The 72,089-nt window shown below is 39.2% G+C and overlaps 2 protein-coding genes, 1 non-coding gene and 1 pseudogene across 5 annotated transcripts in view; 2 read left to right on the top strand and 2 right to left on the bottom strand.

Annotated features, from left to right (window-relative positions):
• Nucleotides 1–6,070, top strand: part of SNRPD1 (small nuclear ribonucleoprotein D1 polypeptide) — a 12,163-nt gene extending 6,093 nt beyond the window's left edge. Inside the window, exons 2-4 of one of the 2 annotated variants that reach the window (XM_021686244.1) lie at nt 784–860; nt 2,421–2,612; nt 5,893–6,070. In XM_021686244.1, coding sequence (XP_021541919.1) covers nt 784–860; nt 2,421–2,612; nt 5,893–5,969 — 346 coding nt within the window. In that variant the 3' untranslated portion in view covers nt 5,970–6,070. The remainder of the gene's footprint in view (nt 1–783; nt 861–2,420; nt 2,613–5,892) is intronic. The other variant, XM_044921328.1, reaches the window with a different exon arrangement.
• A 24,062-nt stretch (nt 6,071–30,132) lies between these two features.
• Nucleotides 30,133–70,778, bottom strand: ABHD3 (abhydrolase domain containing 3, phospholipase). 2 transcript variants are annotated; one of them, XM_021686246.1, is made up of 9 exons: nt 70,562–70,778; nt 69,851–70,014; nt 68,598–68,780; nt 53,073–53,118; nt 42,684–42,796; nt 37,182–37,355; nt 35,039–35,087; nt 34,794–34,959; nt 30,133–30,993 (listed from the first exon to the last, which is right to left on the bottom strand). In XM_021686246.1, exons 1-9 carry the CDS (start codon nt 70,721–70,723, stop codon nt 30,815–30,817), a joined length of 1,236 nt encoding a protein of 411 aa, XP_021541921.1. In that variant the 5' UTR covers nt 70,724–70,778; the 3' UTR covers nt 30,133–30,814. The 2 variants fall into 2 exon arrangements, with proteins under 2 accessions (XP_021541921.1, XP_044776791.1); XM_044920856.1 differs by lacking the exons at nt 42,684–42,796; nt 53,073–53,118.
• LOC123326675 lies at nt 47,560–47,711 on the top strand. Its single transcript, XR_006541246.1, has one exon. It is a non-coding gene; the product is annotated as a small nucleolar RNA SNORA62/SNORA6 family (small nucleolar RNA).
• LOC110577017 lies at nt 57,387–57,762 on the bottom strand (annotated as a pseudogene).
• Nucleotides 70,779–72,089: the final 1,311 nt, after the last annotated feature.

The raw sequence follows: 72,089 nt of genomic DNA, 5'->3' as shown, positions 1-72,089 counted from the left end.
TAAAGTTATGACCCAATTTGCATAAAAACATTTTATGTATATGCTTACGAGTGCACATAAAATGGTCTAGAAGAATCTCCCCATATACATGGAGGGGGGTTAGAAAGGGAGACTTTTATTCCACATACGTATAGGAAGCATATAATTTTTTACTACCAATTATAATTTTTTCTTTCCACTTTAGTGAGATATAATGGACATACAGCTCTGTATAAGCTTAAGGTGTACAGCATAATGATTTGGCTTATGTATATTGCAAAATGATTACCACAGTAGGTTTAGTTAACATACATCATCCAGTATGGATACCAAAAAAGAGAAGGGGGAAAAAATGTTTTTTTCTTGTGATGAGAACTTTCAGGATCTACCGTACAGTAGCATTAATAACTGTAGTTATCATGTTGTATGTGACATTCCTAATACTTAATTTGCCTTATAACTGGAAGTTTGTACCTTTTGACCACTTTCATATAATTTCTTGATTTCAGTTGTGTGGACTATAATGATTTTAGGATCTGTATGCATGGATTGGAGGTTAAGCTGTATAATGGTTTAGAGAATCAGAAATGTCCAAATGACAGCTTTTGATATTATACTCCTTCATAAATATTGAGGGTATAATTCAAGGAAAGCTGAAATTGTTGTGCAGATTATTAATAGGAATTGATACAGGTAGCATCTATAGCAGATTTTGAACATCTAGAAATTTCACCCTTTGACTTAAAAAAGATTGTAAAATGTTAAAGGTGGACACTTACTACTATATTTCCACTGTTTTTACAGATTTTTGATGAAATTGAGTCACGAAACTGTAACCATCGAATTAAAGAATGGAACACAGGTCCATGGAACAATCACAGGTATGTAGATTAGGCAGCTTTGTAACACTTTTTTTTTCCACCTCTTCTACTTTTAAGGCCAGAATTCTTTTTTGGTTACTTAATGAACATTATTGTAGACATCCCATTCTTTTTGTTTGGATTATTTCATTGACCTTCTTAAGTTTTACCTTAAGTACTTGTGCTAAGACCAAACCGAATTCCCCAGGTTATCCTGCATGTGATCCCTGTTTTCCTTTTTTTAAAGCCTTTGTGCTTTTTGCCTGTGTGTGTTCCTCTGCCTAGAATATTGCATCTTTCAAAGTACATTTTACTCTTTCTTAGAATTTTGTGTTCTCTATTAGGTTGTAAAGTCCTTGAAGATAGAGGATGGGATTTTCATGTTCGATTACTTTGGGTAAAAATATATATGGGGAATGGGTTATTTGAGAGTATTTTCCTTCATTCTTTTTTTCTTTCATGTCTAACTCTTTGCTTTAATGATACCGTATGTGTAGTTTAAGGCTACTGCAATTCTTCACTTGTAGTAGGTGTTCCCCACAAAATTACAAAAGAATTGCTGAGCCAAATGAATGAAAATGCTGTTTTAGTATGTAGTCCCAGTCTCTGAAATATTTAAATTGTAAGTTTATAAATAATTTTTTAATGTATAGATCCAGCCTCTGAGTAAACCAAGACAAATATAGTGTTAAACTGATTGTATTTGAGTGTACTCGTGTTTGCAACAGCAATTGCTTTGAAAAGAAATCAGTGCAGTATAACGTTTCAATACCGTATGGTCAGTGACCATGTGACACTGAGGAAGTGTAATTGCTATTTGAGATGGATGTTGGGAAAGTTGAGAGAATTCATGTTTACTGGCCTAACTTCCTAGGAAGAGAAATTAACTAGATCTTTAGTTATCCCATTTGTTCAGATATATTGGTAAAGGCTCCAATAATTGGGTATTTCTAAGATAATGCCATATATTCATTCTAGAAAATTGTGCTTTTATTTTGCAAAATCTCACCCTAAAAACAATGGGAAAAATAGTTTGAGGCAGACCATTCAAAACCTGTGCAGTTTGGTAATTAAGGTATTAACAAAAACTGTAGCATTCCTTTAAAAATACAGTTAAAAAGACATGTTAAATTCCTAGTAACAAGGAAAATACTACAGTGCATATAGGACTTTATATTTAAAACAAGGCTTATAGCTTCACGGAATGGGGTATAAGGAAGTTATGAAGATAGTGAGAGAGAACCATGTAGTAAACATTGCTAACCCTGAAATGAGAATACCTGGGCACAGTGGGAATGAGTCGGGTGTTATTCAGGGTTCCTCCATGGCTTGCTGCATTCACAGCTGTAAGCATACTTAACCGTGCAAGATATTAATGTGCTGGGATAGTCTCTGAAGGAAGGATTTCTGGTTTATACTGACATTATTCACCCATTAACCAGTTGTACTAAATTATGTCATAGAAACTTGCACTGTAGCAGGACAGCATTCTTTTGTATTGTGGTATTTACTGTGGCTTGATAGATTAACTGGTTGCCTTCTTTATCATGCTAATAACTGCCCTCTTTTTTTTCCCTCTAGGTGTAGATGTCAGCATGAATACCCATCTGAAAGCTGTGAAAATGACTTTGAAGAATAGAGAACCGGTACAGCTGGAAACACTGAGTATTCGAGGAAATAACATTCGATATTTTATCCTCCCAGACAGCTTACCTCTGGATACACTACTTGTGGATGTTGAACCAAAGGTGAAATCTAAGAAAAGGGAAGCTGGTAAGTTTGAAGGATTATAATCATTTTTGTGAATGTATATTTATACTTTGATCTACTCAAAATATAAACATTGTGGGGCGCCTGGGTGGCTTAGTTGGTTGAGCTTCCAACTCTTGGTTTCAGCTCAGGTCCTGATCTCCACATCATCCCCTGTGCTTGGCCTAGATTCTACTTGAGATTCTTTCTACCTACCTCTCTCTCCCCCCGCCCTCATGCGCCTGCACACGCATGCTTTGTCTCTCTCTAATGAATAAATAAATAAAATCTTTTTTTAAAAAAAGAGATACAAACATTTGTGAACATTTTTTTGTTTTCTTGATTCCCTGTACTTGCCGTTGAGAGCATATAGTATTTATTAATAATTCTTGGTGTTGCTGTTAAAGACATGCCATTCTTTCTGTGCCTTTGCATGGCTAGTTCCCCACCCTCTATACACTTTGAAAGATTTGGAGATTTGACTCTATTCCTGTTATTCTGAAATTTCTTAATGAGTTGGCATTGGGTCTTTGCTTGCTCTCCCTATGTTTTCCTCCATTTTGTTGTTTTGCTTATTTGGTGGACCCCTTCAATAAGGATATTCCTGCCATTTAAAGCAAGAAATATATTTGTATGGCTTTGATAAATTTCTTCTCTTTGATACTTGTTCTATTCTTTCTTCCTGGAAGTCTTAATAATTGGGTCTTCTGAGTAATTGTCTAAGTCTTTTCTCTCTTTTTTTTTTTTTTTCTGTTTTCTGAGAAACGTCTTTGACTTTATCTTCCAGTCTAGCATAGAGTTAATCTTCAGGCCTCCTGTTCTGTGATGATTTTTCATAGAATCTTGTTCTGTATCTGAAAAATACTGGATAGGATATTAGTGTTTTTTCTTTATTTACATTATATTTTATTCTTGGCATTGTTTGTTTTCTTGGATTTCTCTTTTTATTTGCTCTGTTTGTTTGTTTTTTTAAGATTTACTCATTTGAGACACAGAGATACAGAGAGAGAGAGAGCATGAGCAGGGGGAGAGGCAGAGGGAGAGGGAGAAGCAGGCTTCCCGCTGAGCCAGGAGCCCGATGCGGGGCTCAATCCCAGGACCCTGGGATTATGACCTGAGCCAAAGGCAGATGCCCAACCATCTTAGCCACCCAGGTGCCCCATCTGTTTAAGTTTTTATTTGAATTCCAGTTAGTTAACATACAATGTTATATTAGTTTCAGGTGTACAACATAGTGATTCAACAGATCCATATGTGACCTGGTGGTCATCATGACAAGTGCACTCCTTAATCCCCATCATGTATTTCACCCATCCCTCCTCCCCCTCCTCTCTGGTAACCATCAGTTTGTTCTCTTACGTAGTTAAGAGTTTCTTTCTTGATCAAGTGGTCTCTCTCTCCCTCTCTTCTCCATATTTGCTCTCTTTATTTGATCTTTATGTTGTAGGCTTAATTTGAGTTTCTTGTATTTGGCCATCTATTACTTAACAAGAACCCTAGGAAGAGACGCTCTGGGAGGGGAGGCTGGACTCCTGAGCTGGTGAGTCTCACTTTAGGGTAGTTCCGAAGTGAGTTGGCCTCTTCACTGAGGAGACCCAAAATTTCAGGATCTAGAGTCATTTTTTGAGCTTTTCATCCCCCCCCCCCCCCCCCCCCGCAAAAAAAGATTCCTGTCACCTACTGTAGGAGATAATGCCTGGCAGTCAGCATTATAGGAGCAGAGCAGGAGAAAGGGGCTGGGTGTTTTGTAGATGGTCACTTGATAACAATGATTTTTGAGACTTTTTTGCCTTCCGCCCACGCTAAGAAATATACTTTGCTTCATGGCCCATTCATGCATATAACTGAAACAGAAATCTCAGGAAGAATTACTTAGTCTTAATACATGCAAATGCCCATATGTTTCTTATGCTCTTTTAGTTAAAAAAAATTTTAGGGGTGCCTGGGTGGCTCAGTTGGTTAAGTGTCTGCCTTTGGCTCAGGTCGTGATCGTGGAGTCTGGGATCGAGCCCCGCATCGGGCTCCCCACTCAGCAGGGAGTCTGTTTCTCCTTCTGCCTTTCACCCTGCTCCGTGTTCTCTCTCTCTCTCTCTCTCTCTCTCAAATAAATTAATAAAATCTTTTTTAAAAAAGAAAAAAAATTTAGGTTGCAACCTATAACTTGAAAAATGCTAAATTCCCCTTTCCCTTCCCCTCAGTTCTGTGCCTCTTGCTGCTATCCACTTTGCAATTATTTTCAAATCTGAAGCCTTTCTGCTTCAATGTCTTTAGGTTTATTTTACCTTTTCTCTCCTACCTACCTGTCAGGGAAATAATCATTAACTTTGCAAGGTGGGGAAGAGAGGACTGACCAGTCTTTTGCACCACATGTTTGTCAACCATTTTGTTTGTTTTCCACCCCCTGCTTCATCTCACCCTTGGCTTCTAAGGTCATAGGTCTTCTAAGAGTTACTCGTTCTTTATTAAACATTTACAGTTGTTAGTCTACTTTCTGGCCACTGTGTTCCCTCTCTCCTCTTTCTTTTTCTTTATGGGTATTTACCATTTTTACTCCTTTTCTGTCATGAGTAGTATTTCAGAAGGAATTGGAGATAAATGTGGTTAAGCTGCCTTGTTCTAACAAAAGTCCTAGACTTACTCTGTTTCTTTGAATGACAAGTTTGGCAACAGTGGGTACAAGTTTAGAATGTGACCGACTTGAACTTCATGTCAGGATTTTTTTAATATTCATAGGTCTCTGAAGACTGAAAATAAGTTCATTTGAGAAGTGAGTTTTCTGTCAGTGTAATATTCAAGTAGACTTAGGAGACCAGCTGACACAGGGATATTGCTATAATGATTAAAATACTTTGTTATGATTGGATCAAATGACTTAAGATTTTAAAGAGTCTTAAGGTTGCTTGAGGTAATGTATTTTAAACTTTCTTAGCTTTGAATTAACTTGCTTGGATCCTGTTGAGTAACAAAAAAAATCTAGCACATGATGTTCATGTTCTGTTCCGTTGATATGATATCTCTTTCATCTTGTGTAAGGTTCAGATCATTTGGATTTTATTTTGTGTTGAATTTGAGACATGATAGATACTTTAAAACTTGATGAGTCAAATGGAATAAATATTAAATTATCTTTGTAAGCCAGCAGTTTTTGGTTCTGCATGATAATGTGTTGAGAGGGATGCCTGTGAGGTCACATTTGAGAAAAACTGGGTTAAAGTTTTCTTTCCTGTAGATGCTGTTTGTGGTGGCCCAGGTGACAATCAGTGCAGAAGAGAATTAACCTTGCTTTGTTTTTCTCTTTTTTTAGTTGCAGGAAGAGGCCGAGGCCGAGGAAGAGGAAGAGGACGTGGTCGGGGTAGAGGAAGAGGGGGTCCTAGGCGATAATGTCTCTCAAGATTACTATTTCAAAGTGATACATGATTGGGATATTTTTTGTACAGGTTTTGTTTGTTTATGTCAGTTTTTAATAAACATAAATGTAGGACGGAGTTGTCTGTTGACTGTCAAATTTTAATAGTTCATATATATTCATGATATTTGCATAGTAAGAGCTAAGTATTACTACTAGGCAAACACAGAATAATTTCATTCTTAGATCAGGCTTTTAATGTTTGAACTAAAATTTTTTTATGAATGTATGTAGAATATATACCTAATTACTTCACATGCACTGAATATGCATTTTCCTGTTTTACTTGGATTCTGTTTTGTGGAACCTACCTATGAGTAAAATAAGTTCTTTTTGGTACTTCAGGAACTAACGTCCTGTGGATTGGGGTCTAAAATTGATTCCCTTTTCCTGAGTTTTACTTTATGGAGACTTGGGTATTTAGTAAAGGTGATAGTCCTCTTCAAATTCAGGAGTCTTAGACTTTGTTGTACTCATTAATGGATTTTTTTTTAAGGTTCTCAATAGAATATAATTTTACATTCTCTTGAGTTGAAACTGCAGATAACATTCACTAGATTATCAGTTGTGAGCAGTGTCAAAGTCTGTTAATGTGAAATGTACCTGTCAGTGGCTCCTTTATCAAGTACTTTTACAAGAATTCCTTTAAGAACAAAAAGAAAAAAACCTTCTTTGACCGCAAAATTGGATTCTTTCCCAGTTGTTAATAAGGATTTTTTTTTTTTTTAATTGAAATTGGTTGAGTTTAGAGAAGAATACCTCTCAGTATATGCAGTTCCTTGCAGAGCTTACACCATGAGGATTGGGGGGAACTAAATCTGTATTTACATTTAATCCTGTACCTGGGGTTTTTTGTTTTTTAAATGTGAAGGAAATTTTCTGCAAAGATTATCTTAAAAGGTTTAGGCTCCATAAGAGGGTTACATAAATTGAGAGATAGCAGGTGCATTTGTGTGTTCTCATTATTTTTCATCCTCAGATTTGTGGTGCTCCTATTATTTGAACCCACATAGAAGGAAAGGGAACCCAATGATGCCACATGGTGGAGAGCAAACTTTTAAGGAGGCAGGCAGAACAGACTTTGCACACATGAATAAACATGAGTTGACGCCTGCCCTCGTGGAGCTTATAGGCTAAAAGGGAAGCAGAGTTAAATAATCATTAATAGGTAATTGCAAATTGTGAATGCTGTAGTGATAAAGGGTACTTCACGATATCTTGTCTGCTTTAAAAAGTTTGTATTGGGTGGGGCGCCTGGATGGCTCAGTTGGTTAAGCGACTGCCTTCGGCTCAGGTCATGATCCTGGAGTCCCTGGATCGAGTCCTGCATCGGGCTCCCTGCTCAGTGGGGAGTCTGCTTCTCCCTCTGACCCTCCCAATTCTACCCCCTCTCATGCTCTCTCTCAGTCTCTCTCTCTCAAATAAATAAAATCTTAAAAAAAAATAAATAAGGTATACTTTTGAAAAGAAATTTTCCAATATTTGCTATTTTCTATGTAGGAACATGGTAGTGTTCCCATTTTTCTGAAGTTTTTCAGTAAAGGTTTAGTTTTGCTTATGTATTTCTTGTATTTTGGATAAGGTTAGTATATAATATTAGTGACTGATTTTACAAAAATAACAGCAATGTCAAGTGCAGTTGATTCTTGTTACAGTAGTTCTGTTGTAGAAGTCACTGAGAACCCTGAATTAGTGAATACTGAACCATTGCTCCAAAGGAAAATAAAGGGGTAGGTTTCTATGGGCCTCTGGTCACGACAGTTTCATCAATGGATCAATACATAACCTTGTTTTTTATGTGTATCTATTTAAAGACACTAATATATATTGGGTTTTTTTTACATTGAATTCACGACCAACAGCACTGTAATTCATGTCTGAGCAAAACTTTTTTTTTACTTAAGCCTTTATTTATTTGACAAAGATGGGGAGAGAGTACCAACGGGGAGCGCCAGCAGAGGCAGAGGGAGAAGCAGGCTCTCCGCTGAATAGAGAGCCCGATGCAGGGCTCAAACCCAATACTCTGGGATCATGACCTGAGCCGAAGGCAGACGCCCAACAGACTGAACCACTCAGGCCCCTGACCAAAACTCTTCTTAACACATTTCCTCTGAAAGGCACATTACATTTTTTTTTCCCCAGTAAGTTCTATGCCCAATGTGGGGCATGAACTCAGGACCCCGAGATCTAGAGTTGCATGCTCTACCAACCAAGCCAGGCAGGTGCCCCACATCACAGCCTTGTGCATAGGAACATGAGACAGCACTATACTTAAAGGCCATTTTAAACAACAAAAGCACAAAATACAAAAAGTGGACTAGATCATGAAAAGGACGTTTGTTTACAGTAAGAGTTGAAACAAGGCAGAGTGTCGCTTTGTTTAAAGTCACCTGGGAATATGAGTGTATAAGGTGACATGTTTTGCTGCTCTATGCATGTCCACGCATGACTACGAAAGGACCATAAGTATTAATTTTGGAGTTACAAGTAAACTTCAGCAAGTAAGTGGCTTCCCAAATACAGAATCCATGAATAATGAGGATTGACCATATTTAACATTATGTTAAGATTATAACAAAGTATTTTATGTATTGTTAAAGTATATTCTAATATTTCTGATACTGAAATGCTTCTTAAATGGTATAAATTTAGGTTTGATATCAAATCTGCAAGTTTCTTTGTTAGTGTGTAGAGTAACAAGTGCAACTAAAAGTTGGTATTTTAGAGTCAATGAACTAAAGAAATTACAAGTGTGATTTATAAGACTTAAGTAGAACCCATGAGTTACTACAACCACTTTGTCTTTAAAGATTTTCCGTGTTTTCAAGAACTTTTTCCTCTTTAAGCACTTGTGGAACAGTGGCAAAAATCAGTTGTGGCTTTTTAAAAAATTCCCGAGTCTCAAAACCAAGACCGGTACCACTATTAGGGTGGGAAAACCGGTGTAAAGATGTGAATTCCCCTCATTAATAGGTTTAATGCAATTATCCTCGTGAATTTTTTTTTTAAGACTTTATTTATTTGACAGAGACACAGAGAGGGAACACAAGCAGGGGGGAGAGGGAGAGGGAGAAGCAGGCTCCCCGCTGAGCAGGGAGCCCGATGCGGGGCTCGATCCCAAGACCTGAGCCAAAGGCAGACGCTTAACGACTGAGCCACCCAGGTGCCCCTGGTGAGTTTTTTTTTTAAGATTTTATTTTTAAGTAATCTCTACACCCAATATAGGGCTCGAGCTCACAACCCTGAGATCAGGAGTCGCATGTTCTACAGACTGAGCCAGCCAGATTGACCCTATCCTGGTGATTTTTTTTTTTTGAGCACATAGGTGCACAAGCAAGAAGAGGGACAGAGGGAGAGACAGAATCTTAAGCAGGCTCCACACCCAGTGCAGAGCCTGATGGGGGGCTTGGATCCCACGATCTTGAGATCACCATCGGAGCTGAAATCAAGTGTTGGACACTTAACAAACCCACTGAGTCACACAGGTGCCCCCGTGGTGATTTTTTAAATAACTTCTCTGTTGATAGTATGTTAAATGCTAATTCTGTGCCAGGTTTTTCTGATTATTTTGTAGATGTAATGCAATTGCCACGAAGGGATTTTTTAGTGGACAGCACTACTCTTGTCATTTGCCAAATACAGGAGTGCTAAGCCCTTTACATGTTATTTCTCTTAACCCTCAGGACAACTGTGTGTAGCAGATGGTGTTTGCTGTTTTGAGAAGGTTAGGTCCCACAGTTTTGAAGTGAAATTTTAAAGTCCCATGGTTTTTAAGCAGCTGGAATTTAGATGCAAGTCTGTCCAAGAATCCTTTGTTCTTGACTGGTATATTGATTCTGATATTCATTCTGAAGAATGAAGAGGCTGTAGGAGATACATCATTTTTCTACAGAAAAGAAAAGTGGGAGAACTTAGCCTTATGAGATACCAAACATTGTAAAATATTAAATAAGAGGAAATTATCTTGATACTCATGCAATTTTCAGCAAGTAATTTTGTAATAGTGCTCATGGCTAGGAAGGTAGAAGAGTGTGTGGAGTAGGCTAATGGGAAGGAAAGTGAAAACTTTTAAGTAGTTCAACCTATCTCAAAAGCCTTAAGATTTTTTTCTGACTTTGATCCAGGATTCCATTTGAGAGTTCCAAGAAAAAAAAAGTTGACAGATGTTTAGTCATAAAGATTTTCATCATGTTAATTTCTTAATTGAAAAGGAAGCCCTGTATGTCCATAATTAGAGGAATGGTTAAGTAAATTACTTGAAGAATAGACTAGGAGTTACCAAACAATCTGTAAAGGGCCAGATAGTAAATATTTTAGGCCTTGAGGGCCATATGGTCTCTGTCTCAACTATACAACTCTTTTTTTTTTTTTTTAAGATTTTTTTAAATTTATTTGACAGAGAGACAGTGAGAGAGGGAACACAAGCAGGGGGAGTGGGAGAGGGAGAAGCAGACTCCCTGCCGAGCGGAGAGCCCGACGTGGGGCTCGATCCCAGGACCCTGGGATCATGACCTGAGCCGAAGGCAGATGCTCAACGACTGAGCCACCCAGGCACCCCTCAACTATACAACTCTGCTCAAAGCAGCTGTAGGCAATAGGTGAATGAATGGGCATGGTTCTAGCAAAACTTCATTTACAAAAAATGGTCAGAGGTCTGGATTTGGCTTGCAGGCTGTAGTTTGCCAACCACTGAGATACACTATACTGCCATCGTAAAAGTGTTTCTGCAGTCCACTGACTGGGAAAAGGTACTTGTAAAGCATATGACCAATAAAGGATTAATAGCTATAAAATATCCCCTTGAATTAGTAAGGGAGACTGTCCAATAGAAAAGTAACTTGAAAAATACAGCCAATTCACATAGAGGAAAGTCCAATAAAACATGGGGAGAAAAATGCCTAATATCTCTAGCATCAGGGAATGCAAAATTTAAAATTTGCTGCCCATTTACCCAAGGGGATATATTTAAGAATGTGGTAGTGTTCTTTGTAATAGTCAATTGCTAACTAAATGTCCAACAGGAAAAGTTGTTAAATTGCTATATAGTAAAATACATCATTAAAAATGAGCTAGAGCTGCATATATCAACATGGATGAGTCTCATGATATTAAGCAAATAATTCAAGTAGCAAAATACATATAGCTTGATGTCACTATATAAACAAGAGGCATATAAACCTTTAAGGATGCTGACAAGTGGTTAAGTTTTAGAAATGTGCACAAGAATGATTGATAAATTCAGGAGAGGAGTCATCTCAAATGGAAGGAAGGGAGTGTGGTAGAAGGGGACACAAGAGTTTTACCCACATTTGCTGGCTAATGCTCTGGGTTTTTTGTTTTTGTTGTTGGTTTTGGGGGATTTTTTGTTTTGTTTGGGGGCTTTTTTGTTGTTTTGGGGGGGTTTCTTGGTAATGCTTTGTTAAGTTGCGTGATGGGTGTTCTTAAGTTGAACTATATGAAATTGCTGATAACTTAATTGTCTTGACACATAAAAACATCACTTTCATATGGTTCAGCTTACTATTTCTATGCATTTTTTAAAATGATTTTATTTATTTGAGAGAGAGAGAGAGCATGAGCAGGGGCAGAGACAGAGGGAGAAGGAGACTCCCCACTGAACAGGGAGCCCAATGTGGGGCTCAATCCCAGGATCCTGGGATCATGACCTGAGGCCAAAGGCAGAAAATTAACCGACTGAGCCACCAGGTGCCCCTATTTCTATACATTTTTAAAAATGAAATACGATTTTCAAAGCTGTGCTTGAAAATTGGCTAAAGGAGAATAAATATTAATATAAGTACTATCACTTCAGCTACATTATCTCTGAAAATGACATTGGTGAGTGTAGTCACAAGAGGTGAGTATTTGCCATATGTGTTTGGTTCGTAAAACTTAAAGCTTGCTAGGAAAGTTTCAGAGACTCATACCCTGTGGGCCTGTGGTGTGCTGGTAAATGTTAAACAACTTGTAGCATTTGCTGATTCCTCTACCATGGATTTCAAACTACTAACATGCTGTCAACTAGTTCACAACATTTCTGAAATTTTGACATTAGGCTCTTTTACATTAGTATTACACACCCTGACCATCTCGCCATCTCCCCCAGAAGATAAGTTCTTTTTTTTCTTGCTTGAAGATTAACAGCTCGTTGTTCGGTAAAGTTGGCCTCTTGGTGTGGTCCTGACAGAATGAAGCTGCAGAATTGGAGGTAGTTTTGGTGTGGTTAGTTTATGCAGGTCCGGGGAGTTCGATGGGTGGGTATGGAAACAAAACACTCTGTTCTGAGGGGTTCAGTAGGTCTTCATTTGTAAGCTTTCTGGCCAGCTCTCATTTCCTCACTTCCTGAACCAAATTTCCTCAAGATCATTTGTTCAGAGGCAACCTGCGGTCCCATCCTCTTAATGCCTCTACCTCCCAAGTTTTACCCACTCTGCTACCTCCAGCTGCCTGCTTTACAACAAAGAAGCAAAAGCGGATACCCTTCGCTTCAGTTAAGTTGAAAGTGTAACAAGGTCTATATTGACATATGTATCTCTTGAAGTACAGAATGACAACAAAATTTTGGCATTATTTGGAAATTGTGTTTGAATAGAATTATTTTTTGTTAAATGTTAGGAGGCACATTCCTGAGGAATGTGGGGAAATGCCATTTGAGAATTGGCACTGGGGATCCATGGGTGAATGACAGTAAACACCCATAGAATGTAGACCTTTAAGTACTACTTCTCTCTGGGGATAACTTGATGCAATTGATAACTGAATTATATGACATGCTATAGAGAATTATATTTATGTCAGTGGTGGAAAATACTTTGTAGTTCAAGTTAATATACCTAAATAGCTGATTCTGAGTAATTTTATTATAATTTTTTTCCTTTAGATTTTAAGACATTTTTTCTGAAATTTAATTTTTAATTCTTTGAATATGCCTGAATTGTTACTGACATTTGGGTTTTCTTTTAATAAACAGCTTTATTGAGATGTAATTCACATATCATATAATTTACTTATTTAAAGCATGCAATTCAAAGGCTTTTAGTATATTTACAGGATTGTGCATCAATCACCACATTTCATTACCCCCCAAAAGAAGTCCCATGCCCTTAGCTATCAACCTCCATATCTCCCCTTATCTGCCTCTAACCCCTGGCAACTACCAATCTACTTTTTGTCAGTCTAAATTTGCCTATCCTGGACATTTTATATAAATGGAAACAATATGTGGTCCTTTAGGACTGACTTCTTTGATTTAGCATTATGTTTTCAAGGTTCATCCAAGTTGTAGCATACTTCATTTATTTTTTTCCCCACCCCAGTACTTCATTTACTGCTGAATAAAATAAAATACCCCATGGTATGAATATGCCACATTTTCTTTATTAGTTCATCAGCTGACAAACATTTTGGTTATTTCTGCTTTGGGCTATTATGAGTAATACTGCTATGAACATTCATGTACAAGTTTCTATGGACATGTTTTCAACTTTCCTGTGGATACACCTAAGAATAGAACTATTGGATCGTATGGTAACTATGTTTAACATTTTGAGAAACTGCTGGACTGTTTTCCAAAATGGCTGTAACATTTGACTTCCCATCAACAATGTATAAAATGTATAAAGTTTCCAATTTCCACAGTATCACCAACACTTAATATCTTTGGATAATATTTTTATCCTGTGTTGCCATAACAATAGGAAACACAATATTCATATTGTGCCAAATTAAAGAGACTAAACACTGTACCTGCTGGCTTTGAATGGCAATTTTTCTCTCCAAGCACATTGCTACATTTTAGAACATGACAATCATATTAAAATCACTGTAAGACGGCATTTCCACCTGCATAAAATGAGGCTCAGGAAAATTAAACATCAATTAGCTTTTTACCTACATCTACCCCAGGAATACTCCAGTAAGGAACAACCATACTCGGTAGACCTGTCCCTGGGAGAGGACGTGAGAAGACATCCAATAGCTTGATGACTGAAGTAGGATTTCAACAAGCTATATGCTTGCAGAAACAAAACCTCCTTGTCAGCTCTTGTTCCAAATCACTGCCATAATCTCATAATTGTCTACTGGCTATTTACTATGTTTACTATGAACAGTCTTCATAGTGACAGAGCTGGCCATTTGAGAGAGAGAGCCGTCCCTGAGCCTTCCACTCTGGGGCACTTCTCAGGTTAATTTGATTCATCTGAAAAAAAATGAGCCTTTCTCTCCACAACAAGGAAATATTTTCATTCTAGAAGCCAAAATAAACTATAGGAAGGCTACTGACAAGGGTTTCCAAGCCTAGAGCTTCAGTTTTCTGTTTGTCTCCATCCATGGGCAGTTAATGGTCAATCAGCAGCTACTTTTTTTTTTTTTTTCCAAGTAAGAGCCCTCCAAGTCAGGGAGGACATTTTGAAATTTCAGTGAAGATATGGGTGTTTCCAATTAAACAAGAGTCACTTCCACATCTGCTTGTCAGAGTGATCTATAGCTCTGCATAATCTGAATCTGGGCTCTACTCTGTGGTTTTAAGATGTGAGCCACGGCCTAGAAGTTTTTTGTTTTGTTTTGTTTTGTTTTTAGTATTTCCCCATAACTGTGCACAATTAAAGCATTTGATAATTGTTTTTGTTTCTTCTTGCTGGAAATAATGTACATCATCTGAGGGATTTTGGCTAAAATGAATCTTAATGTGCTCATAGATAAAGGCAATCAATAAACTTTTTTTTTGAAAACCTTATTAAGGTTCTCCAAAGAAACAGAACCAATAAGACATACTTACATATAAAAAGAGATTTAGGGCGCCTGGGTGGCTCAGTTGGTTAAGCGACTGCCTTCGGCTCAGGTCCTGATCCTGGAGTCCCGGGATCGAGTCCCGCATCGGGCTCCCTGCTCGGCAGGGAGCCTGCTTCTGCCTCTGACCCTCCCCCCTCTCATGTGCTCTCTCTCTCTCTCATTCTCTCTGTCTCAAATAAATAAAATCTTTAAAAAAAATAAAAAAAATAAAAAGAGATTTATTATAATGAATTGGCTCACACAATTATGGAACCTGAGAAGTCCTATGATCAGCCCCCTGCAAGCTAGAGACCTAAGAAAGCCGGCGGTGTAGTTATAATCTGAGTCCAAAGAGCTGAGAACCACCGGTGTGAGCCCAAGTCCAAAGGCCTGAGGACTGGCAGAGTGATGGTGTGAGTTCCAGTCTGAGGGCAGAAGACCTATGTCCAGCCCAATCAATCAGAAAGCAAATTCTAGCTTCCTTTACCCTCTATTTAGGCCCTCAATGGTTTGGATGATGTCTACCCAAGTTGGGCAGAGCAATCTCCTCTACTCAGTTGCTAATCTCATCCAAAAACACCTTTATAGATACACCTAGAAATAATATTCAACCAAATATCTAGGCACCCTGTGACCCAGTCAAGCTGACACGTAAAATTAACCATCACAGAGACCAATTCTTTACATCTTCTATCTTGATCATCTCTTCTCACTTGCATATCTACTTCTTACCACTAGTCACCTTCACCTCTGATCTAGTTTCTCCCACCCACTACACTGCAATCTTCCCTTTCAGAGTGTATCTTCTATGTATATTTACACTTTTTGTGTGTGTAACATTGGCAATCTCTGTGTGTTTAGATGTTTTGTTGGCAACCAACTTAGAAAAAGCAGACATTCTGCTAAGAACATACTGTACTTCAATGAAAAGCATGTTTATTTAGGCCAAGGTCTTTCTGGATCATTTATTTTGGATTTATTGTGGATTATATTTCAGTAAGAAATAATGAGCTTGAATTTCCTAATCATACTTTTATAATAGGTTCCTAATCTTTACTAAATATTCTCATAAAATGACAACCTTCAGGGAACATCCATGAAAACTGTAACCTAAAAATTATCTTTCATATCGGGGCAACGTGTCTTTCTCTTTCCACATTCCTGCGTGATCCCATGAAATAGCCCATAAAATATTGAGGGTCAAAGAGGTGTGGTCATTTTGTGTACCTCACTTTCCAAGGAATCCTGTGTTGTACTGACATTCCCCATGGGTATCTGCTAAAAGGCAGGCATGGAGGTTCTCCACACTGTGTGGCTTTCTGTTTTGTGTTTGATCCACAAATTGGGTAAATGTGCTCTGTGCATTCAGTTATTCCCAAAAACCTGTCCTAAAGTGTGCGTTGAGGGAAGAAAGGCATTCCAGGTTATCTTCCGATCCAAATTATGTTCTTCGATCTAGTTTACCACTAATAAAACAGATAATCTAACTCCACCTGTTTTAGTCAATTTGAGTCAAAACCCAGAGATGGTTAATTGGCACTCTTGAAACCCCAAAACATCGAATTATAGATAGAGATATGATTCTAATAAATAAATTTGGCCACAAATTCCTGATACATATTTGTGACATGCATGCATACATACATCTATCTGTCTATATGGGTTCCTGCTTTATTTAAAGATGGATTGAAGTTAACTATGAGCCAGAACATTGAGAATACAGAACTTTGGAGACAGGTTAAGTGGGTTCTGTAGCATACACTGTTAGTCACCCACCCAATATCCATTCTCTGCTCTTACCAACAGAACCCAATTTTGTTGGAAATAGAAATATGTTTAGCGTAAAAGCTTTATTTACCTGCCCATCTTGTTCTTGGCCTTCTTCCCTGAGTCACAGATGAGAGGACTGAAATGTAGCAGCTATCTTTTATCAGTGAGGAAAAGTCGAAGAAACCTAGGCCCTGACATTCTTGATGTGTTGAGCCAATGTTAGCAACTTACAACCCAGAGATCAAGAGTCACATGTTCTGACTGAGCCAGCCAGGTACCCTAATGGGTTCTATTAAGAAAGAGCACTTAACCTCTGTGTATTATTCCTGCCCATCTTGTTTGTTTCACTACCTTTGTAGGGACAAGATGAATCATTAAGACAATGATTCTTTCTATGTACTATTTTTTTAAAGATTTTTATTTATTTATTTATTTGAGAGAGAGAGAGCGAGCGAGCGAGAGAGAGAGCATGCATAAGCAGGGGGAAGGGGCAGAGGAAGAGGGAGAAGCAGACTCCCCACTGAGCAGGGGGCCCAGGACACAGGGATTGAGCCCTGAGACAAAGGCAGATGCTCCACCGACTGAGCCACCCAGGCGCCCCTTCATTCTATGTACTATTAAAGGTTTAACTCGAGTTTGGCAAGACTTCATATATGTGTCAAAGAGCACATGAGCTTATAGCAGAACAAGGCGGTTGTCACAATGCATCCCCCATGCTTTAAGGAGTGAGGCACCTTGTAAAAACCAGGGATGTGCTTGATATCTGCTTGTTTAATAGTTTTCAGTGTATTGCTGCACTGATTGTTCTCAAGAGGATTTCAAAGTGGTTTGGTAGATGATAACTAATTATATTTGCCCTAGAATAGGTATCCACTAGTGAAATTATGTGGCACTTTCATGATGGCTATACCTTTCAAACATAAGCAAAATAAAATGGTACACTGAACCCCCTTCAACGGTTATCAACTTCTGGACAAATTTGTTTCATCAGTGCTGTCACCCATCTCCCCACCCTTGCCCCCACCATAACCCAAAATTATTTTGAAGCAAATCGAAGGTATTTCATCTACAAATGTTTCAGTATATATTTCTGAAAGATGAGGGCTATTTTAAAAATAAACCACAGTATCATTCTCATGTAAAACAAACCCTCAAATATCCGGGCAGTGTTCAATTTCTCCAAGTTGCCTCATAAATGATATGTTTGCAGTGGGTAATGTTTTCTTACTTCATTTTGTTCTCCCTCTGCCTGCTGTTTAAAATTTGCCCTGGTTATGTTTTATGACTGGTATCAACCACATCCACCTTTCAATTTAGGTTGCTAATTTTTTCTTAATTTTATTTTTAGTAGTAGAATAAGAGGAAGGACAAACGGGAACTAATGAGAAACTACAACAAATGAATTTCTGCCTCCAGAGAGATTCACTAAATCTTGTGCTCAGGGTTCTACAAAGGTATGCATCCTCCCCTGTTACTCCGAGGAACTGGAATTTCATTTACATTGCCCTCCTTCTTTGTACCAAAGAAGCTGCAGAAACTCACCCAGAGGTCACTGAGACATGAGGTCGAGGTTGAAACATTCCCTCTCCAAAACTCAAGTTGGATGAATAATTAACTTATATGAGTTGGAAGAATACAATTGTTAGAGAGGGAAAAATTATTTAAATGGATTTGCTTTCTTCCTCTTTTCTGTAACTTAGTTTACACATTCCTTCTGGAACCCCTTTGCTTCCATCTGTACCGCTCAGAAAATATTACCTTTCCTTTAAGGTATCATTTAGTATTACCTTCTCTGTGAAGCCCCTTTTAATCCTTGCTCCCATCATAATAATATTTTCTCTCTTTTATATTTCCAGAGCACTTTGTATATCTGCTATAATATTTATCAAAACCTACCTTGAGGGGCGCCTGGGTGGCTCAGTCAACTGGGCACCGGACTCTTGGTTTCCGCTCAGGTCATGATGTTAGGCTAACGGGATCCAGCCCCTTATGGGGCTCCGCTCTCAGTGGGGATTCTGCTCCTCTCCCTCTCCCCCTCTCCCCATGCGCATGTGCTCTCTTTCTCTCTCATAAATAAATAAATCTTTAACAAAACAAAACAAAACAAAACCTACTTGGATTTCACCACTTGTAAAGTGATGTGTATATATGTCCTGACTTCGCCATTATCATGGTTCTTGGTGTCCGTCACAGCCGGATACTATATTCTCCACATACGCGGGACTCAATAAATGCGTATTAAATAAAAGCGATTGCTAATTGTATCTGCTTGGAGAGTCCAAAAAGCTTTGGAAGCCTGGAAGCTCTTAGAGAAATGGGAATTTCGGAAAGGGAAGGGAAAGGAAGACCCATGGATTAGCTACAGTGAAGTACAGAAGGTTTGTGAGGAGAGAAAAATAAACTCTCTTACTTGCTCTGCATTTGGTTCTTTCTTCTCTCTCTCTCTCTTTACAGTGTAAAGGGTGCCCCCCACTTCTTTCTTTGGCCAAATCCTGCATCTTTGCTCTAGATCACATTCTCTTCTACAGGGTCTTCAGGATCTTAAATCCATCAGTTACCCCCACCGGCTTCTTCAACATCTTCCCCACTAATAAACCACATATTAGTAACTAAGGGTGTTTCTAATTTAGGGCTGCATTTTATTCCATTGAGAGAAGGAATCTTAATCTAACCTTTCCCAATGATGTTTATAGTTTCCAATCTTTTGCTATTACAAACAAGGTCTTCTTAAATAACTTTATCCTTTATTATTTTGTTTTTTCACACGTGCCAGTGTTCCTGAAGGATAAATTCTTAGATGTGAATTTCTGAATCAAAATGTTGGAAGATCTCCACCAATTTACATATTTCCAGCAATGTATGAGAATGTCTAGTTTCTGGGCGCCTGGGTGGCTCAGTCGGCGTCTGCCTTCAGCTCAGGTCATGATCCCAGGGTCCTGGGATCGAGTCCCACATCGGGCTCCCTGCTCGGCAGGAAGCCTGCTTCTCCCTCTCCCACTCCCCCTGCTTGTGTTCCTGCTCTCGCTATCTCTCTCTGTCAAATAAATAAAATCTTTAAAAAAAAAATTAATAAAAAAAAGAATGTCTAGTTTCTTACACTATTGCTAATACGTGGTGTTATCATACTTTTCAAAATATTGGCCAATCTGATAGATTAAAAATATGTCATAGTTTTAGTTACCATTTATGAGAGAGGTCAAACTGTTATTGTAAAAGCTATTTGTATTGTTGTATATGTATGTGTGAACTGTATATCCATGTCTTTTGATCACTTTCCTCACTGTGCTTTTGGTTTCTTAAATTCTAGTATATATTAGGGTCTCTTTCTAGTTCTCTATTCTGTTTTAGTGATCTGAAAAAATTTTGCACCAATAACTATTTAAACAGCAATAGAATTCACTTTTAAATTCTGATAATACAACATCTTCCCTCTTTGAAAAGTATTTTTGACTATTCTGTTTCTTTTTGTAGGTAACTTTTAGAATTCCTTTATTGATTTCTAAAGAAATTCTACTTGGATTTTAACTGGGATTTCATTAAAACTATAAATTAATTTGGAAACAATTTATAACATTCATTTTTTTTGCTATGCTGAAACATGTTTCTTGTTTATTCAAGTCTTTTTTTTTTTCTATTTTCTTAGGAAGTTTTACAATTTTTTTCCCACAAAATCATTCCGTTTAATACTTATTTTCTCAGTATAGCTGAAGACCTACACAGGTTGACCTTTGAACAAGGGGGGGCAGGGCTTAGGGGCATCAAGCCCCCAAGAAGGAAAAAATCCAAATAAAACTTTTGACTCCCCGGGCACCTGGGTGGCTCAGTTGTTAAGCGTCTGCCTTCGGCTCAGGTCATGATCCTGGGGTCCTGGGATCGAGTCCCGCATCGGTCTCCCTGATTCTCCCTCTCCCACTCCCTCTGCTTGTGTTCCCTCTCTTGCTGTGTCTCTCTCTGTCAAATAAATAAAATCTTTAAAAAAAAAAACAAAAACTTTTGACTCCCCAAAATTTAACTACTAGGGGTGCCCGGGTGGCTCAGTCAGTTAAGGGCGTGACTCTTGATATCAGGTCCTGGTCTCAGGTTGTGAGTTCAAACCCCATGTTGGGCTCCATGTTGGGCTCCATGCTGGACATGAAGCCTACTTAAAACAAAACAAAACAAAACAAAACAAAACCTTAACTACTAATAGCATACTGTTGAGTGGAAGCCTTACCAATAACATGAAGCTGATTGACACATATTTTGTATGTTATATATATTATTTACTGTATTCTTACAATAAAGTAAGCTAGAGAAAAGAAAATGTTTTTAAGAAAATCATAAAGAAGAGAAAATATATTTACATACTGTTCTGTAGAAACTTGACGTGTAAGTGGATCCATGCAGTTCAAGCCTGTATTGTTCAGTATCAACTATAAATAATTTTTTTTTTTTTTTTTTTTATTAAAAGATTTTATTTATTTATTTGACAGAGACACAGCGAGAGAGGGAACACAAGCAGGGGGAGCGGGAGAGGGAGAAGCAGGCTTCCCGCGGAGCAGGGAGCCCGATGCGGGGCTCGATCCCAGGACCCTGGGATCATGACCCGAGCCGAAGGCAGACGCTTAACGACTGAGCCACCCAGGCGCCCCTATAAATAATTTTTTATTAAGGATTTTATTTATTTATTTGACAGAGAGAGACAGCGAGAGAGGGAACACAAGCAGGGGGAGTGGGAGAGGGAGAAGCCGGCTTCCTGCAGAGTAGGGAGCCTGCTGTGGGGCTTGCTTCCAGGACCCTGGGATCATGACCTGAGCTGAAGGCAGACGCTTAACAACTGAGCCACCCAGGAGCCCCAATAATTTTTTAAAACAAAAGAGAATTTTACTTTCTTCTTAATTTAATTCCTGGCTGAAACCAAAGATGAAATAGAAGACAAGGATTATGCAGAAAGGAAGATCAGGCCCTTGGCAATAATTTTTTTCTCAGCCCACCATTCTTTTTTTTTCTTTTCAAAGATTTTATTTATTTACTTGAGAGAGAGAGAGCATACGAGCAGGAGGAGGAGCAGAAGGAGAGGTAGAAGCAGACTCCCCGCTGACCTGAGCCAATGGCAGATGCTTAACTGACTGAGCCACCCAGGCACCCCTCAACCCACCATTCTTTTTTTTTTCTTAAGATTTTATTTATTTGACACACACAGAGAGAGAGCAAGCACAAGCAGGGGGAGCAGCAGAGGGAGAGGGAGAAGCAGGCTCCCCACGGAGCAGGGAGCCCGATGTGGGGCTTGATCCCAGGGCCCCGGGATCATAACCTGAGCCGAAGGCAGACACTTAACCAACTGAGCCACCCAGGTGCCCCTCAACCCACCATTCCTAAGTGTCAGGAATGTATATATAATATTCTGTAAACATACATACACAAAAGTACAAAACCATATGTGAGCTATACGTAATCAAGAGATCATTAACAGCAAGTTGGCAACCTCTACTTTCTTCCAGTCACTATTCTGTCCCAATGGTTAATCACTATCTTGATTTCCAATAGTATAGCTTATGTTTGCCTGTTTCTGAGAGTGACATACCACTTTTGTTTTTAAGTGTGGTATATCTATATGATAGAATACTACGCAGGTAAAAAGGAATGAATTCCTGAATTAGAAACTATAGACAAATCAAATTTTTAAAGATTTATTTACTTATTTATTTGAGAGAGACAGAGAAAGTGAGCATGAGTGGGGCGACGGGCAGAACAAGAGGGAGAGAGAATTTCAAGCAGATTCCATGCTGAGCATGGAGCCCAACATGGGGCTCGATCCCACGATTCTGAGATCATGACCTGAGCCTAAACCAAGAGTTGGAGGCTTAACCAACTGAGCCACCCAGGCGCCCCAGAAACTATAGATGAATCTTAAATGCATTTTGTTAAGAGAAAGAAGCTAGATCCAAAAGGCTTACACAGTGCATGATCTCACTTATATAATACTCTGGAAAAGGCAAGACTATAGAGAGGAAAACAGATCAGAGGTTGCCAGGGTCTGTGGGGGCAGAAGGAATGGTTTTCTACAAGTATTTATCAAGGCGGAATTAAGCAGGTGATGGAGAGATCACACATAGAACTGTGGTGGTAGACACACAACTCTGTGTATTTGTTAAAGCCTATCATAGAGCTGTTTGCCACAAAGTGTAAACTTCATATAAATTTTAAAAATCTACCAGAATGTGGAGAGAAGGATGAAATGCACATGGTGACAAATTTAACTGTATTACAAATGAGTCACAAAGCCACACTGAAAGGAGTTAAGTAACTGAAAAAGTGTTTTGAATGGATATTGTAACACTTGTCTTTTTATAAAGACAAAAAGAGCATTATATAAAAAAATTTACTCTAGTCAGTAAACTTGTCACAGGTACAGTTTTGGAATTCTGAAACTGCTTTATTTATAATCTATTTGTATGGTTCAACAAATAAGTAAATATATTATAGATAATCAGAGACATGTATTTCACTGGGAGAAAGGAGTTACAGATAAGGAAAGAGGGGGAAGCTAGAATTAATTCTGTGCTGCTAAATTGGAGTCAGAGGTATCAATATGGACTCATATTTATTTACAGATGATAGATACATTTATATGTACATGTGTATGCATTATATATTAATTTTTTCCTAACTCCATTGAGAGGGGCTATAAGCAGTGGGGCCCCAGTGCAATGAGCATATCTATCACCTAGGCTTTGGTTTTTAAATGTTATTCTTTTTTTTTTTTTAAGATTTTATTTATTTAGGGGCGCCTGGGTGGCTCAGTCGGTTAAGCGGCTGCCTTCAGCTCAGGTCATGATTCCAGGTCCTGGAATCGAGCCCCGCATCGGGCTCCCTGCTCGGCAGGGAGTCTGCTTCTCCCTCTCCCACTCCCCCACTGCTTGTGTTCCCTCTCTCGCTGTGTCTCTCTCTGTCAAATAAATGAATAAAATCTTTAAAAAAAAAAGATTTTATTCATTTATTTGACAGAGAGAGAGAGCACACAAGCAGGGGGAGTGGGAGAGGGAGAAGCAGGCTCCCTGTGAGGCTCAATCCCAGGACCCCGGGATCATGATCTGAGCCGAAGGCAGACACTTAACCAACGGAGCCACCCAGGCGCCCTTTAAATACTATTTTTTAAAGAAAAGAACCAGGGTTCCTTGGAGAATTAATTGATTCCAGGGCTGGAATAGTGAAAATACAAGATGAGCCTAGAGCATCTTGTGCTACCAGAGTGCTTAAAAACAAACAAAGGCATATCAGAGAGACAAATCAACCAGAGAAAAATCCCAAGCTGAAACAACTAAAATAACAAAATAACCATAGTATTGAATTGCAACCCAAAGAATTATAATACCATCAATTCTTGGTGACTATGAATAAAGCTACCATAAACATAAACAGATAAAGTAGTTTCAGATTTTTGTATGAACACATTTTGGGAAAATTGCCTAGCAGTGGTAAACAAATATCCATGAGTCTATACTGGTATTAGTAAGTGAATAAATAAAGAAATGGAGTTGGGGGAGAGAGAAGTGACAACCCTGTCTTTCAGAAGAATTTCAGTTTTAAATATAGAAGGAATATGGGGAATGGGAAGTAACTGCTGCAGGCAAGATCCACCAAAGAGTGAGCAGAAGTTAAAACAGAAACAGGATATTTGCGTAGTTTCCAAGTATCTCCCCAGCACCTTAGCCAAGGGATCCAAGTTAATGTGACCATAGAGATCAATATGTACTTTTCCCCCTACCCTGAACCCAGTGTGTTGTTAGGGCTCAAACGCACCACCTGGAGATCAAGAGTCACATGCTCTATGGACTGAGCCAGCCAGGCACCCACCAATGTGTTTTTGATAGAGAAAGCTACGTTAGTACAAACACGTCAGTAGTATATAATAGTAAACATCTTTTCATAGCTACTTCTTACATTTCTAGAGCACTTTATAGCTCACAAAGCACTTTCACATACATATTATCTCTTTAATCCTTGTACCAACTCTGAACATTCTGCCTTTTATAGATAAGTGATTTGCTTCCGATCAAATGGTGCATTGATAGCAGAGCCAAGAATCTAGCACAAATGCTCTGAATTCAAGTCCAAATATCTTTCCCAAGAAATTATTTTAAAATACTAGGAACCATAATTAACGATTATAAATGGCTCTAAGTAAATATAGAGAATAACAGGCGTTTTTAAATTTTTATATATATTTAAGAATATATATCATGAGGGCACCTGGGTGGCTCAGTTGGTTAAGCGACTGCCTTCGGCTCAGGTCATGATCCTGGAGTCCCAGGATCGAGTCCCGCATCGGGCTCCCTGTTTGGCAGGGAGTCTGCTTCTCCCTCTGACCCTCCTCCCTCTCATGCTCTCTGTCTCTCATTCTCTCTCTCTCAAATAAATAAATAAAATCTTTAAAAAAAAAAAAAAAGAATATATATCATGAAAATATATATAATAGATATACCTATATCATGTTTCTCAAAGGATTCCTTTAACTCTGGTAAGATAACCTAGAGGTTTCAAAGGCCATACTGAAACACCTCTGTATGGCATTAGGAGAAATATACTATATTCAGAGTCCAGGAATTAAGTACTTTGCATGCTTCATTGTGAGCTTGGAAAAGATAGAGGAAAAAATTCTAAAATGCTTGTGTCTGCTCGTAGGTAAAGTAAAGCAGACAAAGTGGCTATTTAAAATTTATAGGCACTGGGGACACCTGGCTGGCTCAGTCAGAAGAGCATGTGACTCTTGATCTCTGGGTCTTGAGTTCGAGCCCCATGTTGGATGTAGAGATTACTTAACAATAAGTAAATAAATAAACTTAAAAAAAAAAAGACCTGGCTATAAAATTTACAGGCACCAATTAATAGGTTGACAGTATAAAACAGAATAATGCTCTTTTGTGATCATTCACATCTGTAAATATACGGCTAGCCTGTCTGTTGATACCCAGCTGGTATTGAGTCCTTAGTAATATGATCAACAATAACCCTGAAGTACAGATGAGGTAGATATGATTATTGTACTGTTTGCAAAATTTGGCTACCAATATCTAACTCATTGTGGGGAAGAAGATAACCCTTTCTAGAAAGCACAAAATATACAATGTCCAGTAATAAATTAATACTGAGTCATGATCATAACTGAAAGTGAAATCTTCATTATTTGATCCAAAATGTTTTTTATATATAAGATTGTATTTATTTATTCATCAGAGAGAGAGCACGCAAGCACAAGCATGGGGAGTGGCAGGCAGAGGGAGACGCAGGCTCCCCGCTGAGCAGGGAGCCCGATGCGGAACTCGATCCCAGGACCCTGAGATCATGACCTGAGCTGAAGGCAGATGCTAAGACTAAGTCACGCAGGAGTCTCTATATGATCCAAATTATTTAAATTGTTTAAAAGAGATATTCAGAGAGGTAAATTATTCTTGTCAAATTCTTGTTTTTCACTATTTTCAAAATAATTTCCACATTTAGGTGGTTGAAGGATACAGCCAGAAAAAGTATTACTTAGTTACAGTGTAGCACAGTAGAATAATCCACAGCTTAAAAATGCATATGATGAAAGCAGAAAACATCATTTTTATCATCATAAAGCCCATGAATAAATAAATATCAGCCTCTTTGTTTAGAGATAAAATTTAAAAGCAAAACAATAAAATCAATTATATGCAACGATTCTTATTGCCTTGGGTATCATTGCTGGTGTCTGTTTTGTATCGTAGGAGAAGGAATATCAGCTTCTATTCTATGTCTTAGCTTGTTTTCAGAAAAGGTTAGGTCCAAAATACTGTCTTTTAAGTGAAAACTGGAGTTGAAATAGCCCATTTCCTACGTATTCTTTATCACCTGACCTTGCAAATTGTCCTCATTGACTCCAAATAAGGTTCTAAAAAGTTGAGTGCTTACCTTGTGATCAGGGTTTTGTTAGGTTCAGAGCAACTGTGAAATTTTACAAATTACCATTTTGACTCTAAAGTCAGTAGGGGAAACAAGCTGTTCTAACATACTCTGATGTGGAGAGTGGTTGCAAAAATCTCTCCTCTCCCCACTCTTGATTTGCATGTTAAGATCTACTATGCCATCAGGGTCAGGACCTGGTTCCAGTATTATTAAGTATCATTAATTATTAATAAACCTAATATGAGGCAGACACTGTGCTGGCCCCCTGGGGTATAAAATGGAGAGTAAAGAGAGTATGTTTCCTGTCTTCACTGTATTTGTAGACTGCTGGGGGAGAGTGGTAAGAAGCTATTACAACTAAGCGTGACAACTGCCATAGACAACAGCGACTACTTTAACTTTCAGTAACTTCTAGAATTCCAGTCTTTCAAACTGTAGGTTGCTACCCATTATTGAATCTTAAAAGTGCATTTTTAGAGTAATTTTTAAAAAGTAATTAAAAAATCAATGCACAAAAGCAGAGAGAATGATACAGCGAGCCCTGTACCCCCATACCCCAGATTTAAGAATGAATAAGATTTTCTTTTTTTTTTTAAAGATTTTATTTATTTATTTGAGAGAGAAAGAATGAGACAGAGAGAGAGCATGAGAGGGGGGAGGGTCCGAGGGAGAAGCAGACTCCCTGTTGACAGCAGGGAGCCCGATGCGGGACTCGATCCCGGGACTCCAGGATCATGACCTGAGCCGAAGGCAGTCGCTTAACCAACTGAGCCACACAGGCACCCAAGAATGAATAAGATTTTCATTTTAAAAATGAAAATGGAAAGGGTGCCTGGATGGCTCAGTCGGTAAGGCATGTGACTCCTAATGTCAGGATCATGAGTTCAAGCCCCATGTTGGGCGTGGAGCCTACTTAAAAAAAATTAAAAAGGAAAAAGAATAGGAAAATGGGATAGTTAAAAGAGTAAAATAGAGCAGACTAGACTAGGATGGGCTACAAAATACAAGAGTGCATTACACTATGAATACTGCACATAGTAAGAGAAAGCATTGTTCCATAAAACTTGTGTGTATTTACTGAATTTAAGATATTAAAAAATGTATAGGACTCTGTCAAAATTGAAAGCCACAGTATCCATTTGTATTCCTACTGTGAATACAATGCTCTGTAAGAAGGGCTCTGCATAAATGTTTGGTAATGACAATAGCAATAGAAACGTGAGGAGCTAGCAAGAAGAAAATTACATATACACGAAGTTAACTTTTTAAAACAGGGAGCTGGCTTACACGGTAGTATTTTCATGCTAATACCGCTATTACTCAACTAATGTTGCCTAAGAACCTACTCTGTTTCAGGCAATATGCTAAGTGCGTGGGATGTAGAAATAATTAAAACACAGCCCTTCTTTCTCAGAACTTGCTATTGTTTGGAGACACAGCTGGGGAGAATAGTCTCTCCTCGATGTAAAAGAATCAACACTTGAAAATGCTCATCTCATTATAATAATTTAAACACACACACAAGCACATGCCTGTATAGCTGTATTTGTTTTGTTTTATACTAGTGAGATTACACCATATATATGAATCAACAGATTGTTTTTCATTAAATAATGTATCAGAAATACCTTTAAAAATAAGGACACATAGGGACCTCTGGGTGGCTCAGTCGTTAAGCGTCTGCCTTCAGCTCAGGTCATGATCCCAGGGTCCTGGGATCGAGCCCCGCATCGGGCTCCCTGCTCAGCGGGGAGCCTGCTTCTCCCTCTCCCTCTGCCTGCCACTCCCCCTGCTTGTGCTCTCTCTCTCTGACAAATAAATAAAATCTTAAAAAAAAAAATAAGTACACACAGTGTTATCTCATTCTTTTTAATGGTTATATAAGTGTGAATATCATAATTTACTCATTTCTCACTAAACAGGTTATCCTAAATGTCTGACCTATGACAAACTTGTATCTTTATACACCCTTGCTGGCTGTTCTATAGGAAAGATTCTTCAAAATGGGATTTCTAGATGTTTGATCTTGTCTTTTAATGCTGTCAAAATTTTTTGCCTTCCAAAAAGTTGCTCATTTACATAACTTACCCACCATTGAATAACTATTTCCCCATACTTTCATCAACACTATATATTATTAGTCCTGTATGTTATTAAACTTGTAATCTCATGGTCACAGATCTCTCTGTTTTTAAATTTTACATTTCCTAAACTACTAGTGAGATTGTCCACCTTTTTATAAATTTATTGGCTATTTTTTTTTTTTGAAGTGAAGTGACAGTTTATTAAGTGAAGGTAAGAACAGAAAGAGAAAAAGCTCTCTCAAGTGAGAGGGGTCCTGAATGGGTTGCTGTATTGACTATTATTCTGTGAGTGTCCTTTGTATATCCTTGCCCATTTTTCTATCAGGTGTTTCATTACCAATTTTTAAGAGCTCTTAGCTTTGGGGGATACTAACCTACTGTATATTGCAAATGGTTTTCTCTGTCATTTTTATTCTAATTTTGTTCATGGTGGTTTTGTAGAACTGAAGTTTCCATGTTTATGTAATCACATCTGTCACTTCTTTCTATGTGGGTTCTCATTTTTATATTTTGCTTCAGATGCACCTCTCCATTCTAAAATTATACAAATAACCTCCCATGTTTTCATCTAGTGCTTTTATGGAGTAAAAAAATGTTTCTTTCTTTAACCTAGCTGGAATGAATTTTTGTATGTAGAGGGAGGTAAGTGCTACCTCCCCCATTCTAGCACTGACCAATGGGTAGACAGTTTTCTTGATGCAATTTGTTTAAAATTTAGAAGATAACTCTGAAAGGCAGGATCAGCCCCACATGAACCATACAGACTGAAAGTAATTATTACTATTGAATTAGAATATATGCTGCACAAAGAAAGCTCTGATGTTATCAGTGCTATCATCCTAGACACAGTTATAAGGAAGTCTACAAGTACACTATTAGGAACTCTCCAAAAAGCAGCATTTTTGGTAAACAATTTTGTATTAATATGCTTTTTTGTACATGGTTCTCTTAATGTGATACCTGGGCAAAAATATACATATTTTATAAACAGGTGGAAATAGTAAAAAAAAAAAAAGCGGGGGTAAGAGGTTGAATGGTATGGAAGCTACCACTCTGGGCTGGCTAGCCCAACAATCATTGCCAATCCCCTTTCCCTTGCTTGCCCACACAACACCTGGAAAAGTTGACATGCTTGATTTCCCAGCCTCCTTCTCAACCACAGTGGCCATGTGACACAGTTCCAGCCAATGGATAGATAAGTGCAAGTCTTCTATCAGATATGTCTGGCCTCACTCTTTTCCCCCTTTTCCTTTTCTGAACACAAACACCCCAGACAACCTGTGTGTAGGAGATAACTAGCCACACTGCTAAGTGGAATGGAAACAGAAAAAGCCTAAATCTTTGATGACACTGGAAACCCCTACCCCCATCCTGACCTGCCTGGAGATTTTTTATTATGCAAAATAATTAAATATCATAATTCCTAAGTCACACTTAGACAGGTTTCCTGAAGCTGAAAGTATGTTTAATTGGTACAAATGATGTGAACCCTATTTTCTGGGAACAGTGAAACAAAACATTTTAATATTTTTTACTAATGCATTCATGATGTTAGCATAAATTATTTCTAGAGATTACTTTTTTATAGATAAAGACAAAGAAACAATTTAAAATGATAGAATTTATTTTAATATATTGATATATATGTATGCACATATACTATTTTAAAAATAAGCATGTAAACTATAATCATTATAAAACATAAATCAGCCTTAATTTATTATTATCAGAATAAAAGAGCATGTATAGACCTCAGTCTAACATTGTCGCATTTGCCTTTTAAAGTTAGTACATAAAAGATTTAGCGCATTGTATTTTATCTTATTTCAGTTTTCACATTATCATCATTAGGTATAAATACCCTTAGGAATGTGCCAACTTATAACTTACATTCAAATAACCAAAGTCTCTTAACAGTTATTAAAGTACCATTAAGTCACCTAAAATGAGTAATCTAAAAAAATACCAGCCTAAATTAAAACCCTGAGGAATTAAAATCTTTTTTACACAATAGTTTTGGTTAAGTGCAATTCCATGTTTGACTACTTTATTTAAGGTCATACTTGGTAAGGCATAGTAAAAATAAAATCTACATAAGTTACAATTTAAATCTATATTTCATTTCTTGCTACAAAGTTGTTTTGTTTCCCCAAAAAAGTAGTTTTTGCATGTCATTCTGGACCTCTTCACCACCTGCTGGCGTATCTGCTTTATATACAGTAGTTAAGATTTGTGCACTAAGCTGAGCTGCCTTTATATGGTGGTTCAGACAAAATGCACCTGAAGAGCTACATGCTTGAGAGTTCATGTCCATGCTCAACCATGGCCTGCACAAACTGCTTGAAGACTCGATCCATGTAAGTGGACTGCCTTGGCCAGATTCCCTCCAGAAAACCAATATGGCCTCCATAAGAAGTAAGGACCAAAGCAACATTAGGGTTTTGCTTGGCAGTTTCAACTGGAATAGCTTGGGGGGGGAAAAGAGATGAGGGAAGAGGGGAAGTAAGAGAAGGAAAGGAGAAAGAAAAATACATAATTATTACCGGTTTCTATTAGGAAAAGTACATGCTTTTATTATTTCCAATCATTATAAACTGAAACACCATTACATAAATAAATATTTGTAATAAGTATGGCTAATGGAATAAGTCTAATTCATATCAACCATTCATATTCAGTTATGTACTGAACCACCATTTTTGGAAGAATCAATCCAAGTGTTTACTCATAACATAAAAGTATAAAAAGGCCCAGTCTTGTTCTGAGAAAATAAAGTAAGGTAATTCAAGGAATGGTGAATACTTATATTATGCTATAAGATCCCCACTTATGTATTACACCAGGAAAACAACAACAACAACAACTAATCTTATCACCTTTGTGAGAATTATAAATTCATTATGTATGACTTTGGTTAATTTTTTTAAAGATTTTTATTTATTTATTTGTCAGAGAGAGAGAGAGCACAAGCAGGGGGAGCAGCAGAGGGAGAGGGAGAAGCAGGCTCCTCACTGAGCAAGGAGCCCAATGTGGGACTCGATCCCAGGACCCTGAGATCATGACCTGAGCTGAAGGCAGATACTTAACGACTGAGCCACCCAGGCGTCCCTGACTTTGGTTAATTTTATATGATGTTAGATTCTTGAGGGGCCAATTGTTGGCCATATTAAGGACTCAAAATTATACAATAATTTATATAGTAACAACATATATAGATAGCAAAAAAGAGTGGAATGAAATACTCCCAAGTGGTAACGGTGTTTATATTTGGGTGGTTAAACACTGGTGATTATTTTTTCTTTTTCTTCCTTGTCTGACTTTTTTTTTTTTTTTTTGAGTTTGTGATCTGAAATTTTTTTTAAAAGATTTTTATTTATTTATTTGACAGAGAGAGCGAGAGAGAGTACAAGTAGGGGGAGTGGCAGAGAGAGAGGGAGAAGCAGACTCCCCACTGAGCAGGGAGCCCAATGTGGGGCTCAATCCCAGGACCCTGAGATCATGACCTGAGCTGAAGGCAGATGCTTAACCCACTGAGCCACCCAGGTGTTCCTTCATTGTCTGACTTTCTATTTACAGTCAGGAGAAAGAAAAATTTTATTTTGAAAATACAGCTGCTATATTTAAATAACTCTGTAGTAATGACAATCTTTTCCTATACTCTATAAAACCTATCCTGAGTAAAAACTTCACTCTAAAGGATGTGAACTGAAGTTCTTTTATTTTTATTTTTTCTCCCACGCTTAGAGTTTACAGTGAAAATGTTTTGATTTAAGAGCTATAATGAATCACAACCTGGCATGAGAAGTGTTTTAATTTCAGATACTGCTAAATGTTATCTCCTTAATTAAGGTAATGTGGTTGTTGCAGTATTTAGACTTTCATATCTTGGACGGAGTCTTAAGGGTAAATGAGCTAATTAAAGGTAACATCTCCCTACCACATACCCTTCTAATGAAGGAAAGGAAGCTGATACACTCTAGAACTGAGACCCTTATAAGATAGAGATGCTGCTGTGCCCAAATTGCCTGTTCAGATGATGCGCTCAGTTTGACCCCTTCACAACGCTCCCTGAAGAATAAACTTCAAGATCCTAAATTAAGGCCCAGCAAGCCAAGCCCCTTACTTGGGTCCTGAACTCACATCCTTAGCCAGCCCCACCTAAAGAAGAGTATCTTCTATCTTGGGATGAGGTGTGAGAGCTCAAGGGGAGGGGCAGGTGAAATGACATTTTATTTTTGCTTTTCCTTTTTCACCTTACATTAAAGGCTTTGATTTAGAATGCTTCATTTGCCTCTGATGGAATTATTATGAGTCCCAATTTCACACTCTGGATACACTCAGGAATTTCTAACACTGATAGTTACAGTCCTATCAGAAGAACAAAAGCTGTGCCACGCTGAGTGACTTGAAAGGGGCTGGCTGCCTATGCTCTCAGAGTGCAGACAACTGCCTACTATTTCAATGTGGCAAGACTGTCTTAAGGACTTGGGAAAGAATAGGGAACAATGAATTTAAATTTCAACCAAGTGGGGCAGGTTAACATGCTGAGAAATTTTGGTTGGTAAAAGAAGGGTCTGTGAAATATTAAAAAAGGAAAAGTACTACACTTCCTTAATCCAATGAAAGTAGGCTAAATAACCACCATGTAATTCAACTAATACTAAAGTTCACAGTTTCATTTCTTGCTTTGTGGTGAAAGGCCAAAAAGTTCCAGTCATCTAAAGTTACTTGTGATTAATCATAAATCACACAATAAAATGATAGGTGATTTTTATTTTTATATACTTTGGGGACTTTCTGAAATGTTGACAATACCTATATGTTGTGTTTGTAGTCAGATTACCTTTTTTTTTTTTAATGAAGTACTCTGGGAAAATGTTTTTAAACTATTTAGGGGGGGCATGAGAAAAAAAATTATAAAAAGCTTTTGGAGGCGCCTGGGTGGCTCAGTTGGTTGAGGCTGAGTGTCTGCCTTCAGCTCAGGTCGTGATCTCAGGGTCCTGAGATCAAGCCCTGCATTGGGGGTCGGGCTCCCTACTCAGTGGGGAGCGTGCTTCTCCCTCTCCCTCTGCTGCTCCCCCTGCTTGTGCTCTTTCTGGTGCGCACTCTCTCTCAAATAAATAAATAAAATCTTAAAAAAAAAAAAAAGCCTTGTGAAATTTCATTAGAAAAAGAATTAGAGGTCAAGTCTGCTGGTTCTTATGATGACTTCTAATCGCCTTATATTGCTTCAATGTATGAACATATGCGTATATATTTTTGCTACCAAATTCCCTATTTCTTAAATTAAGAGAGCAAGGAAGTTAATTTGGCTATAATTTTCTTTTATACAGTATCCAGGGAAAAGCGAATACTGTTTCCCTTCAAATGTGACTGAATGTGCTACACTCATTGAGATATTCAAGGACATCATGTTTATATATAAAGTCTCAAGTTCTCTTCCAGGTTAAAAGGGAGAAAAATTCCAAAGTCTTCTGCTTAAGAATCTGAAGAAGAAAAAGCAAGTGATGACAATGAACTTGTGAGGCACATAATCTGTCCAAAGAACAGTGTATCTGATTAAGAAGAAAAGGTTATAAAAAATTAGAACAAGAGGGCGCCTGGGTGGCTCAGTCGGTTAAGCGACTGCCTTCGGCTCAGGTCATGATCCTGGAGTCCCGGGATCGAGTCCCGCATCGGGCTCCCTGCTCGGCAGGGAGTCTGCTTCTCCCTCTGACCCTCCCCCCTCTCATGTGCTCTCTCTCTCATTCTCTCTGTCAAATAAATAAATAAAATCTTAAAAAAAAAAAAATTAGAACAAGCAAAATATTCAGAGTCATAATGCACTCGAAGCCTCTCACAATGAACTAGATAAGGGTCTGTGAAAGCATTTAAAGTGACCTCACACATTTAGATACTAAATTATTAGTATCTAGCTATTTTATTTATTGCAGTGGAAAACATTTTATATGACATTTAATTTCTCATTACTGTATTTTCTTTAAAAAAAAAAAACAAAACCAGTATTTCTAAACAGCCAATTCGGGGCGCCTGGGTGGCTCAGTCAGTTAAGCATCTGCCTTTGGCTCAGGTGATGATCCCGGGGTCCTGGGATCGAGCCCCCGCATCTGGCTCCCTGCTCAGCGGGAAGCCTGCTTCTCCCTCTCCCACTCCCCCTGCTTGTGTTCCCTCGCTGTATCTCTCTCAAATAAATAAATAAAACCTTTAAAACAATAAAAATAGAACAGTCAATTCCTGTCAAAATGTATAGAACTATGTGAATTTTACCATGACTTGGTGAGAAAACATCATCCACAGAATTCAGACACAACACTGGAATTCCTACTGATTTCAGTCTACGATTCGGGCTGGCATCAGTATAATAATCATCAATAGTTTGGTATCCAAACATGACTGAAGTGAATCGCTTATCAAACTCTCTGATGGATTTAGCCTGAAACATAAAAACAGATGATCTCTCTTCTTGGAATCTGAAGAGGAAATCAAAATATTACATAAAGTTTCTCTCCTACCTTCATGACATGGTCCATGTCGATTTGTTTCACAAACATATGCCGGTGTCTGCAGCAAAAATAATTTCAAAGGTAAAAAATTAAGGTAAAAAAAATTAAGGTTATTGCTCTCTCCATCATACCTAAAGTACATAATAAATAACCGAACAGTCTAACACAGGGCACAAAGTGGATACTCAATGAATATTTACTTAATCAGACTCAGCAGAAGTACACTGATATTTATCCTGAAGACATTTTTGAAAAGTACTTTTATTTTTTAGAGAAAGAGTTGGGTGGAGGGGGAGAGGGAGAGAGAATCTTAAGCAGGCTCCACACCCAGCATGGAGCTTGACATGGGGCTCGATCTCACATTCCTGAGATCCTGACCTGAGCCAAAATCAAGAGTTGGACGTTTAACTGACTGAGCCACCCAGGCGCCCCAAGAGTACTTTTTTCTTAATTGAAGGACACTGAACTAATTTTGTAATAATAAACATAAGTATTGTTTCATAACAACACGTACCTAAACACTGCTACTATTAAACCAATTTGGCTAAAAAGGCCTCACGTAAACCAGAAGCTTTCAACTGGATAAACCACTTGAAGACATTATTTTTAAATTGCTATGTTGAAAATTAAAATTTACATTTTATATACTTATATTTTAAATGGTGGTCATTTTTCTTTCTTTCTTTTTAAATATTTTATTTCTTTATTTTTAAGTAAGCTCTACATCCAACATGGGGCTTGAACTCACAACCCTGAGATCAGGAGTCACATGCTCTACTGACTGAGCCGGCCAGGTGCCCCTAAATGGTGGTCATTTTTCTTATATAACCAGTACTTTTTTTTTTTTAAGATTTTATTTATTTATTTGACAGAGAGATAGCCAGAGCAGGAACACAAGCAAGGGGAGTGGGAGAGGGAGAAGCAGGCTTCCTGCTGAGCAGGGAGCCCGATGTGGGGCTCGATCCCAGGACCCTGGGATCATGACCTGAGCTGAAGGCAGCCGCTTAACCGACTGAGCCACCCAGGCGCCCCTAACCAGTACTTTAATTCCCAAATCATTTTCTTTACTGTTCTTGCTACTGGCCCCCATTTCAGTGACAATGAGTAATTAGTGATCTTTTTATTTTTATTTTTATTTTATTTATTTATTTATTTGAGACAGAGGGAGAGCACAGAGGGAGAGTGAGAGGGAGAAGCAGACTCCCCGCCAAGCAGAGAGCCTGATGTGGGACTCGATCCCAGGACCCCAAGATGATCTGAGCCAAAGGGAGACGCTTAACCAACTGAGCCACCCAGGCGTCCCAATTAGTGATCTTTTTAGTATTTTAAGCAATATTTTATAATCAACATCTGTAATTTAATAAATAGGCTAAGTTTAATCCAATGTTTAATGTCAGCTTTCAGGGTATCTATGGTTTTCGATAAGTCCTGTACAAATTAACTAGAATTTTTATTTAGCATTTGTATTACATTTATCAATTCACCTAAAAACGATGGTAATAGTCATCAAAATAGAAACAGAAACACCTCTGTTCTTTGGTATCACACCAACTTAAATGGTAGAAGACATACAAACAATTCCAGAAAAACTAATGCAAACAAAGCATTCTGGTAACGTTAAGAACTGTGGGGGCTGAGAATATCCAAGTGAAGTGCATTCTCCTAAGCTTCTAAAACATACTATGCTTGTAAGCATATGCTTAAGAAACTATATTATTCTGCACTAAAAACACTTAATACATTGCTTACAACCTAGGAAAGAATTAGGTACTAATAGATTACCGACAGGTAGAAAATCCAGGGAAATAGCCCTCATGTTATTCAACACAGTCAATGCTAACATTTTTAGTCTTTTGGAATAATTTAGAACAGTGACAGAACAGTGATCTTCAAAGTGGGGGCACATATCCTAGGGGTTGTACCACTGAGATACAGAAAGAAAACATTACAACTTGTATTACATTTTTAGCTTATACTTAAAATATTTTACTTTTGTATATACTTATAACAAAGAATATTTGGGTACAGTAGCAAATGCATATAACATAAACATAAATATACAAATATTAGCAGTATTGTACTTTACAACTTTTTTTCTGTTGGGGAATGTAATCCAAAAGTTTGGAGACATCAGGCTTTAAAGATGACTCACTTATTAATGGAAGACTGGAGGCAAGTTGTCAAGTAGTAATTAAAAAGCAGCCAGTTGAGTGGTTTCTCCAATGACTCAGAGCAAGCAAAAGTATTCCAGCCAACTGAAAAAGTTGCAGCTGCCTTCAAAGGAGTTTTTGGCCCGATTTTGCCCAGGTAATTCAAAAGCAGCATTCTAAAATGGGGAGCAACAGGAAACTTAGTGATGAATTTGTTATCTCAAGACATCTCTTTTCTTTTAAGATTTTATTTTTTTATTTGAGATAGAGCAGGAGCAGAGGGGCAGAGGGAAAGGGAGAAACAGGATCCCCACTGAGCAGGGAGCCTGATGCGGGACTCAATTCCAGGACCCTGAGATCATGACCTGAGCCAAAGGCAGACGCTTAACCTACTGAGCCACCCAGGTGCCCCAAGACATCTCATTTCTAACTACGGATTTTACATTAACTATGGAGAAGAAAAACATAAACCCATGTTTAAGGCCTTCATCTTGGAAAAGCATGCAAGTATTTTCATTCTTTCTTTACATTCATATAATTATTTATCTTGCAGTAGACTATATTGTGAATGGGACAAGGCATACAGTTATTACTTACATGTATATCCTTCTATGAAGAGAAATATAAGAGAAATCCCCTGTAAAAGTGGGGTTTTTCCTCTCCCTCCCTTCCTTGCCTTGCTTTTCTTTCCTTTCCTTTCCTTTTCAAAAATGATATTGGGGGTGGGGCGCCTGGGTGGCTCAGTCGTTAAGCGTCTGCCTTCGGCTCAGGTCATGATTCCAGGGTCCTGGGATCGAGCCCTGCATCGGGCTCCCTGCTTGGCGGGAAGCCTGCTTCTCCCTCTCCTGCTCCCCCTGCTTGTGTTCCTGCTCTCGCTAACTCTCTGTCAAATCAATAAATAAAATCTTTAAAAAAAATGATATTGGGGTTTATTAAAAATATGCAAATCCTTGGGCCCCAGCTTCTAGGTGAATGTTTTAGTATTTGAGGAGTGTTTCAGGCAAACTTTCCTATAATAGGCCACAGAGTAAATATTTTGGGCCTTGCTGGCCATATAATATCTGTCATAACTACCCAACTCTATGATTGTAGTGCAAAAGTAGCTATTGATAATACATAAATGAATGGAGATGGCTGTATTCCAACAGAACATTATATACGGATGAAATTTATTTATTTATTTGTTTATTTTTTTAAAGATTTTATTTATTTATTTATTTGAAAGAGAGAGAGAGAAACAGCATGAGAGCGGAGAGGGTCAGAGAGAGAAGCAGCCTCCCCGTTAAGCTGGGAGCCCGATGTGGGACTCGATCCCAGGACTCCGGGATCCTGACCTGAGTCGAAGGCAGTCGCTTAACCAACTGAGCCACCCAGGTGCCCTATATGGATGAAATTTAAATTTCATGTAATTTTCACATGATACAAGCTATTCTTCTTTTGATTTTTTCCAACCATTTAATTTTAATTTTTAAAAAGATTTTATTTATTTGAGAGAGAGCATGAGAAAGAGAGAAAGAGAGAGAGCACATAAGCTGGGGGAGAGGCAGAGGGAGAGGGAAAAGCAGACTCCCCACTGTGTAGGGAGTCCTTCGCAGGGCTCGATCCTAGGACCCTGGGACCATGACCTGAGCCTAAGGCAGACGCCTAACCTACTGAGCCACCCAGATGCCTTATTTATTTATTTTTTTACAAACTTTATTTATATAGGGAGAGAGAGAGAGTGTGCATGTGAGCCAGGGGGAGAGGCAGAGGGAGAGGGAGAGAGAATCTTAAGCAGGCTCCATTCCCAGTGCAGAGCTGACATGGGGCTCAATCTCACAACCCTGAGATCATGACCTGAGCTGAAATCGGGAGTTGGATGCTTAACTGACTGAGCCACCCAGGCCCCTATTTTTCAACCATTTAAAAATATAAGAACCATTCTTACCTCTTGAACAAAAACAGACAGATTGCCAGATTTGGCCTGCAGGCTGTGCTATGCCAACCTTTGGCATAGACGAGAGAGCATGAAGGAATGGTTTTCAGACAGGGTTGCACATTGGAATCACCTGCGGAGCTTTCAAAATTAATACAGACATCTGGGTTTAAGTTCAGAGATTGTGAGTAATCGGTCTGAGTGGGCATCCTGGTTGCCTCTGAGCCCTTGCTCCCTAAAGTAAGTCTCTAAAGGGCTCCCTAGCATAGAGTTAGACTTTCTGAGTTGTGGCAGAGCTCCTTGCCCTCAAAGTCACTTGTTTTCTCTTCCTACTCTTTCCTGTTTTTTGTCCTTAATTATCACACATTTTCCCCTTTCTTTGGTTCTATCAATTTTCCTGATTTTAATCTAGTTCTATTTTGGTAAGAGGGACAAGAATGGGGTTTAATCTAATGCTAATGTCAGAAATCTAAGTTTAACATTACCAACTAAGAGAAAGAGTGAGAATTTAAATTCAGTTAGTCATTATATTTTCCATTCTTTATTTCTCCAATTGCCTAGGTTCTGAAATAGGAGAAATGGGTAAAAATTCTGTCTCCTTCTCTTTCCCAGCCCAAGTGGCTTGCAGAGTGAATGTGATGAGGTTTTAGATAAAAAATGGAAATTGTGTTTCTGCAAATGACTCTTAATAATGACTGCACTCCTGGGATACAGGACTGTAGTTCACTAAGTCATTTAAAGAATGATGTTTACTCTCCTGCAAAGCATTCATTCTAGAGTCCTAGCTTTGGTCGTCCTATTCTTTGGCTGGAAGTCAGAGAGTGCCAGGAAGTTGGTATAATGGGCAAATTGGAAGGGTTGGAAGGGAAGCTCTCAGGAATAGGAAGGACCATAGTATCCACGACTAAGTACTTCTTGACTATTATTCAGGAGAAAAATAATATCAAGATGTTACTCCAAAAGAGGATGTTTTATTTTGACAGAGAAAGGACTCCGTTTTTTCACCCAAAGAGAGAGCCAGAAAAAGAATCCATGAGTTAAGAGACTTAAGAGGCATATCAACCCCAATGTATGGACCTTATCTGGTTCCTGACTCAAACACAGTGTAAAACCAACCACCCAACCAACCCACCATCAAGTGGGGAAATGTGACGCTGACAAAATACTTGATGAATTTTAGGAATTATTGTTAGTTTTGTTCGGGTGTGATAATGGTACTGTGTGTATGTGTGTGCGTGTGTGTGTGTGTGTGTTTTAAAGAGCGACTACCTTTAGAGATACCTACTAAAATATTTATAAATGATATCTGAGATTTATTTAAGATAATCAGAGTTGGGGAGGAACGGAGGGTGATACTGATAAACAAGATTATCCATGAGTTGATAATTACTGAAGCTGTGTGAAGAGGGCTGATTATTATTGAAGCCAGGTGGTTAGTGGTTAGTATATATGGGGGATCATTATACTCTTCTCTTTTATATATACTTAGAATTTTCTATACATTCTTTAAAGCTTGTTTACCAACTCAGTGGGAGACTGAAACCTGACTGGGTCTAGCATGGTGTGGATTCCTTGGCTAGACTCAGTTCTGGCTTAAATCCCCTACTTGGTCCCAGGCATTACAGGCTTGTGGATTACCCCAGGCTACAGGGGCCCTGGATATTAGGATCTTCGACAGACTATGCTTTTGTCTGTTGCATTTCCAAAAGAAAAAAAAAATGTGCCAAGCTATAAAACACATCCCCAAGTGGTAAGCCCACTCGGGAACATGTCACAGTGCTAGGCAACTAGAAAGGGTGCTTCCTTCAAACAATTTGCAAGACATTATTATTCAACCAGCTGCAAAGGCTAATGGTCAAGTTCTGCCTTCAGGCACTGAGGCTTCAAAGCGACATGAATAGGCATTTCCCAGGAGCTTCTGAATAGAGAATCTGGGCCTGTTTATGTAAGGTCTGGCCTTTAAAAAGTCAAGACTTTTTATGATTAAGGGAAAAAGTTCAGCCGGCACCCTGTCCTCTACAGTTCAATTATAGGGCAAAGGAAAGAGAAATACATTGAGCACAATTCAGAGATTCTGCCTGGGTTTTCTGCACTGATTCAGATTTCTTCCTTTAGTAGGTCAAGTCAGACCTTCCATGCTAATGTAAGAAATGTATTCTTCTCTTTTTAGTTTTATGTTTATCAGAATCTAAAAAGCTATGGTTAAAGACTATTTTTCAGAATCTATCATTTGTAAAGCCTGTTCATTTTCAAGTAAATATGCTCCTAAAATGTTCTGAAAATTGAAATGGCAGATAAATCAATTACAAAATTAAGAAAAAATACCATTTTCTACCTCATGTGTTTGCTGATTTTATTTTATTTTTTATTTTTATTTTTTTAAAGATTTTATTTATTTATTTTGACAGAGAGAGAGAGACAGCGAGAGAGGGAACACAAGCAGGGGGAGTGGGAGAGGGAGAGGAAGAAGCAGGCTTTCCATGGAGCAGGGAGCCCGATGCGGGGCTCGATCCCAGGACCCTGGGATCATGACCTGAGCCGAAGGCAGACGTTTTTTTTTTTTTTTAGGATTTTATTTATTTATTTGACAGAGAGAGAGACACAGCGAGAGAGGGAACACAAGCAGGGGGAGAGGGAGAAGCAGGCTTCCCGCCGAGCAGGGAGCCCAATGTGAGGCTCAATCCCAGGACTCTGGGACCATGACCTGAGCCGAAGGCTGGCGCTTAACTGACTGAGCCACCCAGGCGCCCCCCGAAGGCAGACGCTTAACGACTGAGCCACCCAGGCACCCTGTTTGCTGATTTTAAAAAGTCAGTTTTGGAACAAGCATTTAGGGAATCTAAGCATATGAAATTCCAGATAATCAAAATTTTGTATTTTATTAAGTTCATAATCACTGGAACATAAAAAATATACATGATTATTAGTAGAAATGAATAAATATGGCATAGATGTTCCAACTAAGCCCCAGTGTAACTGCAAGAAGCACAAATTATAAAAATATTCATATGCTTAAAAGAGCAGCTGGAGTAAGGGTTAACAATAAAACGTCAGAGTTTCTAGGAGAGCATTCCAGGGTAGGCCCAACTGCCCAGCAACAAAACAAAACAAACAAAAACACCACCACCTGGAGAAAAAAAAATTTTTGAAGGCCTCTTCAGCCGGAGAGAGCAAGAAGTGATTATTTCTATGCCTGGAGTGATGAAAGTCAGTCTCCGAGGTCAGCTTCCAGCGTGGTGCCGGAGGACACACTTACAGGGACAGCTGGGAGTCCATCAGGGAAGCTGAAGGTCAACATGGCAGCTCCCAAGTGATGGAAATCAACGTCAACAAGCCTTCAGGTTCCCACAACCCTGAGGATCCCAAGGAGATATTTGCATCCTTTTCACTACAGAGCCATAGTTGCCAAGGCAAATAGCAACATTCGCCTGGATGAACTTCTTCCTTCATTCAACCACATGTGGTAAAATCAGATAAAAATAATCCAACATTCATTTTTAAAATGTCTTTGTAGCTTATAGTCTCCTGAAAGAAGCACTCAGTAAGGCCACTTCTCTCTCAGACATTTTAGAAAGGGAAAAAACCTTACCCTCCCATCGACACCCCTGCTGCCAGGAAAGGAGCAGAAGGGTACAGACTGTGCACGTGATGAATAACTGTCTCCAGGTCTTCCGTGTTAGCACAACAGTAAGTCCTTGGTGTCTGTAAGGAGAGACAGGTAAAGCGCAAAATTTTAAATTATGAGGTTCATGATTTGTATAATGCAGAAATGTAAAAAGAGCAAGAAGACAAATATGAGAAAATAAACCTTTGCATATACAATGAGTAATAATAAGCTATCATATTCACATCTTGCAGTATATGCCATTTCAAGTCAACACTCTCCTGAGTTGGCACTAACCAAAAGACTTTGGTCATGCAAGGAGGGCTTGACAGACGTAGGGCAAGACCAACACAAATACCTTAAATGAAATAGAATACACAGTACCATATTCAAATGTGTCTCCAACCCAACAAGGACAGAGTCAATTTAGGAAGAAAAAGTGAAGAATTACACTTTTTTTTTTTTTGAAAGCAACAAAAAAATTATGTCTGACAAAGCTGAAGTAATTCTTTATTTAAAAAAAAAATAAGCAAGCAAGCAAACAAAAGAGACTTTACAATGATGCCACAAAATTTTTAAGTTGTGGCTGGTTTCTAACTGGGGAACTGTTTTCCTTGTCCTAAGTGCCTCCACCAAGGAGGGAGTGTGGTTTTTTGGCACTGCTTTCCCTCTAGATAAGGCAATTTCCAGTTGCATTTATTAATCACATATGCTCTTTTACAATAATATATCCACAGAGCCCCAGCTGCACTACACTGCCACAGACACTTAATATGTTAAAATATGTAAAGCTGACTATGCCTCAATCCATAACGCATTAAAACAAATGGTTTTCATGTGAACTTCATCAATAAGAGCTCTGTTTCTAGCAGGAAAGCTTCACAAATGCTTTGTTTGAGCTGCGGGAGGAGAGGGCAATCCTCTCTGTAGAATAAATGTGAGAGCGTGTACATGAATATGTGTGAGTGTGCATTTGTGAGATAAAATAACCAGAAGCTGAATAACACGGAGAGGAATCTGGTTAACACTGCTCTAATAAAAACAGGGACCTGGACCATCTTGACTTTACTATTCCAATAAACCATGATCCCAATAGTAAGGTCATGTTCACCCACCATTCAATCGCCAATGCGAAGCCTGGGACATCCACAGTTTTTAACGATCCTTCCAATTAAACTCAAGCCTAAAATACTACCCACTGCCAATATCATCTTTTTGAGGTCTGCAAATATGAAACTCTGCAAAAGACAAATGTTAACCTGATAAGATTTACAGTGGCTAAGTTATTAAATAATTAAGTTTGTCTCTACAAAACCCTGAGGAAGATCCCATTATTATATCTATTTTATATAGGAAACTGAATTTAGAGACGTTAAAAGACTCCTGGCACACCTTACCAGCTAATACGAGACTAAGCTGAGATACTTTTAAAAAAATCCTTTGTGATTAAGTGCATTTGAAGGGCACAAATTCAATGTAAAATCTAAATGGAATAATATCTAGTACCATGCTCATTCACAGAGACTGCACAATTTGTCACAAGAATTCAGGTGAAGAAATCCTTACATGGTATTTTTATTACATGTGAGTCTATTCACACTGCATGGCTTTAACATTTCTGAATTATTTGCGACAGTCACCACATGTACTCTCGTCACGCAGGCTTGAAGTGAATGCATGCACACACATGGGTACACACGAATATAAACATAGAAGTCAGGGTATGAGAAAAATGGCCTGTGGAAAATGATTAAGATCAGAGAATCTTAGTGCCAGGAAGGACCTGGTTCCTTATTTACACGTGAGGAAATTGAGGTCAGCAAGGTTGAGAAATTCGCCAAAGGTCACAAAGCAGCAGAGCCTGGATCACCTGTTTGTAGTAAGTACACGACTTCTTGTAAAGCACTGGGATACCATGAGGGATTCAGTTAATAAGTCAGCATCTGGTACCCTCAGATACAGGAACTGATTTTGTCTGTAAATGTTTTTCTCCAGATGGGTTACATTAATATCAAATCTGACAATACTAGCATGGATCAAAGTCGCCAGAACTCTGAAATTCAGCCAATCCAGAGCCTTTCTGGCATGGTCCTGCCTCCCGCCAGCTACCCCCTTGGCTTCTGTGATGGCGCTACCCCATTCTCCTCCTGCTGCTGGCTTTCCACTTCCTGCCTGCTTCCTGTCATTCTCCCCACAACCCCAGTGTGAATACTCATTCCCAAAAGTCTTGTCTTAGGCCTGCCTCTGCTTCTCTGGTTAATACTTGATTCCTGAGGGTCTTACCTACCTTCCTGGCTTCATCAGACCACCGCGAGGCAACGACCAAACCAACTCTCCACCCTCTCACCTGATCTAGAGCTCCAGATCCAAACTTCCAAGTTCTAGCAGGCAGCTTCACTACTGTGTTCTGTCACTACTTCAAACTTAAAACGCCCCAAAGTTAACTCTTCTCTTTATGAACACTATAATGCTCCTCCTAACTTCCTATTTTTTAAAAAATAAATGACACCTATATTTTCCTAGTTAAAACTGTAGGTGACATTGCCTTCTCCCTTTCCCTTAATCTCATAGCCAATGAATTGCCAAGTCCTGTAGCTTCTTCCTCAGTGTCTTTTTCGGGAAACACCGGAAATCCCTTCTTTCCACTCTAGTCAAGGCCTGGTATGTTAGAGTCTCCTGGAAGAGCCCCTGAGACAGACAGGATGCGAGTGCAAGCAGTTCATTTGGAAGGTGAGACCAGGAAGTACCAGTTGGGGAATGGTGAACTGAGTCAGGGAGGGTAGGAAGTCAATAAAGACTATGGGACCAAAGAGTTTGTGGCTATGGGTGACGGGGGACCCAATCCTCTTGAGGCACTTTGGGACACCATGTGAGTATGGCTCAAAATTATCCCAAACGAGTAGTGAGACAGCTGGGTTCCACCAGTCCCCTTCAGCCATTGGTTGAAGGCTGCTCCTGGAGGATGTTTACTCGCTGGCACTCCTGGTTGGCCCTGAGCACAGGTCCAGCAGGCTCCCGTGGCCAGAGAGGCCCCCGTCAAAGAGATGTGAGCGTTTGCAGGTGACAGTCATCAGGTACGCGTGCATGGGAATGGTAAGTGTCCCAAGGGTAAAGATGTGACAAGTCTATGGCACCGACTGTCTCTGCTACCAGGCCTTTTCACCTCTCACTCGGACGGCTGTAGTAACGACTTAACTAGTTAACTCCCAGCCTTTGCTCATAACCACCCCTACTCATATCTCCCACTCACTGGCTGATTAATCCTCCTAAAGAACATTTCTAGCTCTAATCATGACAGTGTTTTTGCTTAAAACTCTTCATTAGCTTCCCACTGCTGACTGAATTAAGGACACATTCTTCTGCCAAGTGTTCAAGGACCTCCACAGTATGTCAAGCAACCTTTCCAGCTCTGGATTTTACCATTTCTCCATAGGTACAGAGTCACGTCAATGAGACACCACTATTGTCTTGTGTGCTGGCCTCATAATATCCTTGCTACCTGTGTGGACACTTCATCTGCCAAGTGTCCTTCACCGTCAACTCTGCCTATTGAAATCATGCCTTGCATAAATATCAGGTAAACGGCCAAGACTTGGCCCCTGGTCTTCATGACATCACAACCTTCCCCATTCTACCCCTAATTGTCCCAGCAAGTCTGCTCCTGGCCCACATTATCTACTACCTGTCTATCTACTACTATCTTACCTCTATCTCTGACAGTCAGTAGATACTTGTTGAATTGAACTGAAATACACAGGACTGAAAAATGAGAAGGCCTGATTAGTAACTTCTGATATGCAAAACTATGTGGTTATATCACATGACCTCTTGCTACTTAATGGTTCCAACAGGAAACATCATATGCCTTCTTTCTTCACAGGACTTGAGATCACTAAAGAAGGGTCTTCATCCAGGATACACAGCAAAGACACTAATGGGGGCCATACACTGAATTCGTAGGCCTGGCAGAAATTTTCTTCAGCTCTAAAAATATAACTAGCAGCTTTTTAGACAAAACGTTAGTTAATTCTCAGTTGCTAGGGCTACTAATGCAACCAGCAACTAATCCTATTGCAGTAATTCCTGTCTTTTTCCATGCTTCCAGAACAGAAGTAGAGTAAGCCATATCTAATGAGAAAAGGGATTAAGGGAGACCTTGCAGCATTCAGCTGTGTGGTAAAAACTCTTTTACAGTGAGACGAGGATGGGAAAGGTATTCTGGAAAAATGAAGAAAATCTAAAGGACAGATAATCTTCCAGCAGGTGTTTGGGCATAAATATTTTATAAGTTAGAATAGTTTGAAAATAATTACAAACCAAGATTGTTCAAATTGTTCAACTGCAGCTATGATCTGAGAGAAACAATAGTAATTTGTTTAATGGCTTTTAGAGGTTCGTTCAAAAAAATCACTGAAGAGAATAATGAAGTAAAATTAATTCTAATTATTCACACATAACAGATGGGAAAAGAGTAAAGCATATATTTTATATTCATCTGTGGACTACATATAATCTATCCTTCATCCACTTCCAAAAAGTAGACAAACTGAGTTCTCCCTAACCTGAAAGAGAATTTTCCTGTCCTGGTTTAGAGGTCATTTGTTTTAAAATGTAAATTTCATTTAAAAGGTGGTGTTTTTTTGTTTGTTTGTTTGTCTTCGGTCTAGAAACAAATTAAAATGCACTCTGTTAATCAGGTAGCCTGACTCTCCCTAGCTATTCTGGAGGGAGATGAATTTGCTAATCTGCAGTATAAGCCATAATCCAGGACCCTTCTCTCAGTGCTGGAGTGGTCTCACATCCAGTACTGACCTGGGCCCGCTAGGTTTTCCATCCAGCAATATGAAAACTGAAAAAGACACTTCCATGTTTTTTTATAAAATCATTTCAATTCCAGCTGGCCGATGAACTTACAAGTGTAGGTGGTGTGCTACACGAGGGGCAAGTCTTTTGCTAACACCACAAGGGTCTCTGGCTCCAGGAGGGGAGTTTGATAGTATTTTTGCTACCAGTAAAATAATAATAATAATAATAATAATTTCAATTTCACTTTCATTTTATTGTAATGTCTGATAATCATCAGGAGCTTAGACTATTTCATTTTACAGCGTTCCTCTCTCAGGTATTTAAAGATCTGTACTGAAGTATTGGATAAGATGCTGCTCAAAGGAACTCTGTGATTCTTGTGTGCACCTAGGTGCCCAGAAGAAGCAATCCTTTCATGAGTACGAATCATGCTTCTCTGCTGATCTCTGCAGCATGTTTTTGTTGTAGCTGCTGTTTTGTTTTCATTTCACCCACCCCCGGTCTAGTACCTAGTGATCTGCCCAACTCGTTAGGAAAACTGATCTTATTTTTAGAAGATGATGTCATTAAATAGGAAGTCAGAGAAAACAACAGGAGGCACACATAAATCAAACTGGCACTTTAATGAATAATCATTTTATCTAGTCGTTGATAGACAGGTAAAATGACCAAATGTCTCAAAGTGCCCGGGACTTTGATCGTTTCTTAAAATAACCAGCCACAAAACAAAGGACCCCAAGAAATATCCTGGCCACCTCTGAGGCCAAGATGGCCTAGGTGCCCCATTCCCACTCATTTCTACATGGCTACACGCATACGCACTCATGCTCCACAGTGACACCACGGTTTTGTTAGCGGCTTGGAGCAGACCAGCCAGGTAGACAGGAGTTATGCTTGGTGCAAGCGCCTAAGAAGCAAGTCTCCTGCCCCGCCCTGGCTGGGTTTGGGGCCAGAGGTGGCTTGCCAGGAAGGGAGGCTGCCACCTCACAGCAGTCTTCAGCGCTGCCTGTACTTTAGACTCACTGGGGAGTGTCGAGACAAATCACAGACACTTGGACTCCACCCCAGACCAAATGAGTCAGGATCTCGGGGGTGGGGGTGGGGGGGCATGGGGTCCAGGGATCAGTGTTTTTAAAGCTTCCCAGAGGATTCTAATGTGCAGCCAGGGCTGAGAACCAACTGCTTGGAGAATAGAAGAATAGAGAAACAGGGTGAGAGCAGAAGAATAAAGAAATAGGGTGAGAGCTGAGCCAAGAGAGGAGAAGGCTGCAGTGACAAGAATGATAAAAGGATCTAGAATGACTTGGGAAGAGGGAAATCTAGTGCTATGGGAATTCCTTGCAGCACACAGGGAAGTCCTGCCAAACACTGCATAGCTTATAGGATCACCTGGCCCCTATTAAGCATTCAATAAATGGTAGCTAGCTATTAAATTATTATTACTATTCCTAGAAATTCTTCAATTATTTAAACATTCTTCCTTATTTGAAAATTGTTTAACTATAGAGAATTGTACAGTCTTTTGTGTACCCACCACTTACAAGTGTCAATATTACTGAACTGGACCTAGCAATGTTAGGAAAAAAAACTCTAAAGGATTCAATACATTCAGACCCATATCTGGCTGAGATCAAGCCTTCCTGGGTTGTTCTGATTGGGGTGGAGGAAGGAGGGAGAGGTAATTTTTGGAGCATTTAGGAAAGAGCAGACCTGGATGGGGTGCAATGATGTTTAGTAGGGAGGTATCGGGTATGGGAAAGAGAGTGCCTGAAGGTGTGAGTCTGACAAATGAACTGTGTCCTGACTGGCCCTGCCCTCTATATTCCTCCCCTTAGACCATAAGGAAGGCCCTTAATCCCTTCTGAATGCCTACTTCAGAAAATGGAACTCAGGAGGGGAGAGAGCACTATATCCTTCCCATCCCATTAGCTTCCAAAGCTAAGGTGGAAAAGCTCAGTAGGAAACAAGAGCCGATTTCTGTAGATCTTCGTCCTTAGGGAACCATCCATTATCTGATGTTGAGGTAGGAACCCTCTTGTTGAAAACCCCTTTGATCTCTAACCCCGGATTTTCAGCCTGACTTGACTTAAAGCCAGTGCTGAAAGGTAAAGACATTCCAACAAACAGCCTGAGTTCCTGCCCGGAGACCACTAATCAGTTTTATGACCTCAGGCCTGTCACCCCACTTGTCCAGAGGCGTCCTCATCTAAAAAATGAGCTTTTCAGGATTAGAGGATCCCAAGTGCCAGGCCAGGATGAGATAAGCACTGGTGTCAGAATGTAATAAGCACGCTGCTTCTCTCACGGAGAGAATATTGCTCTAGGACACTTTCCGTCTCCTATAGCTAACAGCCCCAGGGAGGGCAATGTGCCGGCTTCTCACTTGCTATTGAGCAAGGCTTTTGGCTTTTCCACAATTCTGCAATGTGTAATTGGAAATCAGGACAATATGGTAGTGGAAAATTCTTTTCTTATTCTCCTCTTCAGGAGTCATAGTAATCCCTATGAATTCTAAGTATATCACCAACATACTTCAGCAAAACTTTTCCTTTTGCATTTCTTCCACTCCTAGGAGAACTGCTCACTCTAACTTCCATTTCACCTTTGCTAGCTCTTTTAGGTTAATTTCAGTTAGAGAATGTGCCTTCCTGTTTGATCTTTGCTGATTCATCTTTTGTTCTTTTTTATGCCCACAGGAAGGTCTTACTTACTCTGGGTCTGAGCTACATTAAATCCTTTCTGGAACAAGGTGAGGTATAAATAAAATAAGAGTTCCTCTAGTCTGAAACAGTAATTGTTCACAGCTCTAAGGGCAGAAAGAAGAGGATTATCAAGGGAACTAAATATCAAAGATAGCTCTAATAATCAATATTGGCATCTCATTTTTGTGATCTATTAGGGTACAAGAAGTATATATTAAATTATAATTAATTTATTCCCTTAAATTTCTTTTTTAAAGCAGTTGTTTTCAAGCATATAATTGTAATTACATTTCGGTCATTTTACATCTTTATTCTTTTTAAAATTAGATTACGTTAGCCTTTGTGATACAGATAATTGCTGGAGGTACTAGTTCATCAGGATCCAACCCAGTGCTCTGTATAAGACTCCAGAGACCAAGCTACTCTTACCCTCTCATTTAGAACTCTAAATTCTTTAATATAAAATAGAAGTTTTATAAAATAAAAATTTAAAAGTGTTTATCTGTATACTATCCCTTTGTAAGAACTCGAGGTGTTCTTGGAGATTTTTCAAAAAACCAATTAATGTGATGGGTAAAAGTTACTGGGTTTGTTGCATTCTTTCAAAGTTAACTTCCATTTAACTATGCTAAGGGTAGAAGGTTTTTCAAGCTTCTTGCTCTTCTTTTCTCGTGTTGTGTTTCAAGATTCTATCCATAGACCTCCCCCTTTTGCTGTTCAAGCCATCCCTGAGCAATCTCGACCACTCCTGAGCTCCAGGTTTCACTTTGTACCAACAATCTGTTTCTTTCTGTAGCTTGTACATCTCTCCTGAGGCCCAGTCTACGATACCCAACTGTTCATTAGAAATTTCCACCTGGATGATCTCAAAGCACCCGAAATCTCTAAAACTGAAATTTTTTTTACACCAAAAAAATCTTCAAAATCTGGCCCAACCCCTCTAGAAGAATCCCTGTCACTTCCTGAATGAGAGGGAGTATAACATAATGGTCAAGACCATAAGCACACAGTCAGACTACATGGGTTTGAATCCTGGGTCTGAATTTCCTGGCTAGGGCATGTTCTTTTTTTTTTATTTTGTGGCTAGGGCATGTTCTTAACCTACTTGTGCCTCACTTTCTTCAGCTGGTAAATGGGGGTGATGATGGCTATGCTGAACTAAACCATTGCGTTGTTACTACGGTTGAACATTAAATACAAAAAGACATAACTGATACATTCTAAGGACTCAGTAAACATTCAATAAAATCATCATCATCATTATCCCTCCACCAGTAAGTACATGCTCTTACATATCTCACTCTTTATGCTAAGAAAGCCTCTCTATTCCCTCTCTTGGTTCAATATCACAGCCTTCAAGATCCAACTGAAACTCACCTCCACTACGATGTTCTCCCACCTCCCCCAGGCAGTTCGTTATGCCCTCTCTTTAGGCTCAACAATCTTTATACGTCCTCATACAGTTACATTTAGCACACTGTATTGCATATATTTTCAAATATCCAAACTCTGTCCTACAACTTAAGTGAAAGCTCCTAAAGGTTAAGGTTGCATCTAATATCGTGTACACTCCTCACCATATTGTCTTGTCTAGTGTCTAATTTAATAGGCAAACAAAACAGCTTTGCTGAATGAACAGATCTTTGTCCCTCACTTTATGAGACTGAATGGACTTTACTTTGCAACACATTATTTTCTTGAGAGCCTCAGAATGCCCTTCCCATTTTTGTATCCTGGAAGCACCTAGAAGGAGACACAGCAGACAAGAGCTGCTCAGAAATGATTTTGTGGGTCCAGGGTCACAGTGACAAATTCAAATCTTTCCCTTTAAGAGTACCTGCCATTTGTCTACAAGATTTCTAAAGGGCTGGACTAAAAAAGGAAATGTGAACCTTCACATCAAACTATTTATTGTGAGGTGCTTGAGAGAGAACATAAACATTTTATAACTTTAGTTTTTGAAATCATATTGATCTTGATTCCCTCCAGGACCCAAGTCCCTGTAAAGCAAAGTGCAAGAGCCCTTTTCCCCCTAAGTTTTCATAAAGTACTGACATTGGCAACATGATTACACATTTTTATTTCCAGCATGACTTAATTATTTATAGTCTTAATATCATTCTCTATCAATGACTCAAAAAAAAAAAAAAGGTTTCTTTCAATTCTGGTAGAATTGTCTTTGACCTATTGGAGTGGTAAGGGATTAACAGTTGAAAATCTTCAAAAAAATTTCAGTCAATATGAGTTCTCACTCCAACTCGCAGGTTTAACATCAGATAGAATGATGATTTTCTAAGAGGTGGGAGAACGTCTAGCAAAAACTTAATGGGTTAGAGCAAAAAAAAGCTGAGTAAATAAAAAGATTTAAATAATATTTCCTCTATGTAAACTCTGGCTGTCAAATAGGCATATAACATACAGTCAATCCATTTCATGACAAAAGTAAATTTCTTAAGTGAAAAAAAAGTATCATCATATTGGCTGATTTGTTTTGTATCAGTTAATTTTTAAAGAAAATGTGTTTTGCATTAAAAATAATGTAGATTAGTATCTACTGATGTTAAAATACAGTAAGTATAAAAGTTATAAAATAGAACTTTAGCTTCTATAAAAACAGAAATACATTACATATATTTTAATTATGATGGACAATTTGGATATACATAGGCTAAGGGAATTCCCCTGGTTGTATAATTACGAGTCTTATAAATTTCCTTTTCTTGTTGTTGCTTATCTGTATTTTTCCACAGTGAACTTGTATTGTACACACAGTTATTTTATATAAAGAAGAACGTGCTTTTCATTATAAAACTAGAAATCATTCTTTTAAAAATTAAACTGTTGTCATTAATTTAAATTTACTTACCAAGAGATTCTCCCCTGCCACTCCTCTGTTGTTAAAAACCACACATCTAAAAACCAGGAAAGTAATGTTTGTTATTTTTACACATGATTCTTGCTCACAATATAATACATATTAAAATCATGCTAGTGGCACTGTTTTAGGGTATTAAAAGATTTTTAAAAATCTATTCCACAGACATGAGAATGTTTGACAACTTCACCTAAATGCATTAAAATATATTTCCACTTCTCTAACTTCAATACGTGAGTTCAAATCAGAAAATTGTATATTGAAGTGATGTTAAATTTTCCTATGAAAAGCAGAATTTTTACAACTTCTTCCTATGCATATGTGTAGGCCTCCAATAAATGTTATTAAAACAATTCTAAATACAAGTCAAATTTATTTATTTAGTTAGTTAGTTTTTATTTATTTAAATAATCTCTACATCCAACATGGGGCTCAAACTCAGGACCCCAAGCTCAAGAGTCACACGGTCCCCTCACTGAGCCAGCCAGGTGCCCCAGTACAAGCCAAATTTAAAAGTTTTTGCCTCAAACTAAAATAAAAAAAGCCCTCTACCTATCCTATTTGTAACATTAAGTATCTATTCCTATTCTAAGAAATAGCTATTATTCCCTCAAGACTTGACAGACACCGAGACTGGAATTTTACCTGAGGTGAAAACATTAACACAGGTAGAGCTGCAAGGAACCTCGCATCTGAGCTGGTAGGAAGGGCCCCCACTATGTTACTGTTTGGTGTTCAGTTGACCTCAGGGAAGAAAGACAAACTGTGTTCCCTATAATCTTGTTTGTCTCTCCTGAATCAATGGTCATATGCAAAGGGCTTAGAGCAGTGTTGGGTCATGGTAAGTATACAGGAAAGTTAGCTATTAATAGCAATGGTAATTGTAGGGACATGGTAGCTTCAAGAAGTCATTCTGCATTTAAATTATTTAATTCTCATTTAACTTTCAGTCAGCCAGAACCTCAGATATGTATTTTTTGCCATCCTCAAACCAAATCCTGACTCGTGTCTACAGGATTCTCTTTGATTGAGTGAATCTATATTCATGTTGATTAAAATTCATTTTGTTTTTGTCTGTATACTTATCCAATCAATCAAGGCCACTTAAGGTTCTAATTCCCTTCTTTCAGGGTGTTGCTGATCACTGTGGGTTCTGACTGCCTTACACAACATTCATAACTAACTCTTATGGTAGGGGGAGGGGTTAGATTTCAATGTGGTATTCAGGTATGTTTCTGCAAAGGAATTCTTTCTTTTTTTTTTTTTAAGATTTTTAAAATTTTTTGACAGAGAGAGACAGGGAGAGAGGGAACACAAGCAGGGGGAGTGGGAGAGGGAGAAGCAGGCTTCCCACCAAGCAGGGAGCCCGATGCAGGACTCGATCCCAGGACCCTGGGATCATGACCTGAGCCGAAGGCAGACGCTTAATGACTGAGCCACCCAGGCGCCCCAGGAATTCTTTCTTTCATCTGAAAGTTCATATAAAGAATTTTATTAGGCCCAAATGAAAAAAAAGGAAATGTTTAAAATATCAGAAATCAGGGGCGTCTGAGTGACTCAGTTGGTTGAGCATCTGCCTTCAGCTCAGGTCATGCTCCCAAGGTCCTGGAATCCAGTCCTGTGGCCAGCTCCCTGCTCATCAAGGAGTTTGCTTTTCCCTCTCCCTCGGCCTCTGCTCCCCCTGGTGCTCACTCTCTCATGTTCACTCTCCTCTCTCAAATAAATAAATAAAATATTTAAAAATTAAAAAAAAATCAGAAATCTGATTTGAGAAAAAGCTAGAAATATTATTACATTTTATTGACAGTCAAAGAAATATCTTAAATAAACCCTGAAAACATGCAGAAAAGTTGGGAGTAGGATCAGCCTTTAATCTTTTCTTGCTAAAAAGATGGCAAGACAAGGGCATCTGGCTGGCTCAGTTGGTAGAGTGTGCAACTCTTGATCTTGGGGTTGTGAGTTCGAGCCCCACATTGGGTGTAGAGATTACTTAAAAATAAAATCCTTAAAAAAAAAAAAAGAATGGCAAGGCAGACTAAACATAAATAAGATTTAAGTAAGCCACATGCATGTATTTGCGTAAGCACCTAGGTTACACACGAATTGGGGCTAAAGTTCATTGTGACCTTGAACCTTGTAGCTCTGAGTCACCCAGAAAAGAACCATCTTTAGAGAGCAAACACTAAATAAGGATAAAAATGGCTTCTGAGGCAAGATGTCATCATATGACCACCACCGAGAGAAGGGAACAGAACTAGTAAGGGCAAAGAAAATGATGATCTGCAAACTCATGACAAAGCAGCCTGTGCATCTGGGATTTTCTCCCCAACTCAGACCGGGATATTTGTACTTCCCTTCAGGAAACTTTGAAAAGTAGATCACAGCTCTGGTATCTCTTGCTAGAGGAGGAAATGTACTGACCTCTCCACAGGCCTTTGTTCCTAACAATGTTCAGTCGGTAGCCGTCATCACTGCATATACTCCTCGCCTTGGAAATTGGGCAGAGAGATAAGGAAGAATGGAGAAAAGCAGCTACAGAGGAAGGCAGAATGACGGCTGCCATTCTGTCTCTCTCTCTCCCACTCCAGTTGGTGACAAGTAACCTGCTTTTTCTTTCATCTAACCCCTTTTCTGCCCTGACGGTCATCAGGGAATACTACATATAAAGCTAAAAGAGCTGGTTGTACAACAACTACTATTACTAAGATATTTGATAAGCCTCTATTAACTTTGTAACATCTCTCTCTCCAAATAATTTTTACAATTTCTCCCAAATTTTTTGATCTGTGATTTTGTTTTTATTTATTTATTTATTTTTAAGATTTTATTTATTTATTTGACAGAGAGAGACACAGCGAGAGGGGACACAAGCAGGGGGAGTGGGAGAGGGAGAAGCAGGCTTCCCGCCGAGCAGGGAGCCCGATGTGGGGCTCGATCCCAGGACCCTGGGATCATGACCTGAGCCGAAGGCAGACGCTTAAGGACTGAGCCACCCAGGCGCCCCTGTGATTTTGTTTTTAATTATCTTAAGCCTTATCACATAACTTACAAATTTGTGCTGCTGATATACCTCCTCTACTTTAACCCTTCTAAGGAGTTGTCAAAAACACCATTACCAATCATACAGATATGGTAATTCCACAGTTATGTTTTTGAATAGCTGTTTAGAAGACAATCCTGAATTATAACTCGGTCTGACTTAGTAAAGAATTCACAAACCAAGTCGGCTGCTATATCGTCACACTGAATCTTAAAAGCATCTGACCTTACAGATCATCTATGAAATGTGAGAAGTGTTAAATATTCTTTTTTTTTTAAGATTTTATTTATTTATTTGAGAGAGAGAAAGAGGGAGAGAGCACATGAGAGGGGAGAGAGTCAGAGGGAGAAGCAGACACCCTGCTGAGCAGGGAGCCCGATGTGGGACTCGATCCAGGGACTCCAGGATCATGACCTGAGCTGAAGGCAGTCGCTCAACCAACTGAGCCACCCAGGCACCCCAAATATTCTTTTTTTGATATTATACATAAACCACACTAAAATGCCTTTCATTAAGCAAAAGGCAACATTTAAGAGGCAGGGAATTTTAATTAAGTCGGCATAGTTAAGACCAAAAAGATAAAGTGGACATTGCCAACTTAACTTCAGCCCTTGCCTTTCACAGGCTAACGAACACAACTTGAAACATAGCTGAGTCTTGCTGTTCTATGAGACGGTGAAGGGATTTCCTTTGTATTTAAATACATTACTATAACCAGTTACATAAATCTAAATATAAAACCAATCTCCTGTAAGTTAGGAGATGGCATTTACCATCTCTGTGAAAAGCTGAACATTACTAATCAACTCCAATCATATTTTTAGAAGGGGAAAACATGACAGCACTTGCTGAACCAGAATTACTATCAAAGTTCAAAAAGCTGATCCTATTCATTTAACCACGAGCCCAACTTATTTAAATCAGGACCGTCCAAAAGAAATAGTCTATCATCCATTCAGATCTGGATTCTGGTGTATGAGATCAATTTAAAGATGGTACACATACAAAAGTCATAAGACATTTTTGTTTTGTAATAAGTAAGGCAATGGCCAACTATTACTCCTTATTAGCTTTTTTAAAAAATATTTTATTTATTTATTTGACACAGAGAGAGAGACAGCGAGAGAGGGAACACAAGCAGGGGGAGTGGGAGGGGAGAAGCAGATTCCCTGCTGAGCAGGGAGCCCGAGGGAGAAGCAGGCTTCCCGCAGAGCAGGGAGCCCAATGTGGGGCTCGATCCCAGGACCCTGGAATCATGACCTGAGCCAAAGGCAGACACTTAACCAACTGAGCCACCCAGGCACCCCTCCTTAGTAGCTTTTTTGAGATAAGCTATCAAGTCTGCTCTTTTCCTTGTCTCCTTAATGCCAGCAAAGATAATTTTTGTTGTTGTTGTTCCAGGGATGTACTTCTTGGGATTCTCCAAGAATGTTGTTCTTTTTGGTATCCATGTAAGAAAATCTAGGGGCCTGACGCCCAAATAAACCATGGAGATTTGGCCCAGTCTTGTGCTTGCCTCCCTCTTCCATGGTATGACACTGGGCACATTTCTGAACAAAAGACTTGCCTTTCTCAATATCACCCATTTTTTTTTTTCATTTTTTAAAAGATTTATTTATTTATTTATTTGAGAGACAGCGAGAGTGCATGAGCAGGGGATGGGGCAGAGGGAGAGGGAGAAGGAGAGGGAAAGAATCCTAAGCAGACTCCCTGCCGAGTGCAGAGCCTAATGTGGGGCTTGATCTCAAGACCCTGAGATCATGGCCTGAGCTGAAATCATGAGTCGAACACTTAACCAACTGACCCACCAGGCGCCCCTACATCATCCATTTTTAAATTACTCTTTCATGATGCGCAAAACAAAGGTGTCCACTCACGAGGTGTACATCCCACTCTCTAAACTCTCCCAAATAATTTTAATGTATGTATTTTATTAAAATACATATTTTTATTAAAAATATATTATTTTAGCTATTTTTTAAAAAGGTTTTATTATTTATTTGAGAGAGAGAATGAGAGAGAGAGAGAGCATGAGAAGGGGGAGGGTCAGAGGGAGAAGCAGACTCCCTGCTGAGCAGGGAGCACGATGTGGGACTCAGGATCATGACCTGAGCCGAAGGCAGTTGCTTAACCAACTGAGCCACCCAGGCACCCCATATTTTAGCTATTTAAATGTTCTTCTCAAAACAGGGAAATATAAATAAAGAAATACCAAATGAAGAATAAGTCTGGTATTAAGAACTCTCTGTGACAACAGAACATGTTAACCAGGAAAGCAGGTAAGTCTTTTTTAAGGAAGGTTAAATAAAGGGTATAGAGCTACTGTAGCACAGGATTTCTCGACCTTTAGTGCTGTGGACATTTTGGACCAAATAATAGGAGTGGCTGTTTATAGCCTCCTTGATTGAAAACCTCTGATACAGTGAGATGGACCAGATAGCCTTGAATCTGCTTAAGCCCCGTGATCTGCCAGAATAAAAGGATTTTATCAGATGACCTTAAATATTTTCTAGTTCTAAGATTCCACAAGTCTTTGAACCTAAGAACAGAAATAATAATCAGAGGGTGGAGTAAGAAGAACATTCATACGTTACTATGCTGATTTCAGATAATAATAACAACAGATAACCTTGATTATTGTTTGCTATGTGCCAGATCATGTTCTAGGCACTTTACATAAATATTAATATTGGAATAACTCATTCATTCAAAAATTTATTAAACAGACTATTTACTGAACTGAAGATTGAGTTAGAGCTTGTAGGAGAAAAATGAAATATAAATATAAGGTTCTTTGCCTCAAAGAGAGTATAATCTAATTAGGTTGAAAAGAAATGCATCATATTTTTGGTTGAGTGACTACAATAAATGTAATATTATAAGGCAGTGTACAATTCAATGTCCAGTGAATGGTGTAGATAATAAAGCCTTAGGAGGTCAGGTTGGGCAAAACTGATTAGGAAAGAATTCATGGAAAAAACCAGATAGGTATTATGCTGAGACTTGGAAAATGGTAAAGACTTCAGAAGAAGGAAAGTGTGGGATAGAATATGGGTTGGAGGGAGCAATGTAAACAAAGATGTAAAGTAGGAATGTATAAAATTTTCTAAGGGATGAAATAATAGATCATTTTAGCAGAAACATGGCTACATAGAGTATAATGATAGAAAATAAGGATGGAAAAAATAGGTTAGGACCAAAATAGGCATACGGTTCTGAATGCCGGGTTAAGAAAAGATGACAAGGAGGTTATACTTCCAGAAATGTCAGAGTAGATCCTGTTAGGTCAATCCTTCCAAAGAATAGTATCTATAAAGTCTTGATAAATTTTAAAGGCAATGGAGAATGACCAAAGCAGGTAGAAACTAAATGAGAGTTGACACTTGGAAGAAAAAAATGGCACTAGGTGAGCTTCTCCTCTTTTTATAGCTTTTTGCCTGAGGGGAGGCACCAGTTGGTATTATTCAATGATGGATAAATGTCAGATAGAAATGCTATTTCATGGGCTTGAGAGACCAGAAAACAGAGTTTGATACAATTATAGCAGCTAGAAAATAAAGGAAATTTTCAGAAAAGAGACACAGATGGAGAGTCCTAAATTCTGGGTAAACACTGAGCCCACAGTTCTGGCTAAACTTTCATCTATACAGATATGAGGCTCCAAGCAGTCAAATTAAGGATAAAAAACTGAAGAGATTTCAGCTGCTGTCTACCCCAGAGGAGACAGAGTTTGAAGTTTGAGTTTAGGCAAATTATCTGTCTGATAAGACAAACAAACAAAAATCAGTTTTCTTTGGAAAAATATAACAGAATCTAAAGTCTCTACAATGGATCATTCAAAATGTCTAGAATACAATCCAAAATTACTAGATCACAAAGAAACAGGAATACATGCCAATACTCAAAAGATAAGACAGTCAATGTAACTGACCCTGAGATGTCCACATGTTAGAATTAGTAGATAAGGATTTAAAGCAGCTATTATAACTATGCTAAAGGACATAAAGGAAAATAAGCTTGTAATGAATTTAAAAAATAGGAAATCTCAACAGAGGAATAAACCCTCTTAAAAATGGAAATTCTAGGTCAGAAAAATACAATATATGAATAAAAAATTCAATTGACTTGCAAATTACAGTTCCAATATAAAGATGAAAGAGAAATAAGGATCAAAAAAAATTGAATAGAACCTCAGTGTTTTTGTGGTACATTATCAAAAGATCTAACACATATGTATGTAATTGCGGTCCCAGAGGAGAAGAAAGAATGGAGCAGGAAAATATCTGAATAAATAATAGCAAAATTTTTTCCAAGGTTGATAAAAAGACAAAAAACTCAGAGTCTCAAAAAGAGAAAGAGAAGTGGTAGAGGAATAAAGGAACAACAACAACAACAACAACAACAAAACCAGAAAGCAAACATGAAAATGGTAAACCTATATCCACCGTATCAACAGTTACATTAAATGTAAATGGGTTAAAAATCTAATTAAAATAAAGAAATTGTCAGACTGGATAAAAAAGCAAGACCCAACTATGTGCTATCTATAAGCAATACACTTTAAATATAAAGACACAGATACTTTGAAAGTTAAAGTATAAAAAAATCATGTAAACAGTAAGTATAAGAAGGCTAGAGTGGCTACAGTAATATCAGACAGACATCACAACCAGAGATAAAGAAAGACATTTCATAATGGTAAAAGAGTTAAATCATAGGAAGACTAAAAACCACAAATATATGTAAGACTAATAACAGAGCTTCCAAATACATGGAGCACAAATTCACAGAATTAATGGAGAAATAGAAAATCCACAATCATAGCTGATTTCAACATCCTTCTATCAATAAAACAAAGTTAGTAAAGATATAAACAGTCTGATTAACACTATAACTATCCTACCCTAATTTACATTTATACAACACTACATCCAATAGCATAACACATATTCTTTTTAAAAAATTATAATACTTGAACATTTCCAAACTAATGTCATAAAGATATTAAAACAGATTAATATAACTCATGTACCTTTTTCTAGAATGTAAAGCATCAGAAATCAAACACAATAATTAACAAGACTGTATTATTGACTGTATTACACACACAACTCCTGATTATCACATAGTAATGGAGAACAGTGAAACTTAATTCATAATTCAAAAACCTCATTCTCTTGTTTCAACTCTTTCCCTACAAAATCTATTCCCTGAGTATGAAACATGACTTGTGTGCCTGTCATGTCTTGAATTTCTCTGATGAAAGAGTCCTATGATTCTACAGGTCTACATTATTCTGACAGACAATAATCAGGAGCTAGTTTTCCCAAGCCAAGAGTCTGAGACACCGAGTAAAGGAGAATTTTGAAGGATGATCAACATTTCAAAGAACCTAAAAAAAAAAGAAAAATCATACATTTATCTGTAACAAGGCTGTACAGTTGAATCTTAACCTTGTCACACATTAACTGTCTAACTTTGGTGAGATTATGAACACTGTAGTTTTGTTTTTGGTTGGTAAAATGGGGATAATAATATATCTCTTGGAATTAGGTACATATTAAATAAGACAACCTAAGTATAGCACCTGGTATGGGGCCTATCATGTGGCAAGTACTACACAAAGCTAAATTTAATTATAGTAAACCAAAATGGCAATTCTGGTTATCTCTTGCCGATCATAAGTTCTGATTGGCCCTATGAATTAAAAAAAAAATCAACAAATTAATAATTAATGCAATTCATTTTTTTTAGGCATAATATTTTAAAACCAGTCACCACAAGGGGAAGAAAGAGTTAAAGTTATCTCTCATGTGAAGAAGCTGAAAACCCTATAAAACTAGCGCTAAGTTCTCTTTCAGGAATCTCCTTATAACATTTTATTAGAATCTTTTTTTTTTCCCCAGTTAGCTCTCCCATTGTCCCTAACATACGAATATATGTTGCTTTCTGATGTTCTCAGATTTTATCTAACTCATTGAATTCTAGCTGGGTCTCTTTGGTATTTCTGTAGATCTGTCAACTAAAGAACGAGTTGAACTAGCTTACAGAAAACCCCACTTAATAAAAAGTATTCTACATTGGGGCGCCTGGGTGGCTCAGTCGTTAAGTGTCTGCCTTGGGCTCAGGTCATGATTCCAGAGTCCTGGGATCGAGCCCTGCGTCAGGTTCCCTGCTCAGCGGGAAGCCTGCTTCTCCCTCTCCCACTCCCCCTGCTTGTGTTCCTTCTGTCGCTGTGTCTCTCTCTGTCAAATAAATAAATAAATAAAATCTTAAAAAAAAAGTATTCTACATTAATAGTATGAACTAATAGGAATTATTCCAGTGTCACAGATTATTGCTGGCAACTTTATGAGCCAAAACTGAGTCAGAAACATGTATGTGTTCTAGGATATAGGTTCCAGTGGCCCTCCACCTTAGCAAGGCATTACCTTCTCCCTGTACCACTCATTGGCTGGCCAGGCACTCTGCTGTCTCTGGGCCCTCCTGGGATGGTTTCTTGCCTGGTAATAGGGACTAGACAGTAAGTACGTCCTCTCTATCTGACCAGACCAAAAGAGTGTGACTCTTCCCCACGCCAAAAACATGATTTGCTCCTTTAAGATTCACAGCTAGTACTTTTTAAAATGTTCATTGGAGGACGACTTTCTGCATATATATATATATATATATATATATACACGTAATCCTTGCAGTCCTATGAGGTATAGTGATCTTTACAGAGGAGAAAACAGAGGTACAGAGTGACTGAATAATTTGTCTGTGGATACACAGAAGTGTATAACAGAGTTGGGACTTGAATCCAAGCAGACCTGACTCAATAATCCACTTTACTACCTCACTCTGTGGCCCTGGGCTATCTAAGCTAGTAACGTTAACGTGTCTTTTTCCAAAGAAGATGAGTGCTCTGAATACAGAGTGCCCTTTGAGTGCGTGTCAGCTATGATTTAAAAAAAAAAAAAAAAAGCTCTGTCCCTGAAACTTTGTTAATTGAGGTATCATTTTATCATGGAACGTCTAACAATTAGTTCCCTAGGGAATGAGACCACTTGTCGGTGTCCACCATAACTTTTTTTCAGAAATACCATTAAATAAGCTGAGCTCTTCACCCAGTGCTTCCTAGTATGCATCATGTCATCTAGCCAGTCTCATGAATAATCAGTTAACTGAACTCATTCTTAAAACTTTAAAAGCCAAATTGTTTTAACAACAATAAAAAATGATTAAAAAAATACTTTTAGATAAACACATCCTGGTGTTAATTTAAAGTGACTTCTTACCTAAGATACTGCTTTTAGACTAGGATGAGGTCAGAACTCACCCTTTTGTTTCCCTGCCTCCCCTTCCTTCCTCCCCCAGGAAAAGTGCATAGGTGACCTCCAAGTGCCCTTCTGATAGTGCAGGAAAAGCTAAGCGTCACCTAAAGCTTCGTATCTACTGGTGTATCTGCCCTAAATTCGAAATGCACAGGTCCAAACTCCAAACTGGAATGTAAAGGAACACTGAAAACTTCTTTCAAATCATCTCCCACTTCTAGTTTCTTTCCAATATGTAAATGCTGGGCATTGGCAACCTTGCTACCAATAGGTGGGCTCCGCAGCGAAACACAGAAGATCTGAATCCTGCCAAACCACATTTAAAAGTCTGTGCTTTCTGTAAGTGGTTTTAACAATGTGGCAAGAAGGAAATTTCTTGAAGCAAACACCCACAACCTTGAAAAATCCCTCCATTCGTCCTTCCGTTCTTTTCTGACCCCTCTCCTGTTTCCCTCCTTCCTCTGTCAAACTTATAGGATGTGGGATCCACTCCTGCTCTAGTCTCCTGAGGTCACTGTAGCCCTCAGGAGTTGGGCTTCCCTCCTCATTGCCCTGCTGAATCTTCTCCAATTTTGTTTTATCTGTCCTCATTCTCCTGGCCCTTTCACTTGCCTCTGGCACTGCTGACCTGTTCCTTCCCTCCATAAAATGTCTCATTCAGTGTCTGATATTCCAGAACCCTGGCACTTGCAACACTGACCACTCAGTGCTAGAGACTGCCAGTTATCTCCCAGTATCCATCCTCCTCTTCTTTCTTTGTCACAGAATCTCCCAATTTCACTTGAGTACACGGCTGCCCAAAATAAAGTTTTCACTTTCAAGCCTCCCTTGAGGCTGAGGAAGAGCAGGCCCACATGACAGAAGCAAAAGTGGTGTGTACAGCTGCTGGAAAGCACCCTTAAAGAAAGATAGTGAATTCTCCAGTCTTTTTTCTCCTTCTTGGATGTTGGAATGCAGAGGTGATAGCTGGAGCTAGAGCAGCCATGGGTTATGATGCAACACTTCCTGATACTATAGAGCCCCAGTGTAACTTCTTTTTAAAGTCACTGTTGGGGGGCGCCTGGGTGGCTCAGTTGGTTAAGCGACTGCCTTCGGCTCAGGTCATGATCCTGGAGTCCCGGGATCGAGTCCCACATCGGGCTCCCTGCTCAGCAAGGAGTCTGCTTCTCCCTCTGACCCTCCTTTCTCTCATGCTCTCTGTCTCTCATTCTCTCTCTCAAATAAATAAAATCTTAAAAAAAAAAAATTTTTTTTTAAAGTCACTGTTGGGGCACCTGGGTGGCTCAGTCGGTTAAGTGGCTGCCTTCAGCTCAGGTCGTGATCCCAGGGTCCTGGGATCGAGCCCCGCATCAAGCCCCGCATTGAGCCCCACATCGGGCTCCCTGCTCGGCGGGGAGCCTGCTTCTTCCTCTCCCTCTGCCTACTTGTTCTCTCTCTCTATCTCTCTGTCAAATAAATAAATAAAATCTTAAAAAAAAAAAGTCACTGTTATTTTGAGTTTTCTGTTACTTGTAGCTAGTCCTGGTTCTCTCTAATGCATTTCTTCCCTACTACTGCATACTCTTCGTCACTTCAGCTAAACTGTATGCTCTTTGGGAATATAGGTTCTGATAAAAATACTTAATGACTGACCTAGATTTCAATGGACTTATTATTACATAATTCTGGATGGTTCACCCTTTTTAATACGAGTTGGGGGTGGAACAAAATAGTAGATGAAGGCTCTCAATAAAAGAGGTCAAAGTAGAAGATGATTTGGATGTTCTCAGAGTTAGTTTTTCTCCCTCTTTTTAGTTGTAGTGCTAAAAACTAATTCAGACAATGGGGAAAAGATTTAAGAAAACAGATAATATTCAGGTACATAAAATAATGTCTATTAGGCTGTGTTACCAAATAGAGATTTAAAAAAAAAACTTGAATGAATGGATAAGATTTCTAACTACTTTATCAATCATACGGGTGTAACTTTTTCTTCAGTCCTCTGATTTCTATGAGGGAAGCTTCTCTCTAAACACACTCCTGGCCTCCTGGCCTTTCTTACTTTACTCATTCTCCAGGAGATGGAGGGCTTATCTGACTGATAAAATTTGGAAGCATGACTGAGGCTGTCTGGCTCAGCAATTCTCTTCTCTCCTCAGGGGCAAGTTTATCCAAGGAACACATACTGCACTCAGCCAATGAAGATGGGCAGGCAGGTAGACCATGTATTCCCCATTCATTTCCCTTTGACTTCCTGGTAAAGCTTTTGTTCACAATGATCTTAAATGAACTTCAGCTTAGTTTCTATCCCATCTGCTATTAATGCTGAACTGGTGAACCTTACCAGAGAAGTTCTGTGTCTTTGTCAGTTTTCAGGTACAGGAATAACACATTTTTTAACAGCAACAGTAGTAAACCCTTATGTTTCACTTATCCATATGCCAGGAGTTAAGTTCTCTCTAATGTCTAAATCATATCTCAGCAGCGAAGCAGCAACAGTTCTCTGGTGACCTGACCCTCCCTCCACATTCAGACTTTACACAAGATAGTAACTGGGGCTTGAAGGTTATACACCCCCAAGGTATTGAGGAATTTGTACTGCCTATGAAACTCTACTGTGTAAGAGACATTATAATACAATCAAAGCATTCCTGTAAGCAAACTAGATGTTAAAATATCCCAAGAGGTAGGTTTGCTTGTACTTGCTCTTTAAATTATAAAAAGTATTCTATTCTGATCGGGGAATAGAAGGTCTGGGAAGGAAAACATAAACATTCCTAAAGACCCACTTTGTTCAGGTCACTAAACCAAGTACTTTATATATTCTAATTCATTTTAAACTGTCTGTAGTAAATGAGAAGCTGTAATTGGTAAATTTAAAAATTAATTGCCAAGGTCACTCAGTAAGTAGAAGTTCCAACATTTGAACACAGACCCAGCTCCAAATCCCACACACATATCCCTATATTACACAGCCTCAAAGGACTCAACCCATCCTTCTGCCAAAGTTCCAGATCTTTTTTTTTTTTTTTTTACTTCAGTGGTCTTCAGAACTGCCTTGCTGTCTCTGGTAGGTTGCAAAAATATTTTGTAGGCCTTCCTATCAAGAGGTGGAGTCTATTTCCCTACTCTTCAACTCTGGGTTGACCACGTGACTCGTTTGGACTGGAATGTGGCAGAAGCAACGTTATGAGAGTTCTTAGCTTGAACCTCAAGAAGCCTTGAAGCTTTTACTTTTGTACTCTTGGAACCCTCTGCCACCAAATGAACAAACTCGGGGTGAGCCTGATGGTGGATGAGGGGCCACATGGAGCTGAGATGCGTCATCCCTGCTGAGGGCCCCCATGCATGGAGTTGTCCTGGCTGCTGACCTCAAATGCATGAACGATCCCAGCCAAGAGCAGAAGAACCCTCCAGCTTTGCTCAGCCCAAATTCCAGAACCACAGAATTATGAGCAGAATGGTTGTTTTTTTAGTTACTACGTTTTGGGATAGTTTGTTATACAGCAAAAGCTAACTGATACACCCTCTCCAACTTAGATTCAGTGATCCTCTTGTAGTTAAAAACAAAAGGGGATAGTCCAAAAGGCCACTGAAACGTTTACAGACCACTGCTTATTCATGTATTCTGCTACTTTCAAGCCCAGTCTAATTCACTGTTAGAGTTACTGAAACCCAAATAAGGTGGATCTTCAAAGCAGCTGACAGGGACACTGTCCAGCCTACTCTTCTCATAGGCTCCTTGTGGCAAGGACAACTTCTCACAACTCTTTGTTGTGAGAAGTATCTAGCACAAAACCTTCCTTATATCATACATTCTCCACAAAATTTCTGAACCAACAGAAGAGATTTTAACCCTCAGGGGAGCTAGAATCTTCCAAAAGCTTTGAAGCACAGTGTAATGATAGCCATGGTCATAAAATTTGGCAACTTTTACAAATGATGGAAAACTGCCTTGTGTACTGGCAACTCCAGGGCTTATGAAATTTAGTCCTTGAGTTTCAACTACATTGTTTTTAAAAGCACTTCCTGTCTTGGGAGACGGCTCAGGCCAAGTATAGAATCAGCAATTTAAATATGCACAATAGGCTTTATGATCTGTACTTTTTGAGCATGACTAAATTTTAGCAAAAAATTGGAATCAAGCCTCACATCTAACTGGATGATGCTAAACATGGAATAATGATGAATTCCTGCTATTAGTGAAAATTTCACAGGAACAATAATTCTGGAACATCTATCAAAATGTCTGAGAGACTGTCATTTCATGCACAAAATAGGTTTTATCTATAAAAGATCAGAGTTAACTTGTTAAAATTGAATTAGTTCTTACAGTATTTCCCCACTTACATAAAATGTTTTCATTAATATAAACTCTACATCATTTTTTCACACAGAGTGTTTCAATTTGAACAAAAGATACAACTCTACTTTAAATGCAACTCAGAGTGTTCCATTATAATAATTACCATCAGCTATAAAAGACAGACACAAAAAAGCAGTACTTTTCACAATGACTCTGCTTTAAGATTTTAGAGCTGAATCTGAAATTTAAAGTTGCTAAGTCACTTGTAAAAAGGGAAATTGTACCTGGTGACTAAGTTGAATAATGGTTCCTAAAGAATACTATGGCATCATCGACTGGACATTAGTTATGTGTATCTGCAAACTCAGGTGGACAGAAGAGGCATGGATCACCTTTGGAAAAATAAGGCTCACCTACAAGCTGATTCTGAATATTTTTTACATTTGAGGTCTGAGCCAATAAGACAAGATTAGTGGATTCAGGGCTCAAATATGGAACGAGACATGAGGGTCACTATGTACTCTCTCAGGGGTTTGTAATGGCTATTTTCCATAGCACTGCTTTCAGTGGGCCTACTGCTCCTCAGACCTGGGTCCTATGTCAATTCCTAGGTGATACTAATTTCATTCATTCATTCATCCAAAATCTGCTGAGTGTCTACTAGGCTAAGTGCTATTTCCTATGAGATGATTCAGTTATGCATCTTCCTGGGGGAAAAAAGAAAGGCAAAAGAGGAAGCAGAGAAAAATAATAATCTAGGCAACTGCTTAATCCATGCAAAAAATAACAAGTATTTCTGAAACAAACATAGAGATAGATTTGTGCTTCATTTAGGACAAATTACGTGAAAAATGGAATAAATCTTTTACTGGTACCTGTATCCCAATTCTTTACTAAGATGGATCATATGAAGGATATACGATTCCTTGCTTGTTCCAGTGAGGCCAGGCAACAATAAGATAGTAGGTCTGGTGGTGGCATCCATATAACATTTGCTGTTACAATTATCAAACCAGTCCAGTGAAATTTGTCCGCCATCTGCAGTTTTAATAAGTTCACTGAAAGGAATAAAAGACATACTCATTAAGTGTTTCGAGTCATGTCTTAAAATTAGTCTTAATTTTATAAATATATGACATGATTTGGTCATCTGAAAAGAACTTTTTTTTCAGCATTCACTAACACACACTTATATCACTTTCTTTTATTACAAGAATGATATGAGATTAATACCATAACGTATTTCCAGCAACACCACAAAAAGGCAGCATATAAAAATGAACTACAAAGTACTTCACATATTTACCTTTATCATTTCCTCATTACTCTAAAATATCCAGCCCTATTTGATTGAGGTCACCCAAATAATTCATCAGGGAATTGTGAATAAGTAAAGTGCTGGTCTGATCACTGCTCTGGCCCTTTGACTCAGTAATGTAGTCTCTCCACAGAGTATATTATAAAATTTGCTTCTTAAATATTTTAAAGTACTTCTCACACAGTATCTATGAACTTAAAGAATTTTTCCAAATAGTGCAAATTCCAGGCAACAAAAGGAACTCCAGAAAGACTAGATGACTCAGGGAAATTAATAGTAGGCACCATCTAAATCTCCTGATTACTGATAAATTCTGGATCATATCTTTAACACCTCAAGGACATTAGCATCAAGAACCCATTTGCTTATTAATATGAAATCCTTTTACAGGAGCCCATCATGCAAAATCCAAATTAATTGGCATCGTTCTCCACCCCATCCCCACTCCCAGCATCAGTGAATTGGTATATATCATCAAAGGATCTAGGTCCTCAGGGACAGATGCATGCCAAATTGGAAAAGAGTAACCCTCAAACACTTCTCTAGAAATAAACCGGTTACATCAAGGCGTGCGGGCGCTTGCGAGCGCGCGCGCGCACCCACCCACCCACCCACACACACGGTGAAAGGCAATACCTGAATATTTTCCCGCAACTGAGTGTGTGTTGGGTGGGGGCGAGGGGGCAAACCTTCCATTTTCAATCCCCTTTCTTTTCTATATGCTGACCAACCAAAGGTTAACCAAGGACTGGGAGTATGCCAAAAACCCCGTGGTTTTGAAGAAATGACGGCAAATGGAAATATACTTACTTCCTGTACTCCACCGAGGGCTTAGAAGTGATGAAAGGTCTCAGGAGTGTCTGTCCTCGACTTTCCCAGCACCAGACCGTCGGGTAGTACGTTTCTGTCACCACCGGACAGTGGTTCTCGAGGAAGCGGCTGAAGCTCTCACCCCCCGTCACTAACTGGGGCTTCTGTGGGGGAAAGCCAGTATTATAGTGAAGGGTCCAGAACAAAGTTCTGCCAACCGTAAACCAGAAATGAGCAGACTCGTCCCTCGCGCACGCGCTCCCTCCGATTACATCTCCTTCGAGAAGCCTCACACACATCGCAGTCACAACGGACTTAAAGAGTGATTTACCAAAGCCTTGAAGAGAGGAAGGCAAGAGTTGAGATAAGGGAGTCGTTCTCAGAAGTGCTACAGCATTGTCAGGCTAGCGAACGGTGACAGGGCAGTACTGTTGCGCCTGGGTCAGCCGGGTTCTGGCTGCTGTCCAAGGACCCGGGCCGGACCCACAGGCAGGCGGACAAGAGCTGGCCCCCTTTCCCGCCCGCGCTCAAAGGGCGTCCGTGAGATGCCCGGGAAAGGGCAACAACATGCGAGCAGCGGCACTCTCGCCTCCAGGGCGGCCCTAGCCACCCGCGCCTGCGGCGGCAGTTCCAGCTTGGCCGGCTGCTGTCGCTCCCAGCAAACCCCCCCGCGGCCCTGCGCCCCCGCGCCCGCGCCAACCCCTGGCTCACCTTGGCAATGCTGCTCAGGTAATAACAGGCGTAAGCGACGCTGAAGCCCAGGATCAGGGATAAGCCTACTCCCGAGCCGAAGAACCCAACTCGGACTTGGTGCTCCAGGTAGAGGGAGAGCTCCCTGGAGAGCATCCGCAGGTGCATCGCTAAGCGCTGCATGGTCCTGCGGTGGGAGGCCAGTCAGCCGGCGAGCCACGGAAGGCGGCCGCGGCACCGCCCGGGACCCTTGAGCAGAGCGTCCCTAGTCAGGCAGAGCGCAGCTTCCGCCAGCGGGCGCGGCTGAGCGGCCCCGGGAGGCGTAGCACCGCCGCTGGTCGCCGCCGGCTCCGCCCCAGCTTTCACGGAGCCACCAGCCCCGCCACCCGTCAGTCACTCAGGAACCTTCCAGAGGCGCGGTTCCGAGCGCGGCCACCGGGGCGGGGGGCGGACTGCGTCTCCCGGTCTGGTGGTCTGGTCGCAGTCAGGCTGGGTGACCCCCAAAGGTGGGCAGAGATCGAGCGCCGACTTTGGAGAAGGAAATGGGCCCGGCAGTGCGCATTCCGGTCCCTGGCCGGGCACCTGCTCGCGTGACCTTGAACGGTTCCGCACGGCGGTGGGTTTCGTTTAGTACTGTAAACTAGTGGTTTAGGGTGCCCCGGAAAAAAAAAACTGGGGGAGTTAATGCCAAATATATGTTAGAAGAATGCACTACGTAGGGGAAAAAAAAATCCCACATCCCCCAGAAAGTTAGGTTTCCCCTGAACACTATCAAAAGAGAAAAAATAGTCTATAAACACTCAATAATGAGGCTATTCCTATTTTAAATTTCTCTGAATTCTTTTAGTTCCTTAAGTATGCCTTGAATGAGAAGTGGTTACCAGAAATAAATAAGGAGATCAAGAAAAGGAACTGGAATTCAAAAAATCTTAAAGCCTATTTGTGGTTCGTTACTGCTTTGAACTTTTAGACTTACACAAATTCAGTTACTTAACATACGGACCAGAAACCATTTACGAAGTAGGTCTTCCTAGGCTTATTTTATTTTATTTTTTAGAAGATTTTATTTATTTATTTGACAGAGAGAGACACAGCGAGAGAGGGAACACAAGCAGGGGGAGGGGGAGAGGGAGAAGCAGGCTCCCCGCAGAGCAGGGAGCCCGATGTGGGACTCCATCCCGGGACTGAAGGATCATGACCTGAGCCGAAGGCAGTCGCTTAACCGACTGAGCCACCCAGGCGCCCCTTCCTAGGCTTATTTATGGCAACACGACTAAACCGGAAGATAGAGGCATGTAAAAGGGCTAGAAGATTTAGCAGTCTATTATTATGAACTCCTCCCACCTAGAGGTACCAAGCGTGGCAAGACTTAAACAGGCAAAAAGAAAAAGGCAAGGGCTATAGAGACTATGAAAAATTTCACAGGATTGTAAATTAATTAGAAATTAGTGATAGAGAAATGGGATGGGCCAGAAATGAGCAATATATTTGGCCTTGATTTGGTCACTGTAATTTGTTGGTTGCCAGCACCCAGAATAATTTAGTTGCC

Source organism: Neomonachus schauinslandi, chromosome 14 (genome assembly GCF_002201575.2).
Source record: "Neomonachus schauinslandi chromosome 14, ASM220157v2, whole genome shotgun sequence".
Classification (NCBI taxonomy): domain Eukaryota; kingdom Metazoa; phylum Chordata; class Mammalia; order Carnivora; family Phocidae; genus Neomonachus; species Neomonachus schauinslandi.
Note: the sequence above shows the minus strand (reverse complement) of the source record. Positions and strands in the feature narration are given on the sequence as shown.

Bases quoted from the DNA above. Each gene is read 5' to 3' on its own strand.
- ABHD3 (XM_021686246.1), bottom strand. From the start codon at position 70,723: ATGCAGCGCTTAGCGATGCACCTGCGGATGCTCTCCAGGGAGCTCTCC. The intron at 68,781-69,850 runs GTAAGTATATTT...TATTCCTTTCAG, and splicing joins CCCTCGGTGGAGTACAGGAA to TGAACTTATTAAAACTGCAG. The intron at 34,960-35,038 runs GTAGGAGAGAAA...TTTATGTTTCAG, and splicing joins ACATGGACCATGTCATGAAG to GCTAAATCCATCAGAGAGTT.